Source organism: Schistocerca piceifrons, chromosome 4 (assembly GCF_021461385.2).
Source record: "Schistocerca piceifrons isolate TAMUIC-IGC-003096 chromosome 4, iqSchPice1.1, whole genome shotgun sequence".
NCBI classification, from domain to species: Eukaryota; Metazoa; Arthropoda; class Insecta; order Orthoptera; family Acrididae; genus Schistocerca; species Schistocerca piceifrons.
The window spans coordinates 62,978,522-63,039,469 of record NC_060141.1 but is presented as its reverse complement, the minus strand read 5'-3'; the positions used below and the strand labels follow the sequence as shown (position 1 = coordinate 63,039,469).

General features: G+C 42.0%; 1 protein-coding gene across 2 annotated transcripts; it reads right to left on the bottom strand.

Annotated features, from left to right (window-relative positions):
* Positions 1-480: 480 nt before the first annotated feature.
* Positions 481-54,835, bottom strand: LOC124795764 (ras-related protein Rab-24-like). Of its 2 annotated transcripts, none has more exons than XM_047259848.1 (5): positions 54,622-54,835; positions 53,275-53,363; positions 33,528-33,654; positions 7,303-7,450; positions 481-843 (listed from the first exon to the last, which is right to left on the bottom strand). In XM_047259848.1, exons 1-5 carry the CDS (start codon positions 54,733-54,735, stop codon positions 731-733), a joined length of 591 nt encoding a protein of 196 aa, XP_047115804.1. In that variant the 5' UTR covers positions 54,736-54,835; the 3' UTR covers positions 481-730. The 2 variants fall into 2 exon arrangements, with proteins under 2 accessions (XP_047115804.1, XP_047115805.1); XM_047259849.1 differs by having other exon boundaries at positions 54,691-54,822.
* Positions 54,836-60,948: the final 6,113 nt, after the last annotated feature.

Here is a 60,948-nt window from a genome sequence, read left to right as displayed (position 1 = left end):
TTATTACTACAACAGACAGCAAAAGCTCAGTGAACACCTGTTAACCACATCTTCCTTGCTCAACTTGTCCTGTCTCGTGCTGCAATGAGTTTGCAACCTCATGCACCAACCCTAGTCAGTCACTGTTGGAATTATGGATATTCTTTGCATAGTGCCATATCTCTCAAGACATCATTAGGCTGACTATTGTACTAGACTAACTTGGTACCACTACCTAATCAACACACAATTTCATTTTAAAAGCTATTTCAACAGCTACAGATAAACCACCTAATATTTCTCAACACTGGGTGCTGCATAAGCACTATTTGTTTGGGCTGAATTCACCTACATTTTGCAGAAATGCAGCGGCGAATATCAGGGGAACCAACAGAAAAATTTGTCTAAAGACTCATAGGAGATACACCCAGTAGAATCTCGATTATGACAATCATTGAAAGATGGAATAGGAATGAACAATATGGAAAAATGTTTCAAGTATAATGTGCAAAATAATTTTAATAAATATCTTTTTATAAATAACATGTGAATAACAATTGTTAAAAATACTATTTAAAGCAAAAACTTCTGAAGTACCATCCACATTACTCTCTTTCAGAACAAATATTGCATAATGCGGTACATAAAATGTCTCTTCCATATACAGTAATAAAATATGTAATTTTTCACAGCCTTTATGATAAAAACAGACGGATTCTTCTGACAGAGGATTTGAAAAATTTGTTGACACTTAGGGACAACAGTTTCTTCGCTTGTTCAGTTGAGTGAGCGTAATTGTCTCCTCAATTTTATTGGGTTCTGGACTGTCTAGGTAATCCTCAGCGATCATCTGAAAAAGCTTATCTGAAAATTTAAAACAGAGTGAACGTATGTTAAGTATTGGCTATTAACAAAACATTGAATATAGTTACAATAATTTTTAGCTGTTGGTACAGCACACCCACTTATTAAAGACACACACAAAAAGTTTTTGTGGGAAACACAATTTACGAACAAGGATAGGTTACTCAACATAAATAAAAACTTAGAAAGCATTGCATAGCAACATGGAAAGTATAATTAAGGCTATGTAATACCACTACCCAGTTTTTGGATAAAATAATCATAAGATGTGAGAAAGCTGCAGGGAAACATTGCATTAGTGGGGGCAGGCCGGTATCCGCAAGTGTGGCAACATGGGTCAGAATAACTTACATATAAGGCGACTGCAAAATGAGGCTCACCGAACTCAGCAGAAAACTGCACCACATAGCAGTAATAGCCACAGCAGGCAGGTCAATGGCATCACACCAGGGGATGTGTCTTCTTGTGGGTGACATGTCTTAGGGTCGGGTTTCAGCAAAGCAAATGCACTTCAGAGTGGTATATACTTTGATTTTGAGGTAGAAGCATTCTGTCATCACCAGAGTCCAGCAGTATCACCATGCCGCCAAGGGCCACACCAGGCAGAGAGACAAACGGGCATCACCAGCAGCATGACTGGGCTACCCCTGCACCACCAGCACAAAGTTCCTAATGGACTTAGTGCCACTGCCTTGCCAACCTGACCCGTCCTTGCTGCCTCCAGCTCTGAGCTTATCGTGGGACTTAATGCCTCAGTGCCAGCCACTGATTCCTAATAGAGGGCAGCAAGCTGAAGCCCACACTCTGCCATCTCCATGCACCACTACAGCACATGCGTGCTAAGCCAAGGGACCACCATGATTCCATGCCGCCAAGAGAAATTGGATGGTGCTGATGTCATGGCCATAGCCTCTGGAGACTACTGGCCTGCCACAGGCTTTCTGCCAGCATCACATGGCACCTATGCAGCACCCAGTGCTGAAGCCATTGCCTGTGTGTCAGTGTCAGCCAGGGACAACAGAGTAAGGTTTATTTGCCCCACTCAACTGTGTAAATTGTATATTGAATTAGAACAGTATATTCTTTACTGTCAAAAATGTTTCCATTGTGGCAACTGGCCTTTCACCACCACTCAATGCCCTCCCTCACTCCAAGTGCAACTGCACTCTTCAGCTATCACAAAGTGAACTACAGTTGTATTGTTACAAGGGTAAGTCAAAACATTGGAAATATCAATTTCATATGGTTTGTTTATCGTAGGAGGATGCGGGACATCGTGTGACAGTCAGTACAAAGAGAACAGGTGTGCTGCTTAAGTGTATATGAGCAGTACAGAGTTCGGTTGTGTGGTATTTGTGAGCCAGAAGAATGTCCATCGAAATGCATAGCGAAATGCATCCCACGTATGGTGACTACTGTTTATCATGGAAAACAGTGTTTAGACTGGATATAGGAGTTTAGCACGGGAAAGGGAAACCATCAGATCGAGAGTGTCATGGCCATCTTGTTGGTTGGTTGGTTGGTTGAGGTTTAAGGGACCAAACAGTAAGGTCATCAGTCCCTTGTTTCAAATATGCGCCATTCTGCTAATGGGACAACTCAGTAAAGTCAGAACAATAAAACGGAAAAAGGAAAAAAACGTAAAAAGGCAGTCATGTTGTCATTGGTAAAAAACAAAATGAGGGAAGTCGGCAAGAGAACGAACCCAACACTATGCTGAAACAGCATAGGCAAGACCACCTGTGACATAAAAGGTACAACTGCTATAATGTAGAAAGTACGTATGGGAATAGAAAGACTAACCAAGCCTTTTTTTTTAAAAAAAAAAGAAGAAGAAGAAGAAGAAGAAGTAAAAACAGAGTAAAAGGAGAAGAAAAGAGGAATTCGGTCAAGGAGGTGAATCAGGAATCTCCGAACACTGCTTACAGTGGGAGACACCCACTCACCGCCCTGCCCCAACACCAGAGAGAGATTAAAAACCTTAAAACTGAGAATAAAAACCACTTTCCCGGAGGAAACCGAGAACCAGAGAGACCATCCGGGAATCGTCAGCCAACATCAAAGGTAAAGTGTGGGGGAGCCTGTACTTAGCACGCAGAGCCAAAGGAAGGGGGCATTCAACCAAAATGTGGGCTACTGACTGGAAGGCTCCACAACCACATAGTGGGGGTGGCTCATCACGCAAAAGAAAACCATGGGTCAACCGAGTATGGCCAATGCGGAGACGACACAGTGTGGTCGAGTCCTTTCGGGAGAGGCGAAAGGAAGAACGCCACGGGCCTGGTGTCACCTTAATTGCACGAAGTTTATTAGACAGGGGAGTAGCCTCCCAAGAATTGGCCTATGACTGTGCGAAGTGGGATTTGATGTGAAGCCGTAAATCCGCTGCAGGAGGGGCTACAGAAAACAGGGGGGTAAGTAACTGCTCCCCCAGCCAAACGATCAGCGAGCTCATTACCCGGGATACCCACATGGCCAGGGACCCAAAGAAAGTCAATAGAACAAGCAGCACGGTGAATATCAGCGAGATGGTCATGGATGGCAGCGACCAAGGGATGGCGCGAAAAACACCAGTCAATAGCAAGAAGGCCACTCATCGAGTCCGTGCATAACAAAACACGGTTGTGTTGGGACTGTTTAATAAAGGTAAGGGCCTGGGAAATTGCCATCAATTCCGCAGTAAACACCCCACACGTAGGTGGCAGCAGATGACTTTCCGTTCCAACAGAGGACGTGAAGGCATACCCAACACGATCAGCAGATTTAGAGCCATCAGTGTAAAAAAACAACAGCATCTCGAAACTCCCATAAAATTTGGCGCAAAAAGGAACAGAACACCACGGGGGGGATGGAATCTTTCGGACCGCGGCGGAGATCCATCCGAAGTCGAGGCCGAGGAACTAACCAAGGAGGAGTGGAGGGCAGGGAGCGAGGAAGACAGGTCAAAGAAGGAAGCTGAAAATCACGGCAAAGAGATGCAAGGCGCAGCCCACCGTCGGGTGGGCGACGTCCATGGTCTGGGAGCAGGATAGAATAGGAAGGATGAGTGGGAGAGGAATGGATAGTGAGTGCATAATACACCAGAAGCTGGGACTGCCGAACAGAAAGGGGGGGGGGGGGGGGGGGATCCCAGCTTCAACCAGGAGACTATCAACAGGGCTAGTAGGGAAGGCACCGGTGGCCAAACGGATACCACGATGGTGGACTGGATCCAGCATGTGCAGTGTGGAAGGAGCAGCTGAACCATAAACTTGACAACCATAGTCCAAGCGAGACAGAACTACAGCACGATAAAGACGGAGAAGGAGGGAACAGTCCGCACCCCAAGAGGAGTGGGCAAGGAAGCAAAGGACATTCAGTTTACGGAAACATCCTACCTTCAGGAGTCTGATATGGGGCAGCCAAGTGAGCCTGTTGTCGAAAAGAAGACCCAGGAAACGAAACTGTGGGACCACAGGCAATCGTTGTGTAGCGAGATAGAGCTGTGGATCAGGGTGGATCGTAGTACGGCGACAGAAGTGGACCACTCGCGATTTTAAAGGAGAGAATTGAAACCCGTGTGAGAGGGTCCATGCAGAGGCACGCCGTATAGCTACCTGGAGCTGCCGCTCTGCAGATGCCATCGTGGAGGAACTAACCCAAATGCAGAAATCATCCACATACAGGGCAGGGGCGACCAAGGGACCGACAGAGGCCACAAGTCCATCAATAGCAATGAGGAAAAGAAGGACACTCAAGACAGAACCCTGTGGGATGCCCGTCTCCTGGGTCCGTGGAGAACTAAAAGCAGTACCAACTCTAACTCTGAATGACCGATGATGGCCATCTTGTGGCAGTGACAACTGAAACCACAAAAGGCATATGGAACGTATCATTATGACCTGCGTGGGACAACTGATGACTTCATGTGCTGTAGGCTGTTCACACGAAACCATTTAGCACTGTGCACAAGCAGTGCAAGTTTCATTAACTGGGTGCCCTGCATGTTGACTGCATGAACAGGATTGTTCTGCCTTTGCAGCACCTTACTTGGTACGCTGAGGAAGTAGAGGACTTCGGGATATGAATTTATACAGGGTGGGTGATGTTCACAACTTTCAACCAAAACTGAACAACTGTCCATGGCATGGAAACATTCCATCAGACAACAGGGCTGTGCTCATCACAGTTTGGGACATGCAATGGGTCATACAGATGAAATTTCAGCCACATGGTGAGACTGAAAGTGCGTTGCACTGCAACACTGGGAGCTCCGACAGGCCATTTGTTACAAGTGACCTAGCCACTCAATGAAGGGAGTTTTTGTTCTTTATGACAATGCCTGCCCTTACAGTGAAGCAAATGTGGTAGTTGTTATGAACACTTCATTCGAAATACTTGGAACATCCATCCTACTGTTCCAACTAAGCATCCAGTGACTCATCCATTTAGGTTCCTAAAATATAATTTGGGTTTCTATCATTTTGAAAGTGTGGTGCAGCTGAAAAGGTTACACACACACACACACACACACACACACACACACACACACACACACACACACACACATTGGCTGTGACTGCAACCAAAAGACTTCTTTACTTCTGGTTATCAGTAACATGTAAAGAGATGGTACAGAGTCTAAATGTACAGGGTGCATAAGTAGAAGAGTGGAATAAATTTCAGGAAGTTACTTTATTATTGCCTCTATCCTCTTTTGCAGTTTATTTATTGACTTAAACACACATTTATTCATATAAACATCTGAGACTGATGATGGCAAATGAAACTGGAATGTCATACCAGTCTTTTTGGTTTGTATGCCATAATGGCTTATTCTCTAATACAGAGTACAGAAAGGCACAAAATACACTGGAATATGATTTATTTCCCTGACTCTTCAAATACACTAAATCTCTCAACAATTTCACTACTTGCCAGCTTTCTCAGATATTGGCGGAGGGGGGGGGGGGGGGGGGGGGAAGAAAGTTTGCTCGGAAGTGCTCTTTCATCTTCGGGCTTATTCGGAATAAGTGTTTCTTCCTTGTCTTCTACAATTTGACTCTAGTGCATTTCTTCTCTACAAGAATTCTTTGAAGATTTTATTAAAACACCAAGGTGTGAAACTTTCTTCAGTGTTGCTTCTCTTTTTCTTGTGCCCAAGATTAGCACCGAGTTCCACTTAGTTGCTTTCTTCCAACCATTTTCTTCAGTGATTATCAAAATACTGCTAAGTAGCATCCATTAATGACAGAGCAGAAATCGCATAAGTCACTTGCACTTCATTTAACCAACTAACACAAACTATATTCAGTAGTCTGCATGGAAATCATACAGAGAGCATCTGCTACACTTTACTATTCTAGCAACAAGCACTAGAAAAGTTTCAGGAAATATGTCTTGTTTATGCAGAGGAAAAAATAATATACATGAATATTTTCATTGGAGTTAGTTAATTAACACCATTTAAACCACTTTGTAGCAATCATCAACCGAAAAACAAAGAACTAATAAACTCCACTACTAGTATAACGAACTATTTCTTATCTTTGCTAATAATATCAAGAGTAAATGACACTACATAAAACACTTATGCATTTTGCATGAACTAATTTTTCCTTGTGAGAGGGAGACTTAAATTTTAGGAATAATTTTCCATGACTATTGCCACCCTAGGCAGTTGCCCAGTTTGCACCCTCCCTCACCCCCCCCCCCCCCCCCCCCCCCCCCCCTCTCATGCATGGTTGCTTACATCTTTGGGTAGGTTTAGCAACATCGCTGAACAGTCAAAGGGACTATGTCTGTGATACAATATCCACAGTCAACGTCTGTCTTCAGGAGTTCTGGGAATTGGGGTGATGCTAAACTTCTTATTGATGTTTGTACTTCAGTGTTATCTTCAATCATGTTACACTTTGATCAAGGTGGCAATGTAAGTATTGATACCATTTCAAAATTCTCCAACAGAATCAGTGAGGCTTCTATGAATTTCATACTGTTTAGTTAGTGAGTATACTACCTACCTTCTGGTTCCAAATAATTACTTTTGTCAAAATTATTCCAAGACCGATTCCATCTATGTGTGTTTGGCAAAAATTCAATAACGGAACATATTAATTGTTCAGTTTACACATTATTTCTGTTTCCCTGTTTACAGTATTTTTTGAATTTTCTTAAATGCACCCTTTATATGAGTGTAGGAATAAATAGTTTCTCTACAAATAAAGATATAGATCTGGCTGATTTTATTTAATTACTGATTAATTCTAATTCTTTTTGGATCAGTATATAAAAACAGTGTGATCATTTGTAATAACACTTTTTTAAACAAACAAAAGCACAAGCCATACAAAATAAAACAAAAATCCACCTACAAGTGGCGAACAGGCAGAATGAACTTTTTATGTGGGAAAACAAGACTTATGACAAGTATTAATCATAAATTTCATAATTCCCAAGTACACCACTAATATTACATACCAACATTATACCCAGTTTTGCTTGATGTTTCTATGAACTTTGCTTGTAGGCCCTCTGCATATTTTTCCGCCATCCCGATTTCAACTTGTCGGGGTGTGCCTTCCGAAACGGTGTCATATTTGGTACCACACAAATATACTTTGCAGTCCTAAGCAAACATAAAATATATATATATATATAAAATGACAAAAGTAATTTAGATCAACAGCTACGAGGAGGAAAAATCTCTGCATTTTAGGAGTGAATGACTACTTACATTTTAAAGATTATATATATAAAGTTAGAAAAACAATATTATGGAAAGGGTAGCTGCTACTCACTATATAGCGGACATGCTGAGTCAAGTCCTTCATTGAACACACACACACACACACACACACACACACACACACACACACACACACAGTGCAGCCAGGAGGTAGATGGAGGATGGGAAAGAGAGGGTGGGGGTGGGAGTAATGGAGAAAGACTATGTGTGCTGGTGGAATAGAGGGCTGCATAGTCCTCGAATGGAAACAGGGCAGGGGCTAGATGGGTAAGGACAATGACTAATGAAGGCTGAGGCCAGGAGGGTTACAGGAACAGGGTGGTCAAGTTTTTTGGCCACAGTTTGTCGGCAGTCAATCATGCAGATTGACAGCTTGTTGGTTGCCATGCCCATGTAGAATGCAGCACAGTGGTTGCAGCTTAGCTTGTAGATCACATGATTAGTTTCACAGGTAGCCCTACCTTTGATAGGATAAGTGATGTTTGTGACTGGACTGGAGTGGCTGGTGGTGTGAGGATGTATGGGACAGGTCTTGCATTTAGGGCTACTACAGGGATATGAGCCAGGAGGCAAGGGGGTTGGGAGCAAGGGATGTGTAGGGATGGACATGGATATCATGTAGGTTTGGAATGCTGCAGAACACCACTGTGGGAGGGGTGGGCAGTATAGTAGGCATGACGAGATTTAGTCAAAACCCTGGTACAGAATTTAATGGGACTCTGAAGTGGTGGGTAACTGGAAAGATAAAGTTTGAGGGGGGGGGGGGGGATAACTACAGTCTGCAAAGACCTCAGTGAGATCCTTTGTGTATTTTGAGAGTGGCTGCTTGCTTGTCACTGCAGATGTGATGGCCATGGGTGACTAGGCTGTCTGGAAAGGACTTCTTGGTTTGGAATGAGTGGCATTGTCTAAGTGGAGGTACTGCTGGTAGTTTGTAGATCTAATGTGGACAGAGCTACTGATGCAGCCATCTCTGAGATGGAGGTAAACATCGAGGAAGGTGGCTTGTTGGGTTGAGCAGGACAAGGTGAAGCAAATGGGGGAAGCTGTTGAGGTTCTGGAGGAATGTGGATAAGGTGTCCTCACCAAGAGCCAGAGCACAAAGATGCCAATGAATCTAAATCAAGTGAAGGGTTTAGGATTCTGTATGTTTAGGAAGGATTCATCTAGATGGCCCATGAATAGGTGATGCCATACAGGTCCAAATAACTGTATCCTGGATTTGTTTGTAGGTAATACCTTCAAAGGAGAAGTAACTGTGGTGAGGTATAGTTGTTCATGTTTACTAGGAAGGAGGTGGTTGGTTTGAATCCATTGGGTGTTGGGAAAAGTACTGTTCAATAGCTGTAAGGTCAAGGGCATTAGGGATGTTAGTGTAAAGGGAGGCGGCATCAATAGTGATGAGCAGGGCACTATGTGGTAAAGGAGCAGGAACTGTGGAGTCTGGAGCATGTGATTGGTATGTTTTATATAGGAGGGTTTATTCCAGGTAACAGATGGAATGAGTTGGTCTACGGGAGGGGAGATTCCCTCAGTGGTGGCATAGTGACCAATCACAATGGGGTGTCCTGGGCAGTTAGGTTGATAGACTTTAGGAAGCACGTAGGAGGTTGGAGCACGGGGAGTGATGGGGTGAATAGAGAGATGAACTCTGGGGAGAGGTCGGTGTTGGCCTAAGGATTTGAGGAGAGACTAGAGATCCTGCTGGATTTCTGGAATGGGGTCAATGTGGCAGGTTTTATGGGAGGATTAATCTATGGCTGGTGGAGCCCTTTTGGTGAGAAAGTCCTTGTGGTTCAAAAAAATAATGGCGTAGCCTTTGTCAGCATGTAAAGATAATGTCAGAATCAGATTTTACACGGTGGATTGGGGTTCTTTCTGCATGGTTAACCCTCACCTTCCAAAACTCACTCCCACCACCACACAGCATCCAAAACACAGTTATGAACCTTTACTCCAAAAGCCTTAGCCCCACAGAAATATTGGTGCTTTTCAAAGGCACCACCTTTTGCCCCACTCCAAAATTCCATCATTTAGGACTTGGTAAAGACCATCTCTCCTCCCAGTCCGTATAGCCACTAACTCTACCAATCAGACTTAACCAGAAACCAATGTTGAACCCTGCCTAACTCAGTTCACAACTCCAACTGTGATCTACCTACACTGCCCTCAAAACAACCCCTGTTAACGGAATGTCTTTACTTCTAATCTCGCTTCACCATAATTCCCCAAAACTCTTAACATGCAAACTTATCTTACACCGACAGAAAGAACTGCAATCCACCACCTAAAAACTGATCCTAACCTTAGAATCCTACATGCTCACAAAGGCTACACCACTATTGTCTTGAACTGCAAAGATTACATGGCATAAGGACCCTGCCAGCATCATCGCCAGTCTCCTCAAATCATTAAGCCCACCCCAGAATCTCAACCCACAGTCCACCTCTCTCCTCAACCCTACCACTCCCAACACTCCCTCCTATTTTCTACATGCTTCCTTAAGTTATAAACCCAATCACCCAGGACACCTCATTGTCGCTGATTACCGTGCCCCCAATGAAATCCCTGCTCTCTTAGACCAACACCTTCAGTCTAATAGACAAAACCTACCCTCCTATATAAAAGATACCAACAATTTCCTCCACTGACTCTCCACAGTTCCTGTTCCTTCACCACTCAGTGCCCTGCTTGTCACTATTAACACCACCTACATTTACACTAACATCCCTAATGCCCATGGCCTTACCACTATTGAACACTATCTTTTCCGAAGCCCGACGAATTCCAAACCAACAAGCTCCTTCCTAGCTGCCACGAACAACTATGTCCTCACCTACAATTATTTCTCCTTTGAAGGCATTACCTACAAACAAATCCAGGATACAGCTATGGGCACTAGTATGGACAGTCCCATTCAAACCCACTGGTGGGCCATCTAGAGGAATCCTTCTGAAACATCCAGAATCCTGAACCCCTCAACCTGGTTCAGATTCACTGATGACATCTCCATGATCTCAACTGAAGGCAATGACACCACATCCACATTCCTCCAGAACCTCAACACCTTCTCCCCATTCGCTTCACCTGGTGCTACTCAACCCAACATACTACCTTCCCAGATATTTACCCCCACCTCAAAGATGGCTACACCAGTAGCTCTGTCCATATCACACCTACAACCACCAGCAATACCTCCACTTCCACAGCTGCCACCAATTCCATACCAAGAAGTCCCTTCCATACAGTCTATCCAACCATGGTTGTTGCATCTGCAGTGATGTGCGGTCCCTCTCTAAATACACCGACAGTCTCACTGATGCCTTTACAGATTGTAATTATCCTCCCAACCTTGTACAAAAACAAATCTCCTGTGCCTTATCTTTCCAGTCACCCACCACCTCCCGAAGTCACACTGTCCAACCATAGAGAAGCATTCCCATTGTGATTCAGTACCATCCAGGACTGGAGCAACTGAATTACATTCTCCATCAGGTTTACGGCTGCCTCTTGTGCCCTGTAATGAGAAATTTCCTAACCACTATCCTCCCACCCCTCCCCCAGTGGTATTCCACCGCCAACCGAACCTACACAATATCCTTGTCCATCCCTACACATCCCCTGCTCCCAACCCCCTCGCCTCAGGGCTCATATCCTTGTATTAGACCTAAATGCAAGACCTGTCCCATACATCCTCCCACCACCACTCACTCCAGTCCAGTCAGAAACATTACCTATCCCATCAAAGGCAGGGCTACCTGTGAAACCAGTCATGTGAGCTATAATCTCAGCTGCAACCACTGTGCTGCGTTCTACATGGGGATGATACCCAACAAGCTGTCAGTCTGCATGAAAGCCACTAAAACTGCGGCCAAAAAACCACTGGACCAACCTGTTGCGGAGCACAACATCCAACACGACGTTCTTCATTTCAATGACTGCTTCACAGCCGGTGCCATCTATCCCCTTCCCACCTACACTAGCTTTTCTGAATTGTACACGTGGGAACTCTCTTAACCCTCCTGGCCTCAATCTTTGTTTGTCATTGTCCTTACCCATCTATCTCCTTCCCTGTTTCCTCTCTAGCACTACACAACCCTCTATTCCATGAACACACCCAGTGTTTTTACTTCTCTCATTTTCTGCTACTCCCAGCCTCTGTCAAACTTCCTGACAACACCTAGCTGGCCTAGCCTCTCTCCAAATTGTCGCTGCATGCTCCCACTAGCATGCAGTACTGTCCCAAACTCCTACCCTGCTATTCCTTCCCCTCCCTGTGGTCGTGTGTGTGTGTGTGTGTGTGTGTGTGTGTGTGTGTGTGTGTGTGTGTGTGTGTGTGTAAACGTAAATTGGAATGTGGATCAATGGAAGTGTGCTGCCTGGTCAGATGGGCCACATTTCTTGTTACACCAGGTCGACTGTCATGTCCAGATACACTTGTCACAGTGCCACAGAGGAGGGCTGGTGGGTGTGGTATTATGCTATAGGGGATATTCATCCGGATTTCCACGTGATTTGCTGTAATTTTCGAAAAGGCACAATGCCATCTGTGGGCTACATAAAAATTACTATGGACCAGCTGCATCCCTTCAAGCTCAATGTCTTCCCTGACAGTGATGGCATCTTGCAGTGGGATAACTATCTGTGTCAAGGCCATAATTATGCTACAGTCGTTTTACAATCATGACAGTGAACTTGCGCTGAAATGTTTGTCACAATATTAGCTCGATCTGAATCTAATAGCACACATCTGGGAAGCTACTGTGTACCAGCTGTACGCTCACAAACCATCAACCCCTGATTTATGAGAATTGCATAACTTGCATCTATGTCTACTGGCACATACCTCTGGAAACCTAACTACGACTTCATGAATACATCACATGCTCTTTGCTGTGGTATTGCGTTCCAATGGTGGACTGACACGCTATAAATCAGATCATGATAAAATTTTAGTTCACCAATGTACAACATAATATACAAGTGACTCCCATAACAAAAAAGTGAGTAGATTATCAAATATTAATTCAAATGAAACTATATGGTTCCAGAGACATTTTCAAGTCCCAAATGTCCATGACATATGCATGCAGACTGAAGTTATGAATGAAAATTTGTACCAAGGTCGGGATTCAAAGTGGGCAATGGGCTGAGGCATGAATGGGAATTTGGACTGAGGAGGGAAGCGTGCTAGGTAGCATGTGCAGTTGTATGAAGCCACTCTGCCAGGGTGTCACAGAGATTATTACACATCTGCCTAGTGAAAGTGGGACCCGTGTTCAAACCCTGGCCTCTGCAAATTTACCACATCACTCTACAGATATATGAATGTTTATTGTTAAGTTTATTTACAGAATCAACCTGCAGTGGCAGCTTCTTCCTGTCACTACTTAAAATGACTGATACCTGTATGCCTGATGACTGCTTCATTAAAGGCTAGATTAACAAATTCTGATTTGTACTAATCTCCTCTCACTGATAATAATGGGAGTCACTTCTAGATTATACACTCAGTCCATTCCATGCCAAGTGCTCTAATTATGGAAAAAGCTCCCACATGATCAGCACAGATTTTGCTGAAATTGTGTGTGAGCATTCACACACCTTTCTGTGAAGATTGGTAAAGTTTTACTTTCACCACTGTGATACTTGCAGAGATACAGTTATTTATTTGACTTAATCTTGCAGCTATGAAATGCACACTGCTGAATTCTCGCCAACTTTGAGAGATAATTTCTCCGGCAATATTTCCTTGATAGAAATAGAATTAGGCTTCTTTTACAACTTTTTTGGCTCTCTTAAGTGAGATGAGAAAGATTTGCCGTGAAACTTTCACGTGAATAGGTTGCAGCAAAGTCTGCCAAAAATAGATGCTCAAATAAATGAAATTTAGCTTTTGTAACTGCAGAATAAACGTCCAACTTTGCACATAACAACTTACGAATCATAAGTCTCGACATAAAATTTCCTTCTCCTACTGCTTTCCTGTAGTTTACAAATTGATTTTTGTCCGCTTTTAGAAAAAAGCTTCCTGAAAACTCTCATACTGTTTTTATTACAATGATCATGCTCTAAAACACCTAAGAAACTAGATTTGGTTTTGAAACGAGAAGGTGGAGGAGCATTGAAAAATGCGCCTTATTCTGCTGGTACTCAAATATGACAATTATGTTCTGAAACTTAAGTACTATCTGGGGAATGTAATATCTGAAGTCCTGATAGCTACGAAGTAAGACAGAGTCAGAAGACTTCAAACTTAACAAAAGGGCTGTCTTCTCACGACTCCTGAAGACATATTGCAGTCTTGTTTTTCTGCTATAACAACAGAATCTACCTGATTATAAACTTCAATAGTTAACTGTACATTATCCAGGTACTTGACATCACAGTAGTAAAATGGTTAATTAACAGGTGCAACACACGGCATATGAACTGCCCGTGTTTTACACCTTCACATTGTAAATTTTAGTGAATTTCACAGCAGTCTGCCTGAATTTTAGCAGTTCAAGTTATAGAGGGTTTTGAGAATGATTATTTTTTCAATGCTGCTGATGTGCTAGTTTGATTATGGTTTTAAAGTACAGCATATTTTGCTTTCAGATAGTTTGTGCTTTATATGGAACAATAGCACAGTGATGAAAAACTGTATAATTTTTTGCTGTGGTCCCTGGTGGCTTAACCATCGCTAGTTTCTTTCGAAGTGAGAAAACTATAATCTGTTCATCATAAGAATAAACTTGATGTAAACACTGCACTATGTATTCTTCCGCATTTACTGGAACCTCATTAGATTCCCTTTTCACGTGGGACTGCAGCCAAACTGTCTCTAGTAGTGTCAAGTACAATAATAAGGGTACGTTTTGTGCTGCGTGTTACACGCACATCAACTTAGCGATAATACGGGACAACAGTTTTACTGGCGCATTGAACTTTGACAGCACTGGTATAGCTAGCCTGCTGTGACATGGCCAGCTACAGTTCACACATAAAGAGAGACAAGCAGAGGAGCAATACAGCTTCGAATGTCATTAATTTTTCAGCAGAATGAAATAATACACTACAAATCTCCCACAATACACTACTTAGATGACTAGACGAAAACCACAACATGTTATTTTTAGCTAACGTACTACTGTAATTAAAAACAAGAATTATGAAAATTCCTGACTTAACCACACAGTAATTTTTCTGCATATGCTGTGAGTAATGTATGAGAGTATTGAAGGATTTCACTGTATAGTTAAATACTGAAGCCACTGAAGGTATTACTTTCAGTCACTGGGGAGATCTGAACCAACCACAGATAACTGCGTTTGGTTCACATTCCATTATGCTACCGAATGTGCTACACGTTCACTGTGGGTTTTTGTATCAACTGCAATATATACATCACTGGGAAAACTTCAAAGCTGATAATCTCTGTAAATTTATGAACAACATTAAAAACAGCACATTTCTTGGCACTTTTCAACCGTGTTCCACACGCATGTTTCACTACAGACCAGAAAGCACCCTCAGCCATTTTCAAACTGCACATTAACAGCGTGACAATCGGAGCACAATGCTTCAGAGGCTGTGACTGTACACAATGTTTGAAATAAGACCTACATAGCCAAAGCATGATCAAGAAAAAAAGTTGATGGCTGTTAATACATTTAAATACCTTAAAGTTTCATTTAACGCAACTTCTTAATAATATATCTAACACATAAGTAGGACCTACTTCCAAGAGTGTAACAATACCAGTGTAGGTGTGCTATGGCTTCTGATCAATCATCATGTTTGTGTGTGTGTTTACATCAGGTTTGTTCTTATGATGAATGGATTATAGCATCCCCATTGCCACAGGAGCCACACCCAATAGCTGTGGAACAAAAACCATGGGTGGGTTTCTTTACACAAGATCCCAAGCCTAATGATACATCTGTAAGTGATTAAAGCTGAAGTTAGAAGAGCCCTTATGTTTACTTCAAGCTACTTTAAAGTTTTTAAACATTTTATTAATTTGCTGTAGTGTCATGTGTGAGCACAATGCATAAAATCCTATGAAACATCCTGCATTGTTATCTGTACAAATCACCACTGTTCTGGAGTTGCTTTCTGCTAACCTGCCAGCAAGACAAACATTCTACCATCTGAGCTACCCAAGCAAGACTCACAACCCGTCCTCACAGCTTCAGTTCTGCCAGTACCTCACCTCCTACCTTCCAAACTTCACAGAAGCTCTTCTGCGAGTCCCAGTCTGGCACACAGCTTTAATCTGCAAGGAAGTTTCATATCAGTGCACACAATGCTGTAGCGTGAAAATCTCATTCTAGATGACGAACATTTGCTCTGGAACTTCTTCCTCGTTTGGAAGTGGACAATGAATTGCAATGGACAATTCTGTGGATAGACGCCAATTTCCATCTCCAAGAACATGTCAACACGCAGACTTGCAAAATATGGGCAACAGGAAATAGACACCACAGCAACCAGTACCATTTCATTCTGAAAATGGTGACTGTGGTGCACACTGTGGGCATTGTTTATTGCAGGGCTGTATTTTTTCTAGGAGGTGAGCCCTGTGGGTCCTGTTACCTGTATCACCACTGGTACAAGCTATGAGAGTTTTCTATGCACCAACGTCATTCCAACTCTTCCACAGTGTGGATATGTTGGTAGGGTCATTTTTATGCAAGATGACTACTCCACACATGACACGCCCAGTGAATTGGCTGCTGCATCATCGGCATTTAGAAGATGCTACAATTACCAGCCATCCTTTCCCTACACCCTGGCCATCCACATCATCTGATCATCTGCATAACCTCTGGTTGTGGGTTTATCTGAAAGATTTTATGTTTAGTGTTCCAATTACAAACTTAGCTAAATTGAAGGCATGCATTGCACAATCCAGTGACTGTGTCCCTAGAGACACTATCTGTTGTGGGGCATACTGTTTCTAGATTTCAACCGGTGGCAGAAAATGGTGGGTAACATGTTGAAGATGTCTTGCACCAGTCTCAAGACAATTAGAAACTGATGTCATTTTGTTTTTTAGTTGGTTTTTGGGCTCCACACAACTAAAAACCAATTTTACCCACACTATGACCTTGCCATGAAGGATGGGACTGGCTACAACTACAGTAACTGTTGACTACCGAACTTGTGCAGTCATATATAGTGAATAATACAGGTGGTGTAATGTGCAACTCAAACCATAGCTGTTGTACTGAGGGTATCTGTCATTTGTACATGATCCCATTAATGGTAAGATGCTTACACTGCCATCTACTGGTATGATTTGTTGATTACCTTTGTTCCACGATCTTTCCCCCTGCATCAATAATACGCTTGTCAAATCTGATGTCATTCTGAGCAGTGGTTCCTTTTCTACAGCATTTGGAAATGAACTTCAATAATGGACACCCCCTGTACTTTAAAACAGAATCAAACTAGCACATAAATAGCCTTGCACAATAAAAAGAAATTCAAAGTTCTTTATAACACAAATCATTTCCAAAAATGTCAGGCAGACTGTCATGAACTTAACCAAAATTTCCATTTGAAGGCAGTTTGTGTGTGTCTGAAATTCAACTATTTTAATACTGTAATGTCCAGTGCATTGATAAAGCACAGTTAAATTTTGAAATTTATAACCAGTTTGATTCTGTAGTTCTTACAGCAGAAAAATAGGCTATAGTATGTCATGATGAGTCATGACAGACTTTTTTTTTAATTTTTATGAGTTCTTCGCCTCAGTTTTATTTCCTAGTCATCAGGACTTTTCGTATTACCTTCCGCAGATAGCACTACATAATTTTAGAACACAACATAATGTGTCAGATTTATTTTGAGTTCCAGCTGTATTTTCAATGTGTCTTCACCTTTGTGTTTTTCAGGGACTTAAACGCTCACATTGCAAAACAATATCTAGTTTTTAGATGGTTCAGAGCATGGCCTTTCTAATAAAACCTTTTAAAAGGGTTTGGCCTTTTGACAATCGTCACCTTAACTCTCAATTTGTGAACTACTGGAAAACAATAGGAGAATTAAATTTGATATTCTAAGACCTTTTATCGGCAAGTTTTTGTATGCAAAGTTTCCTGTTTATTCTTCAGTTACTTCTGGGGATATGAAGAGCTGAACTTCATTTTTTTCACATGTATTTTTTTCACACAACTTTGCTTCAAATTATCAGTATGAAAATTGCTCAATAAATCTTCATTATTTCGCTTAAAGTGCAAAAAAATGCACAAGATAGCCTAGTTTTGTTTCTCTGAAGAAAATTTTGCTGGAGATATTATGTCTCAAAGCTGCCAGAAACTCATTGATGCATTGTTGAAAGGTGTGCTACGGGGTCATGTGTCTCTATCTTCACAAGTATTGAATTAGTGATCGTGAAACTTTACCAGTGTATTTGGAACATGTGTGAATGTTCACACAAAATTTTATGAAATCCATGATGTCCATGCATGAACCTTTAGACCACTAGGCATGGAATGACCCACTTATGAGCCATAACATTATAATCACTTGTACACAAATTTAGCTTCACAAACTCCTTTTATCTCTTCTCCTGCCTTTCTAGGTTTCTCCACACTTATATTTTATAATCTAAAGCTAGTGTGTGAGGACATCTTGCACATCCTTTGCATGTGTTCTCACCAACTTTTTTTTTTTTTAAATTTGCTCCTGGTCTGTCTACACCTCTAGTTCTTGTCATATTGTTTCATTCTTGTGTGACCTGATCTACAGTAAAGTGTTATCCTTCTTAAAAATTTTAGTTTTGCACTCTGTATTCTACATAAATATTCTTTTTTTTTATGGAAAGTATAGTTGTTACTCAGCATATCACAGAGACACCGTCACAGAGAGAGACGGCAAAAAGCCTGTCACCCAATAAGTTTTTGACCAACAGGAACTCTCTCTCTCTCTCACACACACACACACACACGAGACCACAGTCTCTGGCAGGTGAAGCCTGACTATGAACAGCAGAGCAGTGCATTATGGAAGAGGCAACCGGGTGGGGGTGATGAGGCTGGGGTAAAAAGGGGGAGATAGCAGGGTAAGGTTGGGGGGACAGTCAAGTGCAGCTGTGAGAACATGCAGGGATGAAGTGGGGAGGGGGTAAGGCAGCTACGCACAGTTGGGAGGTTAAACGGAGGATGGGGAGGGGGTATCAGAACAGGGATAGAAGTGAAGAGACTGGGTGCATTGGTGGAATAGAGAGCTGTGTAGCACTGGAATGGGAAAAGGGAAGGAGCTGTATGGGTAAGGACAATGACTAACAGAGGTTGAGACCAGGAATGTAGGACATACTGCAGGGACAGTTCCCGCCCTTGCAGTTCAAAAGCTGGTGTTGGTGGGAAGGATCCAGATGACACAGGCTATGAAGCAGTCATTGGAAAGAACATTGTGTTGGGAGGCATGTTCAGCATCCAGGTGGTCCAGTTGTTTTCTGGCCACAGTTTTTCAGTGGTCATTCGTGCTGACAACTTGTTGGTTGTCATGCACCCATAGAATACAGCACAATGGTTGCAGCTTAGCTTTTACATCACACAACTGGTTTCACAGATAGCCCTGCCTTTGATGGGATGGGTGATGTTTGTGACAGGATTGAAGTAGGTGGTAGTGGGAGGATGTGTAGGGCTGGTCTTGCATCTAGGACTACTACAGAGATATGAGCCATGAACCAAGGGGTTGGGAGCAGGGGTTGTGTAGGGATAGATGACAATATTGTGTATGTTCAGTAGCCGGCAGAATATCACTGTGGGAAGGGTTGGAAGGATAGTGGGTAGGACATTTTTTCATTTCAGGGCATGACGAAAGGCAGTCTAAACCAAGACAGAATGTAATTCAGTTGCTACAATCCAGGGTGGTACTGTGTCACGAGGGGAATACTCTTCAGTGGCTGGACACTGGGTGACTGGAAAAAATAGGGCACAGGAGATCTGACTCTTGTACTAGGCTTTGGGGGGGGGGGGGTTGTTATGGTCCATAATGGCCTCAGTGAGACCCTTGGAGGGGACTTTTGGTATGGAATTGGTGGCAGTTGACGAAGTGGAGTTATTGGTGGTAGTTTGTAGGTCTGATATGGACAGAGGTACTGATGTAGATATCTTTGAGATAGAGGTCAACATTGTGGAAGCTGGGTTGAATAGGACAAGGTGAAGTGAATGGGGGAAGGTGTTGAGGTTCTGAAGGAATGTGGATAGGGTGTCCTCTCCCTTGATCCATTTCACAAAGATGTCATCAATGAATATGAACCAGGTGAGGGGTTTAGGATTCCTCTAGACAGTTCATGAATAGGTTGGCATAGGATGGTGCCATGTGGGTGCCACAGCCGTACCCTAGATTTATTTGTAGGTAATGCCTTCAAAGGAGAAGTAACTGTGGGTGAAGATATAATTGTTCATGCGGACTAGGAAGGAGGTTGATGGTTTGGAATCTGTTGGGCATTGGGGATGTAAGTGTACATGGAGGTGACATAAATAGTGACAAGCAGGGCACCATGTGGTAAAGGAATACGAACTTTGGAAAGTCAGTGAAGGAAATGGTTGTTATCTTTTATATAGGTGGGTAGGTTGCAGTTAATATGCTGAAGGTGTTTGTCTATGAGAGCAGAGATTCCTGCAGTGGGACACAGTAACTGGTCACAATGGCTCATATCCCTGTGATATATCTAGATGCAAGACCTGTGCCATACATACTCCCACCACTACCAACTACTCCAGTCCGGTCACAAACCTCACCCATCCCATCAAATGCAGGGCTACCTGTGACACCAATCATGTGATCTACACTCCTGGAAATGGAAAAAAGAACACATTGACACCGGTGTGTCAGACCCACCATACTTGCTCCGGACACTGCGAGAGGGCTGTACAAGCAATGATCACACGCACGGCACAGCGGACACACCAGGAACCGCGGTGTTGGCCGTCGAATGGCGCTAGCTGCGCAGCATTTGTGCACCGCCGCCGTCAGTGTCAGCCAGTTTGCCGTGGCATACGGAGCTCCATCGCAGTCTTTAACACTGGTAGCATGCCGCGACAGCATGGACGTGAACCGTATGTGCAGTTGACGGACTTTGAGCGAGGGCGTATAGTGGGCATGCGGGAGGCCGGGTGGACGTACCGCCGAATTGCTCAACACGTGGGGCGTGAGGTCTCCACAGTACATCGATGTTGTCACCAGTGGTCGGCAGAAGGTGCATGTGCCCGTCGACCTGGGACCGGACCGCAGCGACGCACGGATGCACGCCAAGACCATAGGATCCTACGCAGTGCCGTAGGGGACCGCACTGCCACTTCCCAGCAAATTAGGGACACTGTTGCTCCTGGGGTATCGGCGAGGACCATTCGCAACCGTCTCCATGAAGCTGGGCTACAGTCCTGCACAACGTTAGGCCGTCTTCCGCTCACGCCCCAACATCATGCAGCCCGCCTCCAGTGGTGTCGCGACAGGCGTGAATGGCGGGACGAATGGAGACGTGTCGTCTTCAGCGATGAGAGTCGCTTCTGCCTTGGTGCCAATGATGGTCGTACGCGTGTTTGGCGCCGTGCAGGTGAGCGCCACAATCAGGACTGCATATGACCGAGGCACACAGGGCCAACACCCGGCATCATGGTGTGGGGAGCGATCTCCTACACTGGCCGTACACCACTGGTGATCATCGAGGGGACACTGAATAGTGCACGGTACATCCAAACCGTCATCGAACCCATCGTTCTACCATTTATAGACCGGCAAGGGAACTTGCTGTTCCAACAGGACAATGCACGTCTGCATGTATCCCGTGCCACCCAACGTGCTCTAGAAGGTGTAAGTCAACTACCCTGGCCAGCAAGATCTCCAGATCTGTCCCCCATTGAGCATGTTTGGGACTGGATGAAGCGTCGTCTCACGCGGTCTGCACGTCCAGCACGAACGCTGGTCCAACTGAGGCACCAGGTGGAAATGGCATGGCAAGCCGTTCCACAGGACTACATCCAGCATCTCTATGATCGTCTCCATGGGAGAATAGCAGCCTGCATTGCTGCGAAAGGTGGATATACACTGTACTAGTGCCAACATTGTGCATGCTCTATTGCCTGTGTCTATGTGCCTGTGGTTCTGTCAGTGTGATCATGTGATGTATCTGACCCCAGGAATGTGTCAATAAAGTTTCCCTTTCCTGGGACAATGAATTCACGGTGTTCTTATTTCAATTTCCAGGAGTGTATAAGCTAAGGTGCAACCACTGTGCTGCATTCTACGTGGGCACGACAACCGACCATCTGTCAGTCTGCATGAATAGCCACCGAAAACCTGTGGCCAGAAAACAACTGGAGCAGCCTGTTGCTGAGCATGCTGTCCAACATGATTTTCTTCATGCCATCTGGATCCTTCCCACTAACACCACCTTTCCTGAAGTGTGCAGGATGGAACTCTCCCTGCAATATTTCCTACGTTCCTGTAACTCTCCTGGTCTCAACCTTCATTAGTCATTGTTGCTACCCATCTAACTCCATCCCTGTTCTCACTCCAGCACTACTCAAGCATTCTACTCCACCAACATGCCAATTCTCTTTACTTCTCTCCCTTTTTATTTTACCCTGTCTCCACCCTCCAACATTTCAACCACCCCCTCATCCAAACCCAGTTGCCTCTCCAATCATGCACTGCTGTTCGTAGTCTGCTTCAGCTGCCAGAGAGAGAGAGAGAGAGAGAGAGAGAGAGAGAGAGAGAGAGAGAGAGAGGTGTGTGTGTGTGTGTGTGTTTTCTGACAATGACCTTGTTGGCCGATACCTTATTCTATGACAGTCTTTTGCTGTCACTATCTGTGATGAGTCTGCGAGCATCTCTGCTATACCATGGTGAGTAGCAACTATACTTATTGTTACATTCCATCCGTGATTTCCCATTGTTTAAATATTCTGTTTTGGCATCCTTGTTGTACTGCCACACAAAAGGAATGGAAAAGCCATTCTTTTTATAGATTTTTGTCGTCTCGTTTTACTGGTTTTATTCCTGAAACACATTAAAGATAATGCCAAGTGTATGTTCAAATCACATCGGATCTTTACTAGTTTCATGTCCAATCTGACAGCCAAAATAGCATACGTTATTTTTTCTAAAGCCATACCATCAAAAACCTTTTACTTCTGAAACGAAACAACAGATCACACAAAGTTTATTACATTTACCATAGATGATATCTAACAGCTCTTAACCACACTTACACTGATAACCTCAATTTTGTTATTGAAAAATTGTTACAAAATGAAAGACTTCATGTTTCCACCTGGTGTACCGAATGAGTGTTCTTTCTAAATGAAGACGAATGCAAGATAGTACCCACAAAGAGAAAGCATACAATGCCATTGAATTAAAAGATTAGTTGTATACTTCTTGAGTGTGTTACAGTGTTTAAATATTTTTTTGGTTAATGTTATGAAGCAATACAAAATGGGATAAACATGTGAAACCAGTAATAGGTAAAGCAAATGGATGACTTACAAGGAAACTGTATGGCTAAGGACCAGGAATGCTCTGCCTAAAATAAAAAAAAATAAAAAAATTACCTAACTGACTATTTCTTAGTGAATTGTATCCAAGTGAACTATTATATCAGTTTGAAATAGCTTTATTTTCTGCATATAAATATCTAAAATTTAACTTATTTTCCAATACTGGTATTTTACATCACCTAGCAAATCCACATGCCATTAGCTGCAAAATCACACCTACAGGAAATGCTTGCAATTGGTTGTAATGCAATTGGTTGTAACTCAAGTGTCTCTCTTCAGGATCTTCGCATATGCTATGCATAGCCAGTGACTGACAGGCCAGAAAGAAGCAGGTAAGATGTGGTGAACTATGATACGTTTTGTAACCGATAATGCTGATTCAAGCTGGCAATGGCTGTTTACATCTGTGGAGCACATGCAAAATATTTTTCTTTTGCTTACTAATTGGTTTTTCCTTTGCCTTCAAAGTGGATAATGAAGGCGCAAAAACAGGTCTTATCTGTCTGTGATTAGTAATCACTTACACATTTTCCTTGCTGAAACCAAATCATGTACCACGCAGAAATAAAAATGTATGTTGTACAGAAGGATTCAGGACAGATCTTTACAAATTGTGCACTCTTCAGTCTTGTGGTGTAATTTCAACCTTGTGTAAGTGTGTAACTTCTAATTACAGGAAAACATTTTAATGCACACTATGCCATCCAATATTTCAATTTACAACCACATTTTTGTAGTTAGACAAAGAGCTGCTTATAAAATACTGCTATGCACTCACTACTCAAACATTTTTGTTACCTATTAAACATGCCATCATTGAGGCATGTCTATAATAATCACGTCAATTATGAAACTTTTTATCCTTGTCAATTTACTTCGTTCAGCCACATTACCCACCTAAGAAACTACCTACAATGGTTTGTCTTTTAGGACAATATTTTTTTAAGAGTAATCTACAGTGACGTCAATGCTGCAAACCAGCATGCTACGCACACCACCACATTTGCGGCACCCAAGATTATGGCGCCTGACCCCACTGGCCACTATGGCACAGCCATGGTGGTACCACAAAATTCAGCTGACTTTCCTGCAGGTTCCCAAACACCAAGAGTTGACGGCCATGGGTGCTTTGGCACGCATGCCTTCGCACACACCGTGTCAAATACACGTCTTTGGTGATTTACCATCGATCACAGCAGTCTATATTCCTTATCGCAATTTGTGCAGATTTTTCTTGTGGACACTGGTTCAGATGTTAATTAGTTCCCAAGGGCATGTTCACAAAGTTTAACGACATATCACTGATACAACTCTGAGCTGCCAACGACTCAGATCTCTGTGATCGTGTGTTACAACTTGGCAAAAAACTTCATTGCCCCTGGACCATCTTCACTACAGTCTTAAGTGAGCCAGTGTTAAGAGAGTCTTTCTCTAGCATTTTAGTCTTCCAGCAAAACTTCAGCCAGCAGCTCTCATAGACCACACGTCTTGACACTTCATCTCAGGGGATTTCACTCCAGTAATGCCTCCACCGGTGTAATCCACCTTGGGTTCCACTGGACCAGCTTAACTCTGATAAAAGAAATAGAGGAATGTTTGGCTACCATATTTTACAGACTATAAGATGCACTTTTTTCTTTCAAAAGTTGCCTCCAAAATTCAGGTGCATCTTATACGCTAAATTAATTTAAAAATTTGAGTGTTTGATTTAAAATTACCAAAATCTTAACAATGGCAACATATTCAATGCTGCAGGAAACCTGTCTATGTGGCAACATTGGATTCAATTGGCAGCAGCAGTGCAAAAAGACTTGGAATTAGACAAAATCACCAAAGAAGGAATAGACGTAAGGAACAATTTTAGAATAAAAGTAGAAAAATGGGAGGTTAAACCAGAGACAAAAGCCCAAAGAACCGGAACAAAATGGAGCGAAGAAAGAAGAAAATTCTCGCGAACAATGAAAAACTGGTGTGCAAATAAAAAGAACCAGAAGAACGGAAAATGAACGATCTTTACTTAAGATCCTTCCACTCTGGGAGCTTCGCGACTAATAATAATAATAATAATAATAATAATAATAATAATAATAATTTTAATTTTGAAAAATTGCTTAAAAATTAAGGTGCGTCTTATAGACCGTAGTATCTTGTAATCCATAAAATATATCATTCAAGAATATGTGACGATCACAGACGATCATGATAACAACATTACCTGAACACTTCTCACGAATCAGATGATTTGCACAGAAAATGAAAATTTGTCTCCATATTTACAATACTTCAAAAGATCATGCGCACATGCTTAAGCAGTACAAAAAGCTTACAGCAATCTACACATCCGCTGTACCTCCCCAACCTGTCACCAGGCAAGTGTGCCGCAGACACATCTGAACAATGCACTACCATCACATGTTAATACGGCGCCTTCCGACTACTTTCAGCCCATTAACCTCACATCCCAACCTTTCCATCTCATGTGTGAACACACGCCAATGTGCCATTATATTGTTACTTTTCTGTCCAAGTCAAAACTGATTGATGACCACCTAAAGTCAGACACCATTTGCCTCTCAGACAGCCTCTGGGCCTCACCTGTAAGACTTGTCCCAAAAAAGGACAGCTTTCTTTGACTGGTGACTGGAGAGTGCTCTATTTTTGAACTATAAATGATAGTTATCCCATCTCTAACATTCAAGATTTTACACACACTCTTGTGGGTACAACAGTCTTCAGAGTGACAGACTAGAGAATGGTACATCTTCAAATATCAATGCACAGGAATTGCCAAGATGGCGATTTTTACATCTTTCACACTTTTTGAATTCCTATTCACTCCTAATGGTCTGAAAAAAAATAGTGCCCAAACTTAGGAAAGATTCGTCAATGGTGTCATCTTCGAACTAGAGTGTTACGATGCGTATCTCAACGATATCTTATTTTCTCCAACAATGACACAAATGTAATCTCTGACTAGCTCTCACTGCCCTTTACAATGTAAGAGTTGTCATAAACAAAGAGCTGTTACAACTGTATAAGTCAGAAATAACCTTCCTCAGATACAGACTAAATGGCTATGGCATTAAACCCATGCTGAAACAGACAACAGACTGAATTCATCCAACAATTGCAACCTCCACAAACTTCTTACCACGATTTCCAGCAGTTCCTAGGAATACTCAGTTTTTATCATCGACACCAGCCACATGTGGCAGAGTACAAACTCGCAATCACTGGTGCCATTCTGAACCAAACACACACAGCAAGAAGAAATTGGTATCGACACCGCACATGCAATCCGCATCTGACCATGCAAAAGCCAGTTTAATGGAAGTAGCTGTACTTTTACACCCTATTCCAAATGCACAACTGACTGTCACTTGGACATTTGTGACTATGGCATTAGTGCAGTCCTTCAACAAGTAGTGTACAGCAACACACAATCTCTCCACTTTTTCCCAAAGGAACTTACAACTTCACAGTCAAAATGGTTCGCATATGAACGTGATCTCTTCGCTCTGTACTAAGTGGTACAGTCCTTCAGGGAGGATCCTGAAGGCAGGCGGTTGGTGATGTATGTGGACCACAAACCACTGGCAGGTAATACATCACCCATTAAGGACCTCAACACTTGATGCTTCCACACTTTGATTTAATCTCTTAGTATACAGCCAAGTTCAACACTTCCATGGTGCTAATATCATTGCAGACTACCTCTCATGCATCAATACCATCCCACTCCACGTTGACTACACTACTCTTGTGTGTGAGCAAGAGCTCTGCCCATAAATCACAGATTCTAGCAATGAATGCTGCAAGGCACTGCCTTTTGCTTACTGTATGTCTTCACACAAAACAGTGAGACCACTCATTTCAGCATCCTGCTACACCGTATGTGCCATTTGGCTTCTCCCACCCAACACCAGTCCCGCTGAACTGCGGAGATGGGAACTTGCACTCCAACACATCCTTTCATCCCGCCATCCTCCTGGACTGAACCTACGTTAAACCACCTCACTCCCATTCACTCTTCAGTCTACTACTCTTTCCCTTTCCTCCAGCCATTCACGCATCTTTTCATCCTACGTAGTTGTGTTTATCTTTATACTATATACCTCTTTACTTCTGTATGCATCCTCTTTGGTTTGAAGCTGGCACAGTACTTACAGTAGAATATCTTTGGCTTCCCCCTGACAACCATGCCTCCATCCTTGCTACCCTCCCAATTTTCCTTTCCCTGTTGCTTCATAACCTGGGTTGTGAGTAACTGAATCTCCTTTCCCTTCTTCCCTTTCTTTCCCCCCTCTCCTCCCCGATGAAGGAACATTTGTTCCGAAAGCTAGGAACGTAAATTTTCAGTTCTGTTTTGTGTGTATCTATCGGCTGTACTGAGCTGAGGTAAGTACTGGCCAGCCCCTCTATCTCTTTATTAGTATTTGTCAAATGGTACTGCCCTACTTGGGTGCAGACTTTGATGTCTTTTCAATGCTGCAAGGTTGGGCATCATGCACAACAGCGACTCACTGATATACTTCGTGCCCAATTCTAGCATGTGCACTTAGACCTCGTCAGTCCCTTTCTGGAATTTGAGGGCTTCAAATACATACTGTCAATCGTCGATCATGTCTCACATTGGGTCCAAGAGGTACCTGTTAAGATTACGACAGTGGAATCTACCACTTGTGCCCTCATCAAGGTTTGGGTGTCACGGTTCGGTTGCCCCAACACAATCATCACTGACCAAGTATGACAATTTGAATCAGCCCTCTTTGATGCACTCTGCTGCCTGTGCAGCAGCACACAAAATCAGACTACAGAGTAGCACCGACAAAGTAACAGTATAGTAGGACGCTGAAATCTTACTCTTCAGACTGTGCTCATGTGTCATGCAGGTAGCTGGAATTAAGCACAAAACAACACTGATCCACACCCATTAACAAATGGAAATTCTCTCTTTAATATCTCAAAAGTGCTGTACCAAGAGCACCCAACATATTTCACATTCTTCATTTGGTCACTCATTATCACAGCCTTTGGGAAATTTATCATGAGGAGCCAGCAACATATTCCGATTGTTAGCATTGCACTTGCCTCCTTTGTATGGAATTTACGGAACAATATATGTGAGTGAATGAAATCTACAGAATCACAATAAAGGAGAACAGTTTTGTAATTTCTGTGTGTTATTTTCATAGGACCTCATCTGTATTGTGTACCTAAGTCAGGCAAATTGAGCTTAAAAAACTAAACACAAACATTTTGGAAACTTCAGAACCTTGACAATCACTCAAATGAATCCAAATGCTAAGGCTGTGTAGAATAGCCAGCAATAAGTAATTTTGGACTGCAGAAAAATGGCATACACCTTGCAGTAATCGCTATTATGACCAGAAAGATATGTTTTTCATAAAGCTTAATAACTGAAATGCCATTACAAGAACTGGAAACTTTGAAGCCAGTGCTAGTATACTTCCCCGGGATTGAACAGTGCAAGTCTGAATGCCTACTGCCAGTGAAACGGGTGTCATACTGTACCATTTCATTTCTTGCAGGGCAGGATAGTACGAAAGAGTGTGTGTGTGTGTGTGTGTGTGTGTGTGTGTGTGAGAGAGAGAGAGAGAGAGAGAGAGAGAGAGAGAGAGAGAGAGAGAGAGAGAGTGTAATAAATTGTTAGAAAAGGCAGTGTTGAGTAGGTATTGGACCACAGTTTAGGGTAACTGTAATCTTGCCCATTTGACTGTAATTGTTTACTTGGCAGTGTAAGATGTGTGGAGCTGTGCTCACATTGAAAGCATAACACTTATCTGAGGGCTGCCCTAAGACACTATACATACCACTGTGCCAGCATCCATTGCACAGAAAATACGAACATCTCAGGTTCCAACAGGATTGTCTGTGCTCTGTCATTCAAAGTGACAGTGTTTCTGATATTTTCAACCTCAGCCAGTTCTACAGTTATGGCTACATATGTGCTTCATTCTACCATTGTGATCACAGTTTGATAGCCAGCATTTCTGAACAACATACCAGATATATGTAAAGCATGATGCTTCAGAGAGCTTTTACAATAACATTCAGTCTTACCTAACATATATCAAGGAAAGTACGAGGTGTGATTGGAAAGTTTTAAGAATGGATCTGCTATTGGTTACTGATTTTGTGGGCAGGTACATGGAGGGTGAAGAGTAAGTCATTGCCTTGTCCTTGAACGCCCCCCGACAGAAAATTGTGTTTCCTTTATTCAGTTCATTGTGGCAGCTGGCCGAGTGCGGGTCTGTAAGGGCCTCTTGCTGGAGTCAGTCTGTGTGAAACTGGACATAAAAACGGAGCAACTAGTTTGTGTGAAATTTTGTTTTAAAACCAGGAAATCAGCTTCCGAGACTTAATGAACTATTAAAAACAGCTTTTGTAGATAATTGTATGAGCCAGTCAACATTTTTTGTCTCGTTCAACAGACTTAAAAATGGCCGCGAATCATTTGAAGATGAATCACGATCTAGCCGTCCTTCCATATCAGAAATGAATGAAAATGTTGTGAATGTTCAGGACTTAGTGCGCTCTTATTATATACTTACAATTAGGGAGATGGTTGATGAACTTTATTTAATTCTATGCAATTAAGCGAATTTTAACTGAAGATGGGAACATGCCTTGAGTGTCCGCAAAATTCATTGCAGAAGTGTTGTCAAGTGAGCAGAGACAATATCGACTTTGAAGAGCGCCAAGATCTGATGAATCTGACTAAAAACGATCCAGATTTGTTGAATAGGGTAATTACAGGTGACAAATTGTGGGATATGGATATGAACCTGAAACCAAAATGCAGTCTTCGCAGTGGAAGGCTCCAGGTTCACCATGACCGAAAAAAGCACAGCAAATTTGGTCAAAGGTGAAGACAATATTGGTGATTTTTTTTCAACTCTACCGGTATTACGCATCATGAATTTACCCATGGAGGACAGACAATTAACCAGGAATACTACAAATGTGTCCTTGAGCACTGGTGCTGAAGAAAAGGCCTGCATTCTGTAAAGACAGTAGTTGGGTATTACACCATGACAATCACACTTCAGGAAAAAATTTCCTTGAATGTTTCCAAAAGTGGAATCACCATTAGAGTCCGTGTGTTCAGTCAGAAGGGGACTATTTTGAAGGAGATGTATCACAGTAGCATGTAAGTACCACCATTGTATAATTACAAGCCCATTCTTAAAACTTTCCAATCACAACTCACATGGACAACCAGCTCCACTGCAGCGAATTTTATATAACTGGATGCACTGCACCTCCTTCGGTCACTTTCACATACCGTACTGGTTGGTTATAATTAAAGTGCTGCTACTGACAGAGGTCCAGTGTGGACTGATTATCACATGACAGAAAAACTTGGTACGTATACTAATAAATTAATGCGGAATGAATTCATACTGGAAAAAATAGTTCCGATTTTGACCACCAGTTGCAAATCTGGCATTGTTCACGCAAGAAAGACGTGTAGAAATGTTTCCATATGTAATAGTTTAGGAACGGGACATTGGCAGAAAAAGTCAAACAAATCAGAACGGCATAATGTTCATGCTATTGTTAACCATCGCTTACCCAATTTGTTCAATACGAGCACCAGAGACATCGAGTTGCTGCATCTGTAAAACGACATGATCAACAGTTGCTTGCAGCAGTTCCGATGGAATCTGAGCAATGTGTTCCCCTATACTGGCCTTCAGATGAGGTAGATACTGAAGGTATCCTGAGTAAACACATTCTTTTAAACATCCCAAAGCCAAAAGTCACATGGATTCAGGTCAGATGATCCTGCAGGCCACACATCTGGAAAACCTCTGTGGATAATATGTTCATGAAAGGTTCCATTAAGCAGATCATATCTTCCACTGGATGAGGGACATGAGGTATTGCTCCATCCTGTATGAAAACCGTTCCCACACAGTTGCGATCTTGCAAAGGAGGAATCGTATCTTGATAACGTGTGGGCATCATGACACCCCTGACAGACCCTGTGGGTGTATCTTCTTCAAAGAGGAACAAATCGAGAATGTAGGTGCTTGGGAATCCACACAACACTGTCACATATGACGAATGCAGTGGTTCTTCGTGCACAACACAAAATTTAACAGTACCCCAAATTTTGCAGTTTTATGCATTCATTGCATCCTCTAGTACAAAATGTGTCTTGTCACTTGAAATATGGCTTCCCGGCTATTACACAAGTTGAAAATATGGTCACTATTTTTTTTATAAACTTAAATTTGCCATATTTCGTGACAGTACCTTTTCCATTAGACGTTTGCAAGCAAATATAAGTCTTGGCTTCAGTTGTCTAAGTATGATTCCACAAAGCATCGTTGTCGGCTGCAGAAAATGACGTGGTTCAGCGTGTTTCTCTCATTTTGGTGTTTCAAATACAGTTTCTTCCAATGTAGTTTCTTCTTTTCAGATAATACAAAAATAATAGTTAACATAATTCAAAATTATTTATGACTGCGACCTTCACATTGTTCTTCCGTCAACACACACCAAGAGTTAGTTTCCAACTCGGACTGACTATAGTCAAAGACTACTCCAACGTTAAAGATATTTTACACAATCAGTTTCTTTGCTATTCTTCGATACATTTTCTAATAGTAATCAATATGCTTTTACTCTCAAAAACAGAAGTAAATTAACATATAATAAGACAAATTATAATAAATTCTGACAAAAATATAAGAAAACATTTTCAATTCAGTATCGACAAATACGGTAAAAAAATAACATCTCCCAGATCCATTACACACTCCACAGAATATTGCCTGTTCACATTTCATCAACTTCAATCTGTCAGAAACCAAAGAGCAAATTCAGAACATTGCTGTGGATCATGAGGTTTCCGCTGCTGCACCATTTGCATCTGGTATGGGTACCAGTGTGCTGTAGACCACTAAACTTTTCGTACAGTTGACCACGGGATGGACAATTCTTATGGCACTGCATGTGCACTAGCACTACCTGAGAAATCTATTGCACGGTCAGTTAGTTACAGCAACAGCAACTTCTTCAGTAACTTCCACTGGGATAGGACACCTTTCTCTTTCGGATGTCACTACAAGCTGATCATCATCATCAAATCATTTAATGATATTGGGCCTCTCCTCAGAACTTTCAGTCTGATGATACTCTCATTGCAGCACTATACTTGCTGCCCTTTGTATGAAAGTTTTTCACTAACAACTCGTGGTCTTTTATCTGTAGCCATCCTGTTCTTGTTATGGCTCATCAAATGACCTTTAGTGCCACACAAACAGTATACAGTTCCAGATTTGCATCTGGTGGTTAAAATAGGAACTATTTTTTTGTGTACATCCATGAAGTGGGAGATACTGTCAAGAAGTTCTTGATAAATTTTTTTAGGGGGTGGGCAGCCACATACCACAATGACTCTCATTCCCTGTCACTCTCAGCTGAGCTATATACCAACCATAAGCAGTAGTTAAACCACAGTTTTTAAAAATCAATGTATATGGAATATTACTCTCATAATTAACACACTTTGAAATATTAAGTATTTTAAAATCTGTGCTTTATAAAACTCAATTTCAATGCTAGGTTAAAAATGCAGAATTCCTCGAGATTTTATGAAATTACTCTAATTCCGTGACATTTCCCTGATTTTTCCAAGTAAAATCTAAGTTCCTGAGAATTTCATGTTTTCCAAAAGAACCATAATCCTGACCAAGTTTCACTGCCATATGATAATCAGAGCCTACACTAGACCTCCAGGAAGGGGTGCACTTTAATTACAACTATAAACATGTGGTAGTTCACAATGGAAATGTCTGGCCATATGTGACAAGACATGTGCAAAGCATCTCTGAAGAACCACGACTACTGCTGCTTGCCTGGTTTGTGTGTACACCAACATCTCGCTCATCAAACACATTTCTGATACACTTCGTTGTCAAATTGTTCCTCAGTGTCTTGCAGCTGTCAAATTGTTCCTACTTGGCTAACTTCTGAGAAATAATTAGGATGGAACTCTTCAAGAACACATCCCATCCTCAGATTCCATACTACAATGTTTATGGTCTGATTGCATGTAGTGGAGCTTCACAAACTGCTGAATTCCTTAAGCCAGAGATAGTGTACAGTTCTGAAGTCATAATTATTTATGGCCATGGATCTAATCTATCAAATCCATAATATAAAGCTCATTTCAGTCTCGTGTTGTTTCATGGGGTTTCAGTTTTTAGAAGCGTCAGTGTAATGGATCAATCTCGTCATGAAATGTTATTCTAACCAATTTGTTCAACACACATGAATCTGCACTGTGCACTTATACTTAACTAACGAACTAGAAGGATTATACTGTCTAATGTTATAAATCAATTACTTTTGTAACATTTCTACAAAGAACAGATTAGCTTTAGTTGCATAGAGTTCAGTGGCCATTTATTAACACTTACCTCTTCAAATCGTCTCAATTCATTAACCCAAAATTTGGCTCTATCCCATGAAGCACGGTTAGTAATATCATAACATACAATAGCAGCTTTGGCTCCACGGTAATATATGCGACTCATGGCCTCGTACCTTGAATGTGTGCCATAGAAAAATCAAATCGTTAGTTAATATTACATTTGCATGCAGATTATTTTAGGCATAGGTGCTTAGGGTCTTACATACAAATCAGATGATGTACTTGCAAATGACAATATGATGTAGTCAAAGTAGAGAAACTTTCAGTTAAATATTTGTAAAACACTTGGGCAGAGTTAAAAATGCGGAATACTTGAAAACACTACATACTAATTTTCATTTGAACATGATCTGTATGAGCAAACCAATGAATTTACAAGTATAGTTACTGTATATACATACTTGTTTAAAACTGATTCCTTAAACAGTACCAGTTAAATAAATTGTTATTAATAACCTATCCGTTCTGTAACTCAACAGCTAGTTTGTAACGAATAAATTCTTAGTGTCTGTAACAATGAATATAATACTGAAAATTGAGGTAGCCTACTAGTAACATTATCCAGTGGATCATAAATTCGATCCTGTGCTACAGTACAATGAATTTATCAGTACCTTTCTATATGACTGAAGTCTTGACATTATTTAATGAAAGATTTTTTTGTTCACGAGTATCTATGGCAGATGTATGTGAATCATGTCAGACTTCAGTTCCTTTGTCTACTATTAGTAAGTGATTGCTGAAGATTAGAAATTTCCTGGTTGATTATCAGCCAGACACGTGTACCCACGCAGCTGGGGCAGAGCATATGCAACCCCACTGCACCAGCCGAGTGCATATGAGCAGGATGGCCAAAAGTTTTGCATTCACACAGAGTGTGTGCAATTGAGTCACTTGGCAGTTAACCTGTGTACAGGCTACACCTGCCCAGGTCCAGCTGAGGGCCACCTGGGAATATCATGAATGGTCAGACTTTTTTCTCATCCCTTTAGCACTTTTAAAACCAGTTTTACTTAAATGACTTTCTGGTTTCTATTGCTACTAGTGGTAAGTCAGGCAGCTGCAGGATTAAATGTCTGGCACTCATGAATTTTCAAACAAGCTAAAATAACCTGCTGGCATCAGAAGCAGGCAACAGTCATACACTAAAAAAAAAAAAAAAAAAAAAAAAACTGTACTTGCCAGGGGTTCAGAGGGGTTATGTACTGTGATGCAGAAGGATCATCTAAAATATAGCAAAAAATTGGGAATTTGTATCAATTTTATAGAAAATTAAAAACATTTATTAGGTACTACCACCATATATTATACGATTACCTCATACTGTAAACAAATATCTTATCAGAGGTGCCTGTAGCAATTTTCTTCATAAAATACCAGTCTATTCCTGTAAATATTAAGCTGATAGATGGCAGCTACTTAACTTAGCTAAGAAAGTAGCAGCTTTCTATGAAATAATAGCCTTTATACTAATTTAACTGACTCGGGCACAATACTATGAGGGTAATTCAAATAAAAATCTTAAAAAGTTCCATGAAAATTTGAAAAGTTGTATGACTGAGCTGGTCGGTGGCAGGAGTGCTCCTTGAGGATCAGAAAGTGACCGACAGGTGGCAGAGTGTGCTGCAATGCAGGAAAAGGCAGAAGCAGCCACAACAAGCACAATGACAGCACAGTACAGTGATTGTGTTTGTCATAGCAGGAAGTTTATTAGTGGAGTAGGAAGTTTAAAAGCAATATAACTTGTGGAGGATGCCTCAAGATTCAGGGAAGGCTCATTGCATAATCACTGATGAGAACATAGTGGTAGCGGAGGAACATGTACAGGAGAACAAATGAGTAACTCTGAACAAAGTAGCCACAGGTTTGAAGATTAGTACTGGTACAGAGCAGGATATTGTTAACACAGTATCGCACTCCAATAATGTGTCGGCAAGATGGGTGCCATGTCAGTTAATTGCCAAAATAAAATACCGTTGTTCCAATGACTTAAGAACTTTTGCACCGTTTCCATGTCGAAGGTGATTGATTTCTGGCAAAAATTGTTGCAGACAATGAGACTTGGGCCCACCATAGCAAAACAGAAATGAAAAGGTAAAGAAGAAACAGTGCCACAGTTATGTGGGCTGGGCAAATGCCCAGTGGACAGGACATTCCCAAAGCAGTTTTAAATGCCCAAAATTTGAGCATTTATGAAAAGTACTTTTTAAAGTCTTTACTGCTAAAACGCATAATTTAATAGTTAAAATAATGGATGGGACAACAGTCCCGATATTGAAAGTTAGTAAATGTTTACATTTATACATCTACATTGAAGTACCAAAGGAAATGGTATAGCCATGCGTATTCAAATACAGAGATATGTAAACTGGCAAAACACAGTGCTGTGGTCAGCAATGCCTATATAAGATAACTGTCTGGTGCAGTTGTTAGATCAGTTACTGCTGCTACAGTGGCAGGTTATCAAGATTGAAGTGAGTTTGAATGTGGTGTTACAGTCAGCATACGAGCGATGGGGTACAGGATCTTTGAGGTAGCAATGAAGTGGGAATTTTCCCATATGACCATTTAACAAGTGTATCGTGAATATCAGGAATCCAGTAAAAAATCAAATCTGCGACGTCACTGTTTCCAGAAAAAGATCCTGCACGAACGGGACCAACGACAACTGAAGAGAAACGTTCGAAGTGACAGAAGTGTAACTCTTCTGCAAATTTCATTGCTGGGCCATCAAAAGGTGTCAGCATGTGAGACATTCAATGCAACATCATCAATATGGGCTTTCGGAGCTGCCTTTGACTGCAGGACACAAAGCTTCACGCCTCACCTGGGCCCGTCAACACCAACATTGGACTGTTGATGACTGGAAACATGTTGCCTGGTCAGACAAGTCTCATTTCAAACTGTATCGAACAGATGGACATGTACAGGTATGGAGGCAATCTCATTACTCCATGGACCCTGCATGTCAGCAGGGGACTGTTTAAGCTGGCGGAGGTTCTGTAATGGTGTGGGGCCTGTGCAGTTTGAGTGATATGGATACCCTGCTACATCTCGATATGGCTGACAAGTGACACGTACTGAAGGATCCTGTCTGATCACCTGCAACTATTTCTGTCCACTGTGCATTCTGACACACTTGGGCAATTCCAGCAGGACAATGCGACACCCCACATGCCCAGAATTGCTGGAGTGGCTCCAGGAACACTCTTCTGATTTTAAATTCTTCCGCTGGCCACCAAACTCCCCAGACATGAACATTATTGAGCATATATGGGATGCCTTGCAACGTGCTGTTCAGAAGAGATTGCCACCCCCTCATACTCTTATGGATTTATGAACAGCCCTGCAGGATTCATGGTGTCAATTCCTCCAGCAGTACTGCGAACATTAGTGAAGTCCATGCCACATCATGTTGTGGCACTTCTGTGTGCTCATGGGGGCTCTACACGATAGACAGGTGTCACAGTTTCTTTTGATCTTCAGAGAGTGTGTGTGTGTGTGTGTGTGTGTGTGTGTGTGTGTGTGTGTGTGTGTGTGTGTGTGTGTTTCTTTGCCTTTTTTACTAAGAGTGAAAGGAAAGAAGAGAGAAGCACTTAGTTTTATTAGCATTTCAACTTGCTGTACTAGCGAAGGACACGTATCATCCTCATTAGCCAGACCTAGCTCCTAGAGATTCATCTGTTTGGTACTCTCAAAGAAGCAATGGGAAGCAGGCATTTCAGAAGTGGCAAAGATGTGAAAACCATGGTGCGCAACAGGCTACACATGTGACCAGATGAATTCTTTCATCACGGTATCTATGCACTTCCAAAAAGGTGGAAAATGTTCTTTCAATGTCAGGGAGTCTGTGTCAAAAATGACATGTAAATTTTTTTTTCATTGTTACCAATAGCACTTTTAAGGTTTCCATTTGAATCACTCTAGTAATATACAGCAGAATGTTTGTTTACTGTAGAGCACATGAAGTCTCAGAGTTGTTGCTTCTCTTTTGCTTACATATCCCTTGACTTTTTCTACATCCTTTTTTTAAAGGAGAGAAAGGAGGACAAGAGGCAAAGAAAAGCAACATAGCCCATCTCTCACAAAACAGAAAAATAATGCTAAACAATGGCTAGCTTACAAAAATAATTAGGTGCACACAAACATATTCTCAACTACTGCATTAATACCTATCACTAGAGATGAAGCTTGTATTTTTAAGGTGACAGCTTTCAATACTCTAAAATACTGAGTTTTCAAAATTTAATTTTCACAGTTGATCACAGATCAGTCACTTAAGAATTTCAAAGATTTTATCTCTTATGATTGAAACACAAGATACCCATGGAAGCACTTAAACTGAAGAACATGTACGACAACCAACTAAATCAAAAGTTTTACATATAATGAGACCACAGATTGACATTCATGGATTCATCATTAAACTCAAGGGATTATTCTTTTAATGATTTATACTCTGTGGAGTTAAATGATCACTTTTCATTCAATTAAAAAGAAGTCTGCTTTTTAATGTTTAAAATCTTTGCAACAATAATGTCATAACACAGCCAAAATAAGCTTTGTACAGTATCACACAAATGGTGCAGCTTTTTTTCAAGCATTTGTTTTGATTTATTTTATCTCACACTATTTAAAGCATCAAATACACATCAGACACAAATCAACTCTACTACAAGTGAGAAGGCAGCAAAACACTTCATTACCAATTAATCAACCAACAATATTTGTTCCCACAGTTTCTAGTCATATTTCTACTATCCATATGTAATACCATAGAAGTGAAGCCTGTCCTTGCTGCTGCCACTTCCTGCTGCTCTCATTCCAGTGATGAGCTGAACATTGACACTAGGATGGTTGGTCGTTTGATGTTTAAGGGAGCAAACAGCATGGTCATCAGTCCCTTGTTTCAAATATGCTCCATTCCGCTAATGGAACATCTCAGGAAAGTCAGAACAATAAAACGGAAAAAGGCAAAAACGTAAAAGGGCAGTCATGTTGTCATTGGTAAAAAACAAAATGAGGGAAGTCAGCAAGAGAACAAACCCAACGCTATGCTGAAGCAGCATAGGCAAGACCACCTGTGACTTAAAAGGTGCAACCGCTAGAATGTAGAAATATGTATGGGAAAAGGAGGCTAACCAACCCTTAAAAAAAAGGTAAAAACAGAGTAAAAGGGGAAGAAAAGAGGATCTCGGTCAGGGAGGTGAATCGGGAATCTCCAAACACGGCTTACAGTGGGAGACACCCAAACACTCACTCACCGCCCTGCCCCAACACCAGAGAGAGATTAAAAACCTTAAAACTGAGAATAAAAACCACTCTCCCGGAGGAAACCGAGAACCAGAGAGACCAACCGGGAAAGGTCAGCCAACATCAAAGGTAAAGTGTGCGGGAGTCTGTACTTAGCACGCAGAGCCAAAAGAAGGGGGCATTCAACCAAAATGTGGGCTACTGACTGGAAGGCTCCACAACCACGAAGTGGGGGTGGCTCATCACGCAAAAGAAAACCATGGGTCAGCCTGGTATGCCCAATGCGGAGACGACACATTGTGGCCGAGTCCTTTCGGGAGAGGCGAAAGGAAGAACGCCACAGGCCTGGTGTCACCTTAATTGCACGAAGTTTATTAGACAGGGGAGTAGCCTCCCAAGAATTGGCCCATGACTGTGCGAAGTGGGATTTGATGTGAAGCCGTAAATCCGCTGCAGGAGGGGTTACAGAAAACGGGGGGGGGGGGGGGGGGGGGGGGGGTAAGTGACTGCTCCCCCAGCCAAACGATCAGCGAGCTCATTACTCGGGATACCCACATGGCCAGGGACCCAAAGGAAGTCAATGGAACAAGCAGCACGGTGAATATCAGCGAGATGGTCATGGATGGCAGAGACCAAAGGATGGCGCGAAAAACACCGGTCAATAGCAAGAAGGGCACTCATTGAGTCCGTACCTAACAAAACGCGGTTGTGTTGGGACTGTTTAATAAAGGTAAGGGCCTGGGAAATTGCCATCAATTCTGCAGTAAACAGCCCACAGGTAAGTGGCAGCAGATGATTTTCCGTTCCAACAGAGGACGTGAAGGCATACCCAACACGATCAGCAGATTTCGAGCCATCAGTGTAAAAAACAACAGCATCCCGAAACTCCCATAAAATTTGGCGGAAAAAGGAACGGACCACCACCGGGGGGATGGAATCTTTCGGACCTCGGTGGAGATCCATCCGAATTCGAGGCCGAGGAACTAACCAAGGAGGGGTGGAGGGGAGGGAGCGAGGAAGACAGGACAAAGAAGGAAGCTGAAAATCAGAAAGGGGGGGGGGGGGGGGGGATCCCAGCTTCAACCAGGAGACTATCAACAGGGCTAGTAGGGAAGGCACCGGTGGCCAAACGGATACCACGATGGTGGACTGGATCCAGCACGTGCAGTGTGGAAGGAGCAGCTGAACCATAAACTTGACAACCATAGTCCAAGCGAGACAGAACTACAGCACGATAAAGACGGAGAAGGAGGGAACGGTCCGCACCCCAAGAGGAGTGGGCAAGGAAGCAAAAGACATTCAGTTTACGGAAACATCCTACCTTCAGAAGTCTGATATGGGGCAGCCAAGTGAGCTTGTTGTCGAAAAGAAGACCCAGGAAACAAAACTGTGGGACCACAGGCAATCATTGTGCAGCGAGATAGAGCTCTGGATCAGGGTGGATCGTAGTACGGTGACAGAAGTGGACCACCCGCGATTTTAAAGGAGAGAATTGAAACGTGTGTGAGAGGGTCCATGCAGAGGCAAGCCGTATAGCTACCTGGAGCTGCCGTTCTGCAGATGCCATCGAGGAGGAACTAACCCAAATGCAGAAATCATCCACATACAGGGCAGGAGCGACCAAGGGACCGACAGAGGCCACAAGTCCATCGATAGCAATGAGGAAAAGAAGGACACTCCAGACAGAACCCTGTGGGATGCCCGTCTCCTGGGTCCGTGGAGAACTAAAAGCAGTACCAACTCGAACTCTGAATGGCCGATGGATCAGGAACTGGCGGATAAAAATTGGGAGTGGGCCCCGAAGACCCCACTGATGAAGGGTAAGTAAGATGTGATGGCGCCAAGCCTTGTCATAGGCCAGGCGAAGGTCAAAAAACACTGCAACCAAATGGCGGCGCTGGGAAAAAGCCTGCCGAACTGCGGATTCCAAGCGAAGTAAATGATTGATTGGAGACCGTCCCTCTCGAAAGCCACACTGGTAAGGGGACAATAGATCCAGAGATTCGAGGACCCAATTGAGCCGACGGGCTACCATCCGTTCAAGTAACTTACAACCAACATTGGTCAAACTAATTGGCCGATAGCTGTCAACAGATAGGGGGTTCTTACCAGGCTTAAGGACAGGAACCACAATGCTATCCCTCCACTGAGAAGGGAAGTCACCCTGGAGCCAGATACGGTTAAACATCCGAAGGAGATGTTGCCGTTGTGGAGCACTGAGATGTTGAAGCAGTTGGTTATGAATGGAATCTGGGCCAGGGGTCATACCATGAGAAGAAGATAGAGCAGAAAGAAATTCCCATTCAGTAAAAGGTTCGTTGTAAGATTCTGACTCACAAGGGGTGAAACATAAGGTGGAAGCTTCAGCCCGCTGTTTTTGGTGAAGGAAAGCAGCTGGATAGGAGGCCGACGCTGATGCCACTGCAAAATGGGTCGCAAGATGTTCTGCGAGAACTAATGGGTCCGTACAAATGCCATCTGGGAGGTGAAGGCCTGGGAGGGTGGACTGCCGATGGCAACCTTGGAGAGAGCGAAGTGTAGCCCATACCCGTGACAGAGGGACAGTAGAACCAAGGGAAGAAACGAATCGTTCCCAACATATCCGCTTGCTCTGTTTGATTAAATAACGGGCTTTAGCGCGAAGGCGCTTAAAGGTAGAAAGGCTGGCTACAGATGGGTGCCTCTTAAAGTGTTGCAAAGCTCGACGGCGATCACGGATGGCAATGGCAATGGCCGTACTCCACCACGGGACTTGCCGACGACGAAATTGTCCAGATGAGCGCGGAACAGCAAGGTTAGCAGCGCGAACAATCGCGTCAGACACGTCACGTAGGACGTCATCAATACAACCCGACAAAGAGGGAGAAAACTCGACCTGTGCAGTATATAGAGGCCAATCGGCGCGGTGGAAAGACCAACGAGGTAACCTCTCCATCGGGGAGCGGGAAGGGAGCGTGATAATCAACGGGAAATGGTCACTATCACAAAGGTCGTCATGTGGCGACCAGTGTAATGAAGGGAGGAGAGAGGGAGAAGCAAGAGAAAGATCAATGGCAGAAAAGGTACCATGACCAGCACTGAAATGAGTAGGGGAGCCATCATTAAGAAGGCACAGGTCGTGGTCTGCAATAAATTGGTCTATAAGAAGACCTCGTCTAGATGGAAAGGCACTGCCCCACAAAGGATGATGAGCATTAAAATCCCCAAGGAGGAGGAAGGGAGGAGGAAGTTGCTGAAGAAGGGCAGTTAAGGCAGCAGGTGTAAGAGTCCTGTCAGGAGGGAGATAAAGATTGCAAACTGTGACCGCAGAGTCTAAGTGGACCCTAACAGCAACCGCTTCCAATGTAGTTTCAAGAGGAATCCACGTGCTAGCAATATCTGTACGGACCAACGTACAAACGCCACCAGAAGCCCGCAGGGGTCCGACCCCATTTCGACAGAAAACATGGAACCCACGGAGGGTTGGTGAGTGAGCATCAGTAAAATGAGATTCCTGGAGAACCACACAAGCTGCAGAGTAGGACAAAATAAGGGATTTCAATTCCAGAAGGCGACGATAGTATCCATTACAATTCCATTGGAGAATCACAGAACGATGGTTTAAATGGGGGCTGAACACGCTAAATCCAGTCATACCACCAGGTCCCCACCTGTCACCGACAAGGAAGGGGCGACATCCATGAACGACAGGTCAGAATCAGGTTGTGAAGTCGGGGAAGGGACCTCCTGTGACACCAGAGGCTCTTTGTCCCGGGACTTATGTTTCTTCTTCTTTTCAGGCTGAGATCGAGGAGGGCTGTGTGGCATAAAGGAGCCAGCTGCAGCAAGATCAGGAACAGAAAGAGACCGGGCGACCTGGGGGCAGACAGTCCGCGGCGGCAGACCTTTGGCCTGGAAGGTGCCGGGAAGGGGGATCCCAGGAGAGGCGTCCTTGACCGGCAGACACCAAAGGAGTGGGACACTTCTCTGGTTGGGGAGGGGGAGCAGCGCCCAGAGGAGAAGGCGTGGGAGCCGCATGGGAGGGGGGGAGGAGAAGGGTCCGGGATGGGGGTAAGGAAGGGGGAGGAAGGGGTGTAGATGTAACCAAGGAATAACTAGATGTCATGGACACAGGGTGAAGTCATGTATATTTCATACGGGCCTCTGTAGGTTAAACGATCGAGGGACTTATACTCCTGTATCTTTTTTTCCTTCTTATATACTGGGCAATCTGGTGAACGTGGAGAATGACTACCATGACGATTTACACATGCAGGAGGGGGAACACAGGGAGTCCCCTCATGGAGTGGACGTCCACTGTCACCACAGAGAGGGGCCTGCGAACAGCGGGAAGTCATGTGTCCAAAACGCAAGCACTTAAATCACCTCATAGGAGGTGGGATGTACGGCTTCACATCACGTCGATAAACCATAATCTTTACTTTCTCAGGGAGGGTATCCCCTTCAAAGGCCAGGATAAAGGCACCAGTATCAATACGATTGTCTTTAGGACCCTTCTGAACACGCCGAACAAAGTGAACACCCCGCCGTCCGAGATTGTCCCAAAGTTCCTCATCAGTTTGAAGGATGAGGTCCCTGTGAAAAATCACACCTTGTACAATATTTAGAGACTGGTGGGGGGTAACAGACACAGGAATTGTGCCTAGATGGGTACAGGCACGAAGGGCCGCAGATTGGGCAGCTGAAGCAGTTTTTATCAGCAACGAACCCGACCGCATCTTGCTCAGGGAGTCCACTTCGCCAAACTTGTCTTCAATGTGTTCCACAATGAATAAAGGTTTGGTATTGATGAAAGTATCTCCATCAGTCCTGGTGCAAACTAGATAACGGGGGAAAGGTTTTGCCCCTAGCCGACGGGCCTGACCCTCTTCCCAGGGGGTAGCCATGGAAGGAAAGGCCGAAGGGGCAAGAGAAGCAGCACTTGAGGAATCAGTTCCACGCAGAGAGACAGCCGCAGAAGAACGGCCAGAGTTCTGGACCCATATGCGTTTCATTTGCATAGCGTCCGTCCTGATACCACCCACTCCGATCAAGGGCGCTCCTCACGGGCGCCACCCAGCCACAGCAAGGGCCGTCTGGCACGGCGGCCATTGCCGGGAGTTCCGATGCTCCAGGATGATGAGCAACCACTCCAAGGCATGCATGAGGAGGTCACAGCTCAGGTATCAGAAGTATGATCCCTGTGTGTTCAGGGGGCTCAACCAAAAGGGTACATAGCGACCCCACCACGCGGGCTGGCTACCGTGCTGGCTATGCACCCTAGTATCAGACAACAACGTGAAAGAAAAGGTGGAATGCACTAGGAGGGCGCACGTCGGAGACACTAGGTAAGGTGCTCTTCCCCAAATGGCTCACACTACGGAGGAGAAATTTTGTAATGGAGGTCAAACCCCAGAGGGGGGCCAAGGAATGCCAAAAGGAGGAGATGATTATGCAACAAAGCCGAATTGGAAAACCAACAGAACCAGGAGGATAGCGGGGGCCAACATAAGCAAGGACACCAAGAGAGGGAGAGGAGAGGGCGAGGGGAAAGGAGCAAGGAGGGGAACGGAAAGGAAATGCAGCCCTGGAGAGAAAGAAGGCTGCAATAGCTCGGGGCCCCGTGCTCGCCACGCACGTATCCACAAAAGAGTTGTGGACCCCCTGGGGGGATTGACACTAGGGTAGTCACTACCTTGACATTGCAGTCTCCATCTTAGTTGTTGCTGTGCCACCATCTACTCTAGGATTACGGGTTCTCCGCTTTGTCACACCTCTGTCTGAAAGCACCGCACATACTGCGTTGCTAGTCTTCACCATTTTGCCTCTTGTCGCCGACCTGCCAGCACATGGTCTCTCAAGCATAATAACACAGAAGAAGAGATAGCTTTTCATTTAAAGGCACTGATCCTCATCTTTTTTTCATTTTACTATTAGCCATAAAGTTTTGGGTCCCTTTGCTTGTAACTATGCCTCATATGCATCCAGCAGGAAGGCCCTGCTGAAAGCAGTAGCGATGATCCCATCAGGGCATGCAGGCAGCTGTACAAGCTGCACATTGAGGCAGAACATTCACACAGGCCACCCTTGAGGGGTGTAGAGAAGCTGAAGCCTCACAATTCACTATTGTTAGCAGTTTTCCGGCAGTTACCTTCACCCCTTCTATCATGAAGAGATCTACTGTAAAGGCACTGATTTTCTTGCAAATAATGTTGGTCACACATGCTTGCAAGCAGACAATTTTGTGTTGAAAGTGGCATGTTTGAAGTTACATGGTTGCACAAGCACTCGCATCGAATCAGTCTACACAATGAAGAACAAAAAGATCTGAATCCATGACACAGGGGTTAGCAGAATAATACTCTGATAAAAGAAGAATTAATAGTTATTATGATAAGGTGTCCACACTCTGGTAAAGGCGAGGAGATGACTGAGGCATTTGCTGACAGTGTGAATGATTGTGCGTGGTACTTTTAATTCAGGAAGGGAAGGGCATTTAATGCTGTCTCAGCACTGGATATATTTATTGATGGTATCAATCCACAAACTAGCAGTAAAGTCACAGTAGTGTCATAGTCCTCATAAAGCAGTCCATTTAGTGATATTGTGAGAGGAAGCTGGCAATTCGTCTCCACACCTTCGCACAATAGTGATCTGTGTCACAAATTACTAATGACACAAATTGCAGACAAGTCACAGTGTCGACATATGTTGTGCTCCTTACTTTAATCGTACAAAAATTTGACATTTGGGTATTAACTACCCTCAGTCATGGAGCAGAGCAAACCTTGGTCATGGAAGATCCCTGAACTACAGAGGCAGTGGGAGGATAAACCAGCGAGACAATTGGACACGTGCGATCATCCGTCCCAGTTCCCAGTAAGAACTGTAAGCCCCATTAACTTTCTTTGGTCACAACAGGTGGCAAGTGTGACTGTATTGGGGAAGATGCAAGGAAGAAAGGTGACAGTTTCTGTGAAGTTTGGAAGGTAAGAGATGAGGTACTAGCACAAGTAAAGGTGCAAGGACAGATGGTGAGTCTGTATCTGGACATTTCTTATTTCAGGGCATGACAAAAGGTAGTCAAAATCCTGGCAAAGAATGCAGTTCAGTTGCTCCAGTTGTGGGTGGTACTGAGTCAGAGGGGAATGGTCCTTTGTGGCCGACAGTGGAACTTTGGAAGGTGGTGGATGACTGTACAAATAAAGCATGGGAGATTGTTTCTGTAAAAGGTTGGGAGGGTAACTTTGATCTGTGAGACCCTTGGTATATTTGGAGAGGAATTGCTGATCACTAGATGTAACTGCCACATGTGGCTAGGCCATATGAAAGGGACTTCTTGGTGTGGAATGGTTGACAGCTGTTTAAGTGGAGGTACTGATGTCCGTAAGTTTCATATGGATGGAGGTACTGATGTACCAATCTTTGAGGTGGCGGTCAACACTGACGAAGGTGGCTTGTTGGGTTGATGAGGACCAGGTGACATGAAAAGGGGAGAAGGTGTTGGGGATCTGTAGGAATGTGGCCAAGATGTCTTCACCCCCAGTCCAGATCATCAATGATCCTGAACCATGTGAGGGATGTGGATTCGTGGAAGTTAGGAAGGATTCCTCTAGATCACCCTTGAATAGGCTGGCACAGGATGGTGCAATGTGGGTGCCCCATTACCGCACCATGAATTTATTTTTAGGTGATGCTTTCAAAGGTGAAGTAATTATGGTCGAGGATACAGTTGGTCAAGTTGACCTGGAAGGAGGTTTTAGATGGGAGGGCAGGCTATGAGTAAGACACTGAGTGTTGGTCTACAAGAGCAGAGATTCTCTCAGTGAGGACACAGTAACCATCCACAACAGAGCATCCTGAGCAGTTGGATTTATGGACTTCATATATAGAAGTTTGTAGAGTGGGGAGTGGTAGGTGTGAGGAAAAAGTTAGATTCAGGGGAGAAGTTCTGGGATGGTCCTACAGGTTTGATGACAGACTGGAGATCCTTCTGGATTTCTGGAATAGGGTCACTGTGGCAGGGTTTATAGGACGAATCTGACAGCTTGTGGAGTCCTTCTGCCAAGTAATCCCAGTGTTTCAGAACCATAGTAGTGGGACCTTTGCAAACACTTTATCCAATACAAGATTTTTCCCTACATTCCTATTATGCAGCTCTGCAGGTATAAATGTCTTGACTTTCTGGTATCCTTAGCATGAAGATGTGCTTACCAATCACCTGCGCTACCTGTGAATGAGTGTTAGCAACTGCACAACTTCCCCATTGCAAGGGACGCTTTGCAGATGTATAATACTAGGCACACTCATGATCCCTACATCATTAGCAAAGACTGCCTAACACATTCCACTTTGTCACTATCTGACCTTCAACACTGTTCAAATTATGAATTATTTGTGTTCAGACTTAACTTTCCGAACCAATATCTCCAGCTGTAAAATCAGTCTCGTCTTAGTTCAAATTGTAACACTTTCCTCCCCGGGAGTGATAACTACAGTCCAGGATTCTCTAATCTAGTTAGCAACAGCTGTCTGTTCTCCATACCTGCACAATTAACTTTTAGCGTAATTTGTTTTAATGACCACCTTGTTTCTCAGTCTTAGAAGGTTCCCTTGAACAACAGTGGTCTATTATTCAATAATTACCACTGTAATGTGATCTTACAGATCAGTAAACTATAGGCTTTTGCATATATGGTATTAACCATGTTACCAGCAAATGAGCAGCCCACAGTCCACAAATGGGGGCATTGGTGTGGATCGCACTGCAGCACATGCAAATGACTGGCTTCACCAAAGGTATATGGTGGCAGTAATGTTACCTAGTTCCATCTGTACTACTATAACTCTGCTTTTCATTTGACTACCCACATGGCTCATATACACACTTATTAATTAGCCTACTTTTTCGTATTTGTTTACCAACATTTAGGTATTTCGTGGAATAGCTGCAGGTACTAACTGAGAAACTTAAAACCAGGCTACGGTCGCAGACCATAGGAAAATAAATCTTGAGGGAATACCTTATAGGGCAGGAAAAGATCTAGCACATACCTCACACATACATTTATCTAGAATTTAGAAATTAAAGGTTGTCTTAAAAGCTGCAATATCTCAGTATCTGATTACATGTTCAAGCAAATGGGATAAATCTCAAATCATTCTGTTAATGACAGTGCAGTTTAGTAGCACACTAGTCTCCTATTTTAATGTAATAAAATTTCTTAGACGTTGAGTAATGTGTCGTTGAGTAATGTGTTAACATTACTTTACACAGAACAATTATGTGGGGCAAAATGCCTATTGGCATCATCACAGGATAGAGTTTAGACTAGAATCCCTTCAGCCTTACTTGATAATTTTATTAATGTATTCTGTGGAACAAACTGAACTCATGTTCTACTGCATTGGTCATTAAGATTACACTGAATGTAAGGTTTGTCATGCTATTCCTTCTATCCCATGTGACATGGACCTCCTTTTGCACGACTTCAGAAGCAAATATCTTAAGCTCAGTTTCCCCAATTTTTTAGTGATTCTCATAAGAAGCTTAATTACTTTGCAATTTAAAAAAAAGGTAAATATACATTTTACCCTCCTAACTGTAATTCACTAAGACACTCTGAGCTTATATTGACATAACAGAAATAGTCCAAATCAGCCTAAACCTACATCTAAACTGTCATTTTTTACTGTTTAAAACACCATCATACACCACCTCTAATGCCCACGTAATGGAGTTCCGGACCATAGCTCATGAGAAACCAGGCAGGGGAAACCTATCTCCAGCAAACGTGCAGCCACCTCATCGGTGCACTCACCACGTCACCTCGCCTCACAGTACCTCTCCACTCATCTTCACAACTTTGCTTGTAAAGGCAGGATGCAATGTAAATAGCCCTGTCACCCACTGTTACCCAGCAATGTAAATTTACGTCCCTTAACACTCCAAAATAGTTGCAATCATTCAACATCATTTAGTCTGTAAGGTCCCTATTAGTGTGCACTACCTGTCCAAGGGACAGTTCAACAGAAACACATTGTAAAGTCATTCCTACAGAAAGAAAAAGGAATGTTCATGAGGCCACAGTTTAAAGGGAATAAGTACTTACAAAATTTTTGGCTGGAAAGATTCTGCTTGTTACTAGACTGCTTCCATTGCTCACTGCCCTGTACAGGTCAATGTTGTTGGCTTGACAGAGCTTCCACATTGGAAGCCTGCTGACAGACATCTAGCAAATATTCATCTACAGCCCTCAAATAGTGGAAGTGTGGGAGGATGACCAAGTGCGGCCACAGTAGATGGGGGCAGAATGCTGGGCTGGATTGGTATTGCACCCTCTGCAACTGGCTATAACACACACCTTCCTGCATCTCCTTGATCCACTACATCTTTTAGCTGTATTGGCTCCCTGCGAACACTATGTCTTTCCCAGATGCATTTTATATACTTCCAATTATGCAATAAACTAGGCAATGTATCTTACTGATTTCTCTGTTCTTCTTTAAAACTTACTTCCACTGGGCATCCACACATCAGTCCTGTTTACTGTCACAGCAGTCACAAATTAAATGGAAAAGTTTGTCTTGCTTCCGACTTTTGCCGATAGGTGGCAATGGAAAGAAACAGATCACAGATGTCAGGCAGTTAGTTTGGACCTCGGTCAACATAACCTCATTCAAACATCAGTTGATTTGTGTCTGCATCATAAAGTTGTTCTCGATTGAAAATGTCAGTTTACGAGCCTAATTCTCGTCATTTGCGGGAGGTGTTACTGTTTTGTTTCAATATGAAGAAAACAACAGCTGAGTCTCATTGAATGATCAAGTATGTATGGTAAGGACACTATTAGTGAAAGAATGTGTCGTGATTGGTTTCAACGCTTCAAGAACAGAGATTTTAACGTCTTACACTGGCATAGTGGTGGAAGAGAGAATGTTTTTGAAGATGCAGAACTGGAGACATTGCTCAGTGAAGACCCAGCGTAAAACTCCAGAAAAATTGTCACAATTAGTGGGAGTGGGAGTGACACAGCAAGCCATTTCAAAACGTATCAAGGCAATGGGCATGATTCAGAAAGAAGGAACTTGGGTCCCGTGTGAGCTGAAACCAAGAGACATTGAACGACGTCTGTGTGTTTGTGAACAGTTGCTTCAGAGGCAAAAATGGAAGGGATTTCTACATCACATTGTGACCAAGGACAAAAAATGGGTTCATTACGATAACCCTAAACGCAAAAAAAATCAGGGGATATCCCGGCCATGCTTCCACGTCGACGGCCAAACCGAATATTCACAGCTCCAAGATCATGCTCTGAATTTGGTGGGACCAGCTCAGCATCGTGTACTATGAGGTGTTAAAACCAAGTGAAACAATCACAGGTGCTCATTATTGAACACAATTAATGCATTTGAGCAAAGCATTAAAAGACAAACAGCCGAAGTGCAGCGAGAGGCACGAAAAAGTGATTTTGCAGCACGACAATGCTCGACCACACATTGCAAAAGAGGTCAAAACGTACTTGGAAACGTTCAACTGGGAAGTCCTACCCCACCTGCCGTATTCTCCAGACATTGCTCCCTCTGACTATCACCTGTTTAGATCAATGGCGCATGGCCTGGCTGACCAGCACTTCTAATCTCATGAAGAAGTCACAAATTGGATCGATTCGTGGATCGCTTCACAAGATGAACAATTTTTCGATGTCCGAAAGATGGGAGAAAGTAGTGGCCAGTGATGGAAAATACTTTGAATGATAATGTGTAACCAATTTGTTTCATTTAAGCCTCAAATGTAGTCGAAAAAACGGTGGAAGCAAAGTTGTACACCTTGTATATTTAGAACTAATGAGAGTAAAATCATCACGCTCTTAATTACCCATGAAAGACAAAATTCCAGTGCAAAAATTTTATACATCATAGTTGCCAGAAATGCTGTTATACACATCACTGTTTTTCTCCCATAAAAACAAGTAATTCCAAAACAACTGTCAAAGAAATTTGACACAGTCTAGAATTGTAGAAACAAAGAAGTGTGAAAAACTCCTAAACTCATTGCCTCTTTACTTGGAGCTCCTCGGGGCAGGGTGGTTTATCAATGGAATAATGAGAAGGAAGAGTACTTAAAGTGATGCAGGAAGATCTATAGATGTTTACAAAATGTCCGAGAACAAATTAACCAAGTTTCATATTCACTGTTGTAACAAAAAGTGCCTTCTTCAAGCTGACAAAAGCTGAAGATGGTTCAGTTAGCACGAGTGTTATTCACATGGATTTCAGTGGGACCTTCACTATTGTTTATTAGCATGAAGTCCAAAGCCCACACTGGAGTAATTAACAAATCACTATTTACACAGCAGTGCCTCACACTTTACCAGTTCACTTTCGTATGCTATAATATTTGATTCTCTGCAAGACAATAAATTAGCTGCTCAAGCTTTTAAACAGAAAATATTTCAGAGACAAAGAAATAAATTTCCTAAAAATAAAGTGATTTAAATATTCATGAACTAGTGAACATTCCAAATTAGCCGATACAGCTTTTCAGCAAAGAAGACTGTGGTCTTGGGTAAATTGGCATTTCGTTTGTACATTCCTTGCAAAAGGCACTATTGATGGTATTGGAGGAATGGCGAAGCAACATGGGTGTGAAAGGTAGACAAGCTCTCATTACAGATCGATAATCTTTTGTGCGAAATCAATAACTCAAAAGTATTACAGCAGTTCCGGCAGAGGTTAAAAGCCATGCTGACCAGTTACAGCAGCATTGGAAAGACATCAGATCTCTTCAAACCACAACAACTACTCCAGTGTCCACACCATATGGGAATATGTGAGTTAAAATGTGATGTCTGGGAAGATGGTACACTCTTCCATATCAAATCTATTTCAAGATATAGCTTTGATGAAGAAACACTAATTCTTTTACAATCAGTTCAGTGATGAAACCTTTTCCTTGTCTTCTTGTTTGGTGGGTTACTCTTAAACTAGAATCTGAATGAGGACATTTGCAAAAATTACTTGGAGGAGTTGCCCGTAAATATTGTGGAAAAAAAAAAAAAGGAAGTTTTAGATAAATTCTGAGGGGTGTAAGAACTAAATTTGTATGGCTAGAAAAGCACGATACTAATGAAACTGACATTTCCCAAGTGGTGTCTGCTTTATCAAGAACCTATCACAGATTTTCGGGAAAGGTTAATTTTTGCTGAAATGAAATTAAACCTTTTAAACTAAATTTGTGGTCAGTTACCTAAATGCTCTTCATTTATTTATAAATATATCAATACCCAATAATTTTAACATTGTTAGGTACATAACTTGAGACTAAGTTGAATTAATGTGTTACACCTCTACCACTAAAATGTAACATCTGTAGCATTACTCTTATTTTATAATAGCCGTTTTAAACTTATTCAATATCTAATATTTTCATACATGCTGTTCCTTGTATTTCATATTTATAGGACTTGTTCGACACAGAAATATGGAAGCGTCCGATCCCACCCGTCTGCTTTGACCCATGCCGTCACAAATATGGCGGAAACAAAAAACAAACACACACACTTTCCACAAGAAGCCTAATGACACTAACGGGACAAGCGCGGGAAATGGGGTGTTTTGGGTGGGGGGCAAACTAAATATAAACAAATTTAGATGCCTTGCGTAGCTACAACGTGTAAGTGAAGACAGCCATGCATGAATACCCACCCACCTCCCCAGGGGTCATAACCCCTGCAACCCATAGAAGATAAAGATGCTTCAGTAGCTGATTAGTGTTTTTTGTCTTTTTTTAAAAAAATCTCACGGGATAGAACGAACAGATCAGAAAGATAAATATAATTAACTAAAACAGAAATTCGAGGAAACAGATAATTAAAATAAGTAATAAGTGTTTTTAAAAAAAAAAAAAAAATCTCACGAGATAGAATGAACAGATCAGAAAAGTAAATAAAATAAGATAAAACAAAACTGGAGACAGCCACACTCAAACCAAACTCCGCGCCGTCATGACGTCACACACGACAAGACCCTTACGTCACGGGTCAAAGCCGACATGTGGGATCGGACGCTTCTGTCGACCCTTCGACACCATTAAGATTTACTGTGTAAATGATCTGCAGAACAAGAAGTTACCTAGTACCACAAATTTCTTTGCACAGAAGAAGCTCAAAGATAAGAATTTCAAATACATATGTGTGTTATTTTTGATATTCTGAATTACTACACAGGTTGCTTCGCAAAAGCTTGGCTGTGTAGTGTTCACCTTAAGGCCTAAGTTTAAAAAAAACTGCCAACATTTGAATTATTTTCATGTTAATACTTATTTTCAACTGTACATATATTATATCCATACCAATGGAATCGTCTCACATGCAGAATTTACCATATATTTCTGATACTGCCGCAACATACAAAAGCTGAAGTATTTTGATAACTTTCATTCAATTAACAAAACACATTACCATGACTACCAGAAAGAAAAGGCTTCAATTCTAGCATACCGTTCACTGCCTGCTGTGTCCCACACTCCAACAGTAAATTTTTTCCCTCGTAAAGTCACTACCTTGGCTGCAAAGGCGGCGCCAATGGTCTATAACAGATCACCACACTTTTAGTACTAGCTGCCTCAATCCAGCCAGAAACAAAATCATGACTATGCTAAGTATAAGGTTTTTCTCCTATGTGTAATTATACATAGCGGAATAAAATCCTGATAGGTACATGTAACCCTTCAGAAACCTATCGTGATAATTCCACACAGACCCAACAGAGATTAGATTAGGCTTAGATCAGCTGTAATTTTCGTTCCAAACAATTCACAGGGAGAAGATTCTCCAGGATGTAGAACATGTCAGTAAGACAAAAATACACAAATATTTACAAAGAAAAACCTGCATGGTAATGTTATCTTCGACAGATATCAAGTGAAATGTTCTTTGTGGATATGAAATAAGTAAAAAATTCTTAAACATTTTCGTTTGAAATGTAAAAACTTGTCACAAAACAAATGTTCATTACCCTCAAGTGCTTACAGTTTTTTGGCTATCATAGCCATGTATCATCAGGTCGAAAAATCATTTTGTAATACATTTACAATGATCCCATTACTGCAATGAGTTAGTTAATGTCAGATAGTACTCGAGTTATTTGATATTATTAGTAACATATACACACACAAGACCGCTCTGATAAGAATTTGATCAATGCAATGGGAACTGGCTACCAATAAATCTTTTAGGATCCTCAAACTGAAGTTGATAAGCAGTTACACTTTTTATTGCCCTGGCGACTTACTGAACGTGCGTGCTCCTGAATAACTAAAATCATTTCGAACTAAAGCGAGTGATTGAGTGTACAAAGATTGTTCTTATTTCTAGCACTGATTCCATGAGCTGAGCTATCGGTCTGAAAAAGATGAATATTTCATTAGCGAATAAATATACTGGGAGAAGCACCCGAGTTCACACAGCAGGTAATTCTTATTACGCTTAAGCTTCGCCTTATGAGTTACCCCAAAAAACAATCCCGTATGACATTATGTAACGAACGTAAGCAAAGTATACCGTGGATCCTATGTCAAAAAATTAGAAAATTTTTTTTGGATGATCGGTGGGGACAATAATGCTATCAACGGATAACCAAGAGGATTATGCTTTAAAACCCGATGAAATTTTTTGAAATAAAACAAATTTATCAACAGGTCATCTTGTCATTTCAAGTTATGAACAAACATCATATGACACACAATATACCAAGTAAATATGCCTAATAAAACATCATTCGTATATACTGTATACGCAAAAGTAAAATGACATTTGTGTATAAACAATAAACTGAAACACACGTACATTTTGATATGGGAGATTACTCCTAAATCGGTCGTGGACATATCTTTCAAGAAGACTTGTTTTACCTACATATTCACTGCCCAAAAGAACAACTTTCACGTCCACTTTACTCATAGTCACTTCCCCGGTCCTCCCTTTTCATATTTGCTGCTATTACATGAGTCACACCAATCACTTCATGCTAAGGCTTTGCCTCACAGAACTACCAATACGTTACAAAGCGTATAAGTTGAAGATAAAATTACTTCATACAGATTAAAAAAAAAAAAAAAAAAATGCTATGAGAAATAGTGAAATTTCTGTAAACAGTTACATACATTATCTCAAAGAGGAACTTACTGCGTCTCATTAAAATTACAGATATAATGCGCTACCACAAATGTAAGCAATAAGCATAAAAGTAAACGTTCAGATTAATTTATATAATTTTTTAAATGCTGTTCTCATTTCTTACATGAAGGTAGCATTGATGGTCCAAGAAATATAACATAGAATTGTAAACGAGGGTTTAAATCGTTTAAGTGCTACGTTACACAAAATTCAAGTCTACCAAATTCACTGAATAATAAAAGAAGAACATATTATGGCGAGCAGTGGAAATGGGTGAAAACCCTGTCGGGTTTTGCAGAATCTATATTTGTATTTATTTTGCATCCATGTCGCCGGCGTACTGATACAAGATTTATCTAGGAAAGGAAAATAGATGGATAAATGCAGACATTAGAAAAGGCCTCACAAACACTTAACTTCCTCAATTCTTTCCAAAAACATCATACTGATTTACAGTTCCTAGATCGCTATCAGTGGTACGAAAAGACCTACAGGAGGGTAATGTATATTGCAAAAAAACCTTTCAATGACAAAATAACATACACTGCAGAGAATAAAAGCAAAGTAGTATGGTATGTCATAAAATATGAAATTAGAAAAGGTAGGCACAAGTAGAATAATATATGAATCAAAGATGGAGGTAAGGTAATAGAAAATCCTCAAAAATTTGCAAATTTTATAAGAGTTTATTTCTCTGACATTACAGAGGAGTTCTTTATTGTTTTTTGTTTTTTTAATTGGCTTCTAACATACAAACTTTTTAGCCATCACAAAAGTTCTTTATTTACATTCACACAGTGCGTGTCAAAGGGTATGTCCCATTGTATTAGTTATTAGGATTTTTTCTCATTCTATTCACCTTTAGAGCACAGCAAGAACGAGTGCCAAAATACTTTTGTGTGTGCTGTTGGTAGTCTAATCTTAATCAAAGAGTTCACGGGTGTATTGTTGGTACATAGTGTCCGACGGGTACAATATTTCGGTGATCAGACAAGTCGCCATTGTCAGTTGCGCTGACGAACTGCGCTCCTGACTTTTTTTTCCCCTCTCTGCCCTGAGGGGGCAGAACGGGCTATTTTAGAGCTTACTGTTTGCTCACTTCAGCCATGGGTTTTTATCATTTCCTTTTATTTCATTTATTTTCTTTTTCTTGCCTGCCTGAACATCATTTGGTCGCAGATATGGAAAAAGTAAATGTAGATGGATATGAGCTTTCGGCACATGTAAGTAGAAGCACTATGGAGAGGGGAGAAGTTGCCATAATGTTACAATTTATCATAGTGTGAAAAATTTAGAAACTAAAAAATTTTGTGTAGAGCAACATAAGCATGTGAGCTTAAACTAAATAATGATACTTTTGTAATTGTAGCCATGTATAGGGCCCCACTGGGAAATTTTCAGCTATTTTTGAAAAAAAAGGGTTGGATTCTTTGTTGTGTGGTCTGTCAGACAGAGGTAAGAAAATTATTATTGGTCGGAATTTCAATATAGATTTTCTGAAAGAATCCAGTAGGAAGCTTCACTTTAAAGTATTACTTGGTTCTTTCAATTTGACAACTGTTATTGAGAGTCCTACTCGGGTGGTACAGGAAAGAAGCACACTGATAGATAATGTTTTTATAGATCAAGATAAATGTGATCAAATAAAAACTTTTCCAGATAAGAATTGTCTGTTTCATCATAATGCACAGTTAGTTACAGTATATGAGATAGCTCCATACAGTAAAGCAAAACAATCCTCCAAAATAGTGCATTCAGTTAACGATATGACAACTGTAAATTTAAGGGAAATCTTGCAACACTTAGACTGGGATGAGGTGTACAGGAAACTTGATGCTAAGTTAAAATTTAACCTATGTCGTAATACCTCTGTGAGAATTTTGGAAAGTGTGTCCCTAGGAAAACAGTAAAAGATATCCACATCTACATCCATATGGAAACTTTGCAAATCACTGCAAGGTGCCTGGCTGGGGGGTTCATCAAACCATCTTCACAATAATTTTCTTTTATTACTCTCTTAAACAGCATGCAGAAAAAACGAGCACCTATATCTTTCTGTGTGAGCTGTGATTTCCCTTATTTTATTATGATGATCCTTTTCTCCCCGTGTAGGTCAGCATCAACAAAATATTTTCGCATTCAAGAGAAAGTTGGTGATTGAAATTTCGTAAAAAGATTTTACCATAACGAAACACGCCTTTGTTTTAATGGTGTCATCCCAAGATCAGTATCATGTCCCTGACACTCTCTCCCCTGTTTCGCGATAATGCAAAACGTGCTGCTCTTCGTTGAACTTTCTTGACGTATTCCGTTAATCCTATATGATCCCAGATCATGCAGCAGTATTCCAAGAGTATGGATAAGCATAGTGTGGCTGTCTCTTTAGTAGCTCCGTTACATTTTCTAAGTGTCATGTCAGTAAAACGCAGTCTGTGGTTTGCCTTCTCCACAACATTTCCTACGTGTTCTTTCGAATTTAAATTGTTTATGATAGTAATTCCTAGGTATTTAGTTAAATTTACTTCCTTTGGGTTAGACTGATTTAACGTGTAACCGAAGTTTAACGGATTACTTTTAGCACTCATGTGGATGACCTCACACTTTTCATTATTTAGGGTCAACTGCAATTTTCGTGCCATTCAGATATCTTTTCTAAATTTGTTTTGATCTTATGATGAGTTTACTAGATGGTGCACATCTGCAAACAACCTAAGGTGGCTGCTCACATTGTCTCCTAACTCGTTCATGTAATAAAGAACAGCAGAGGGCCTATAACACTAACTTGGGGAACACCAAAAATCACTTCTGTTTTACTCGATGGCTTTCCAACAATTTCCACGAACTGTGACCTCTCTAACAGGAAATCACGAGTCCAGTCACATAACTGAGGCCATATTCCATAAGCTCGCAATTTCACTACAAGGTACTTGTGTGGTATAGTATCAAAAGCCTTTCAGAAATCCAGAAATACGGAATCAATTTGAAATCCCTTGTCAATAGCATTCAACACTTGGTTTGTGTAAAGAGCTAGTCGTGTTTCACAAGAACGATGCTTTCTAAATATGTACTGACTGTGTGTCAACAGACCATTCTCTTCAAGGTCATTCATAATGTCTGAACACAATATATGCTCCAAAATCCTGCTGCATGTCGACGTTAATGATAGGATAATAATTGTAAGAAACCATCTAAAAAGCCATGGCTTACGAAAGAGATAAAACTATCCTGTAAACAGAAGAGGGAAATGTATCTTAAAGCTAGAAGGGGTAATGATACAGAAACATTAAACATTATAAAAACTACTGCACTGTATTAAGGAAAATTATTAAAAAGTCCAGATGTATGTGGATTATGACTGAGACTATCACCACTCATAATAAAATTAATACAATTTGTAACATTGATAAAAGGAAATCAGGCAATCGAAAGCACAGGAAGACTATTTCTATGAAACTCAATGAAAAGTTTGTTAACAGAAAGTCAGAAGTAGAAAACATTTTAATATTCGTTTTTTAAATGTTGTGGAGAAAATACGATCCAACTATTCACAATAAAATGCAAGGCTATCTATGGAGAGGCAATACCCATGCAATTTGGTAAAATTAAGACCCCACCCATCTCTCCTACTGAAATTAGGGAAATAATAAATTTAGCCAAAAGTAAAAGCTCACATGAAATTGATGGCATTTCCAACAAAGTACTAAAAGCTTGAAACTTCCAGGCAGCTACTGTGTGCCAGACCTAGACTCGATCTCGGGACTTTTGCCATTCGCTGGCAAGTGCTCTAACAACTGAGCTACCCAAGGACGACTCACTACCCGTCCTCACAGGTTTACTTCCGCCAGTACCTCGTCTCCTACCTTCTAAACTTTACAGAAGCTCTCCAGCGAACCTTGCAGGACTAGCACTTCTGAAAGAAAGGAAATAGCGGACACATGGCTTAGCCACAGCATGGGGGATGTTTCCAAAATGAGATTTTCACTCTGCAGCGGTGTGTATGCTGATATGAAACTTCCAGGCAGATTAAAACTGTGTGATAGACCGAGGCTCGAACTCGGAATCTTTGCCATTCGTGGGCAAGTGCTCTAACAACTGAACTACCCGAGGACGACTCACGCTCCGTCCTCACAGCTTGACTTCCACAAGTACCTCGTCTCCTACCTTCCAAACCTTACAGAAGCTCTCCTGCGAACCTTGCAGGACTAGTACTCCTGAAAGAAAGGATATTGTGCAGACATGGCTTAGCCACTGCCTGGGGGATGTTTCCAGAATGAAATTTTCACTCTGCAACGGTGTGTATGCTGATATAAAACTTCCTGTTAGATTAAAACTGTGTCCCTGACCGAGACTCTAACTTGGGACCTTTGCCTTTCACGAGCAAGTGCTCTAACAACTGAGCTACCCAAGCACGACTCACGCCCCGTCCTTACAGCTTTACTTCCACCCATACCTCGTCTCCTACCTTCCAAACTTTACAGAAGCTCTCCTGCAAATCATGCAGGATTAGCACTCCTGAAAGAAAGGATATTGTGGAGAAATGGCTTAGCCACAGCCCGGCGGATGTTTCCAGAATGAAATTTTCACTCTGCAGGCAAGTTTAGAAGGTAGGAGACGAGGTACTGGCGGAAGATGAACATGACCGAAATGACAAGTGCTATTGAGCTTACACAGAGCTCTAACTTTGATGATACATTGATGACAATAGATGAAACTACATCACGTATCTACATGGAAAGCAAAGATAACATTGTTTTTGATGATACATTACCGTCACCTATCGTACGAAAATGTCAATTTACAAAGTACAGTTGTTAACAACCAAAGTACATTAAAAGCAGCCAAAATAGCTCACTTGCCGCGATACTTCAAAAACTTGATAGCTTGAGCACCGAAATAAAAAATACAAACACCAATTTGCGAACAGACATAAATACAAAATTTGACAGTTTGTCGCAAAACCTTACCATAGTCATACAAGACATAAACCACATAAAACAAGAGCAAAAACAAGTTTTAAGAGAATTTCAGGATACAGTCACACTGCAGATCAGTGATTGGACAAAGAATTTTCGCGAGGAGATGAATGTAAAATTTAAAGACATGGAAAAACAGCCAAAACAAGATGTACCTTCCAAAGTAAAGAATGACATTACAGGTATAAAACAGAAATTAGACACTTTTAACGAGCAGAATGATACAGTAGAGCAGGAAACAAAAGCGACGAAAGACACACACACGAACCTGGAAGCTACACAAACACAATTAACTTTGACAGTAAAGAACATATCTACTGTAGTAAACAAACTGCACAAGGATTGCGAAAATATACCAGCAGCAATAGATGAACTCACTTTAAAAGTAGCGTCACTTGAAATCGAATCAGGCTGTGCCAAAAAGGAAAGAGACAAAATTAATGAAAATTTATCTGACGCAATTTCACAAGCTGAAGCAGGTACTTTAGACAAAACCAGTACCGCAGTTTAAAAAGTTATTCAACAAAAGGAAAATAACATTACCGCCAAAATGAAACCAATTTGCAATCTACTGAGCACAGGATACGCAACTACTTCGGTGAAACTGATACAGAGACACCAGTTGTACACAAAAAACAAAGTGCCAACAACAGCAAACCAAAGTAATGTATGCACACAGATCATTGCAAACCCTACAAAAATGGCTCTGAGCACTATGGGACTTAACATCTGTGGTCATCAGTCCCCTAGAACTTAGAACTACTTAAACCTAACTAATGTAAGGACATGGCACACATCCATGCCCGAGGCAGGATTCGAACCTGCGACCATAGCGGTCACGCGGTTCCAGACTGAAGCGCCTAGAACCACACGGCCACACCGGCCAGCCGCAAACCCCACAAACAGTGCCAATAGTAATGACAGACCACAAAGTGTAAGTTTACATGGCATAACACCAGAATCAGTACATACACGAAGTGTAAATAATTATGATAGATATGTAAACACAGCACAAAATGCAAAC

Coding starts and splice junctions, on each gene's coding strand:
- LOC124795764 (XM_047259848.1), bottom strand. CDS start 54,735: ATGAGTAAAGTGGACGTGAAAGTTGTTCTTTTGGGCAGTGAATATGTA. Junction 53,364..54,621: donor GTAATCTCCCATATCAAAAT/GTACGTGTGTTT, acceptor GATCTGTTATAG/ACCATTGGCGCCGCCTTTGC. Junction 33,655..53,274: donor GACACAGCAGGCAGTGAACG/GTATGCTAGAAT, acceptor CACACATTCAAG/GTACGAGGCCATGAGTCGCA.